Source organism: Perca fluviatilis, unplaced genomic scaffold, assembly GCF_010015445.1.
Source record: "Perca fluviatilis unplaced genomic scaffold, GENO_Pfluv_1.0 PFLUV_unplaced_scaf_4, whole genome shotgun sequence".
Lineage (NCBI taxonomy): Eukaryota > Metazoa > Chordata > Actinopteri > Perciformes > Percidae > Perca > Perca fluviatilis.
The window spans coordinates 284245-354917 of NW_024375715.1; the positions used below are offsets into that span (position 1 = coordinate 284245).

At 42.1% G+C, this 70673-nt stretch overlaps 1 protein-coding gene across 3 annotated transcripts; it reads left to right on the forward strand.

Annotated features, from left to right (window-relative positions):
- Nucleotides 1-32234: 32234 nt before the first annotated feature.
- Nucleotides 32235-49460, forward strand: LOC120555230. 3 transcript variants are annotated; one of them, XM_039793909.1, is made up of 18 exons: nucleotides 32235-32775; nucleotides 33224-33257; nucleotides 41107-41299; nucleotides 41878-41997; nucleotides 42111-42176; nucleotides 42369-42413; nucleotides 43862-44008; nucleotides 44138-44185; nucleotides 44417-44513; nucleotides 44810-44899; nucleotides 45167-45256; nucleotides 45523-45612; nucleotides 45707-45817; nucleotides 45918-46072; nucleotides 46572-46735; nucleotides 47435-47499; nucleotides 48735-48829; nucleotides 49205-49460. In XM_039793909.1, the coding sequence occupies exons 3-18, from the start codon at nucleotides 41116-41118 to the stop codon at nucleotides 49312-49314; spliced, it is 1677 nt and encodes a 558-aa protein (XP_039649843.1). In that variant the 5' UTR covers nucleotides 32235-32775; nucleotides 33224-33257; nucleotides 41107-41115; the 3' UTR covers nucleotides 49315-49460. The 3 variants fall into 3 exon arrangements, with proteins under 3 accessions (XP_039649843.1, XP_039649844.1, XP_039649842.1); XM_039793908.1 differs by having other exon boundaries at nucleotides 32236-32775; nucleotides 44393-44513; XM_039793910.1 differs by lacking the exon at nucleotides 42369-42413 and having other exon boundaries at nucleotides 44393-44513.
- Nucleotides 49461-70673: the final 21213 nt, after the last annotated feature.

Here is a 70673-nt window from a genome sequence, read left to right on the forward strand (position 1 = left end):
ACCTCAAAATTCTCTCAAACATTCTTGTACTCAATCTTCAACAGGTGATATCCTCCATTATCTTGCTGGATCAGACAGGGTTTATGCCTGGCCAACAGTCTTCCCACAACACTAGACGCGCCTATGTAACATTATTCACTCGTCGAGTAATGATACCCCGGAAATTATGGTGTCCCTCAATGCTGAAAAGGCCTTGACAGGGTCTAGTGGGGGTACCTATGTGAAGCAATGGACAGGTTTGGCCAGGGCGATAATTTGATCCTTTGTGTCAGATTATTATATTCATCCCCGATGGCCTCAGTTCAAACTAACGACACATTGTCTCCCCCTTTTCTCCCCTCCGGGCGGCACCAGGCAGGGCTGCTCCCCCTTCACCACTCCTGTTTGCTATTGCGATAGAACCTCTGGCTTTTTGGCTTTGCTCCGAGGAAGGTTTCAAAGGCATCACACCATCTGACACAACTCACATGTGGATGACTTGCTCCTGTACATCTCTAACCCAGCCGGCTTGCTCCCTGTGATTTTATACATTCTGAAATGGTTCGGTGCATATTCCGGCTACAAGCTCAACTATCTGAAAAGTGAGCTCCTACCGATAAATTCTCTGGCTATGCGGCTCCACGCTCTTTATCGTCATTTAAGTGGGTGGAGGATGGATTTCCCAAACTGAAAAATCTCGCCCGTACATATAAACACAAAACTGCTTTGCTAGTTTCATCGTTTTGTAACTAAGACATCTGCTGAAAAATTATTTTATTCATTAGCATGATTGCCGTTACTGTTTAGTTCAAAAACATCCAAAACACCAACGTCACGAAAACATAGCAGACCACGACGCAAGGCTTTTATTTTGAAAAGTCGAAGCTCGCGGGACGGGCACCAGCAGGGAGGGAATGAGATGGGAGGTCTGCAGGCTGCAGCCATACCCGATCAAATATCTTTCGGTCCCGGTGATTATTTGTGAAATTGTGCAAGCGACAGCCTTTTCAAGGCATTTGAGAAGGAAGGAGTGGTAGCATGCAAGCTCCCAAATTGACGCTCATCTGATAAATGGAGTTTTGGATAATGTTCAGCTTTGGCAGCTTTACCTATATGCTAAAATATACAATGACTGAGGAAGCCTAGTGAGCGAGTCCATTGCAACCAGTTCATGTGTTGAATTTGTTATTACCCAGTGTGCTTTGTTGAATGGTCTCAATGTTGTATTGTATTATTTCATGTGTATTCTAGTTTACTAGAGGAGTAACTTACTATTTGAAGTAATGCATAAATGCAGGAAGTGTGCATTTAGTTTCCATGCTTATTGTGTTTCCACCAACAATGTTAGTGACTAAATCTACAGAAATGGCCATCATCTTGGTGGAGTGTGATGTGTAAGATGAGAAGAGGTTAAGTCATGTATGTCATGGTTGTAAAAACAGTGGCTGTCTGTACATCTTTGCCAAGCGCTAACCAGTACAAAGCAGGCTCATAAATTGTTGGGGAGGGTCATGTCTATTTTCCCAATCATTTTGGAGGGTGATAGAAAAATGTATTGCTGGCAAAGGGAGGGTCAAGTCTGTTTTGACTAAAGATCCCAAAACTCCTCCAATAGCCCGGAACAGTCACTTGAAAAAAAGCTCTATCAGACATGTTCCACAAGAACTTCCTACCTCTAGTCGAAAAAACTGAAAGCGATTTTGAACCGCTGGTCAGTCTTACCACTCTCCCTTGTGGGTAGGATACATTTAAATAAGATGGTTGTCCTCCCCAAATTTCTTTATCTTTTCCAGCACATCCTGGTACTTGTTGTTAAATTTTTTTGACAAGCTGGACAGGGCGATATCTAAATTTCTATGGGGCAGCAAACCTGTTAGGATCCAAAAGCGATACTACAGTCTCTGAAGGCTGAGGGGGCCTCGCTACCTAACTTCAGACAATACTACAGGGCAGTTCATTTGCAGAAACTCCTATACTGGATAAGTAATGACTGCACCTCACTACCTGTCTGGGTATATTTGGAAAGGGCGAGTTCACACCTTTCACTGCAGTCGGTCCTCTGCTGTCAACTCCCTCTGCCTTCAACATTGGTGGGCACATGCCCGATTGTATCCCTCTCGCTCAAGATCTTGAGTCAGGTTAGGAAAAATGTTGGCTTACAGGGCCCTTCCCGTCCTGACCCCACTGCTTAAAAACCATGTCTTTACACCTTCAAGTTCAGACCTGGCATTCAGAGCCTGGCACAGTAATGGTATCATCTGCATCAAAGACCTATGCAAGGATGGCGTATTTGCATCCTTCACAGAGCTTTCCTTCCTTTATGATTTGCCTAAGTCACACCTCTTTTGCTTTTTCCAGATTAGGGACTTTGTCAAGAAAACATTCCCCCACTTCCCAAACTGCCCCACTTTGTTCACTGTGTTGTGTCACTTGTTGTTAAAATTTAAAATTAAAATTAAAATAGTTTAAAAAAAACAGACCAGTTTCATAGATTGAGATGTGATGACAATGTTTTATTAGTTTTAAGTAGAAGCAGAAAAATATTCATGTAGAAATCTGTGCACATACAACTTAATAACTCAAGAACAAACGATTCATGAACCAAGAATATGGATCAATAAAAAACCTTTGCATTCCTCTGACCCTAACCCTTGTATGGTGTTCAGGTCTGTCGGACCAATTTTCAATGTTTGCTAAAAGAAAAATTATGCTATTTATTATTTCTTCTAACTCAAACTCATTGGCCTTGGCTAATTTTCTGTGAAGATGATAAAAATAACGACTTTCAATTACTGCACAAGGTACACCCCCTACTACATAACTATTACATATGACTACACATGGTACACCCCGCCGCACACATAACTATTACATATGAGGTGTTCGGTTCTACTGGACTAGTGTATTTAAATGTAGGTGCTATGAAACTATGTCTTTCTGCACCTGCTATTCCCCCCACAAAGTTACAACATTCTTACATTTCAAGCACTTTCCCCTGTTGTGATTAAGTTCTAAGAAATAAGCACCAATAATGATCAAAAATCTTTTTTCTATTTTTTTTAACCTTTTTTATAATTGATTTCCTTGTTTTACCACAAAAAATATGAAAAAATATGAACCATAAGTGATGTATCATTGGTAATTGAGCTAAAGTAAACATCTGTTAAGTATTTTTACATAAATTGTTATGGCTGTATTGATTTAAAAGCCTAATAATGTGGAGGATCCACCAGACCTGGGAACATTGGCTGTGTAACAAAAATAAGATGGGGTTAAAAAAGCAGTAGTCAAAAGTACAATTCGCACATGCTGCGAACCAATTATTTTTGATCAATGCTACATAGTAGATACAGTATACAATATAATTCCCCAATCACCCGACCCTGGAAGTCGCCCCGCAGTATCTTAGCTATTCCTAGGACTGCACTCTTCTGGACAGAGATCTCAGATATTGTTCCTGGAATTTGCTGGAGCCACTGTCCCAGTTTGGGGATTACAGATTACCACTGGAATCACTGTTGCCTTTTTTCTATATCGTTTCTAAGCCCTTGCTGTTTTCCAGGCTTCTGTGTTCCTTCTTCTTGATGTTGCAGTCGCTGGGGTGACTGTTCTTTTGCGGGGTGAAAATGTTCCACCAAAACAAGTTCCTTCCAGAGACTTTTTAATTAAGCTGCGTCCAGGAAGCTTACCGCCAGAGACGATTGTAATTGGTTTAAAGTAATGCAAACATCCCTTTACCGTTTTTTTCTCCTATCCAGGAGTGTATAGTTCCTGTTGCCAGACCTTCCTCTGCAGCGCTGTGGAGATAGGTCTGGCAATGTATGGTTTTGCTTTCACATTTGGTGTGGCCGGAGTTGGCAAGCTAACCTTAGCCAACTAACAAGTCATCTACTAGCTGTCTGGTTCCGCTGTGTTTTCATGATTTCTATGGTCTTGACCCTCACTGGATGAGCCCGGAACGGATACAACCCCCACTCTCCTGTTACGAAATTTATGTTTTTACCACACACTTTGTGTTTAAAACTCTGCACTCTGCACAAATGATGTGATTGGTCGCACTGATAGAACAAAATTCTTATCAAGTAGTCTGAATGTGTTTTTAACAGCATTTTAATGACTGTGTTTAAATTGACTACTCAGTTTGTTAAACCTGTTTTCTGAAACAGGGCCCTGAAACAAACAGGAACACATTTAGAATATTAACATATAAAACTGAAATTACAGATTATTCCGTGATTAATACATTTGAATAAACTTTAATGGGCCTCCTGCTAACCCTAGAAAGGTCAAAAGTTCGTATCATGGTTGTTGTTTCAGCTTCTGTTTTATTTTAATTTGGTTCCGATAGTCTCTGAAGTTGTGACAGGAGTTTTTTGGCGGTACTGTAAGACTGATATTACTATACTTTTACTTAAATAATGAAATGAATATTTCATTGTTGAGTTCTGGTACTTTCCCAAGTAACGAGTAGTGAAAGGGATTACAATTTTCAAACAGTAATTATATTACAGTTTATAATCAAAGGAGCTAAACGGCAAAAGTAATAAAATATTATAATTAATAACCTAACTAATTAAAGCTGCGAGCAGCGATGGACGGACCCCTCGCGCCTCTGCGTGTCGGGGTTACCGGGGACGCTGCTCCTGCGACCGTAATTCGTGCGGCACTCCGACGCCGTAAATCGTCACCAATGAAAAGGGAACTCCCCGCGAAGTTCAATGATACCTCGCACAAGACTCTACGTCGTACAGTTCATTAGCGGTGAAAGGGGGCGTGGCTAAAGCATAGGGGGGCAGGTCAAACCACCACCAATTAAAAGGAACTCTGTGCTGAGTTCAATGATACCTCACACAAGACTCTACCTTAGATGGGTCAGGTTTTTGAAAGGGGCGTGGCTTGAGCATAGGAGGCGGGGCCAAACCATCACCAATGAATAAGGAAGTCTCTGCTGAGTTCAATGATATCTCACACAAGGGTCTACATCAACAGCCGGGTCATTAGTTATAAAGGGGCGTGGCTAAAGCATAGGGGCGGGCCAAACCATCACCAATGAAGAAGAAACTCTCTGCTGAGTTCATTGATACCTAACACATGGGTCAACCTTAAACGGTTCAAATGTTATGAAAGGGGCGTGGCTTAAGCTTAGGTGGCGGGTCAAACCATCACCAATGATGAATGAAGTCTCTGCTGAGTTCACTGACACCTCCACGCCTTATGACGAAAATTTTTTTTAACAACTTTTCATCTTTAACATCTTAAGATGGTACAGACCGAAGTTTGAAGTTGATCGGATGAAATCTCTAGGAGGAGTTTGTTAAAGTACGACATGTGGAAATGGCCAAAATCACACTAATTTCGAACTTTGAAATCAAAATGGTGGACTTCCTGTTGGGTTTAGGGTATGGCTCTAATGAGTTTTTGTCAATCAATGCAAGCAATGGACAGGCCCTCGCCACCGATGGCGTCGGGGGTTACCCGGCAGACGCGCGCGCTCCTTTCAACCGTGCATTCCCACGGCACTCAGACGCCGCAAATTTTCACCAATGAAAAGGGAACTCCCGCCCGAAGTTCAATGATACCTCACACAAGACTCTACGTCATACGGTTCATTAGCTGTGAGAAGGGTGTGGCTAAAGCAAGGGGCCGGTCAAACAATTACCAATGAAGGAAGTCTCTGCTGAGTTCAATGATGCCTCACACAAGACTCTACCTTAAATGGGTCAGCATTGATTAAAGGGGCGTGGCTTCAACATAGGGCCGGGCCAAATCATCACCAATGAAGAAGGAAGTCTCTGCTGAGTTCATTGATACCTCACACAAGGGTCTATCTTAAACGGTTCAAATTTTAAGGAAGGGGCGAAGCACTTAAGGGGCGGGTCAAACAATGACCAATTAAAAACTAAGTGTCTGCTGAGTTCAATGATACCTCACACAAGGGTCTACCTTAAACGGTTCAAATGTTATGAAAAGGGGCGTGGCCTGAGTACGTGGGCGTGGCCATATTATAGGGGCCGGCTCAGTATCACATGTAGACCACACATTCTGAGTTTCATGCAAATCGGATGATGTTTGTCATATAAGGCGCATTTCCTGTTGCCGGGCGGAGCTATGACCACAAAGTCAATTTTGGCCTGTAGGTGTCCTCAGGCCTGGACCCTGTGCAATCCTGAGAAAGTTCGGGCAAATACGTCCAACGTACACTCAAGTTACAACAACTTCTTTGTTCATCGCTAAACACTCAAAATGGCCATCACGCCGCCCACACCGTCGGACAAAAAGTTTTTCTTTTAATAACTTTTCATCGTTAAGGTGTTGGGATGGTACAGACCAAGTTTGAAGTCCATCGGATGAAATCTCTAGGAGGAGTTCGTTAAAAGTATAGCACCTTGACTTTTAGGCCTACTTCCTGTTGCCACTAGGGGCGCTACGACTTTAAGTAAATATCGGCCTTTATTTGTCCTCAGGGTTGGACTCTTATGAATCCTGAAAAGTTTCGAGCCAGTTGGACAACGCATTACGCCTGAGTTACACCTACTTCCTGTTTGGCGAGCACGCAAAATGTTAGGAGGAGTTCATTAAAAAATAACGAGGAAATGGCCAAGAAATCGCACTAATTTCGAAGTTTGAAATCAAAATGGCGGACTTCCTGTTGGGTTTAGGGTGTGGCTCTAATGAAGTTTTTTGTACATCTTCACATGTTACATACAGTACAGGCCAAAGTTTGGACACACCTTCTCATTCAATGCTTTTCTTTATTTTCATGACTATTTACATTATAGATTCTCACTGAAGGCATCAAAACTATGAATGAACACATATGGAATTATGTACTTAACAAAAGTGTGAAATAACTGAAAACATGTCTTATATTTTAGATTCCTCAAAGTAGCCACCCTTTGCTTTTTGATAACTCTGCAAACCCTTGGTGTTCTCTCAATGAGCTTCATGAGGTAGTCACCTGAAATGGTTTTACCTTCACAGGTGTGCTTTGTCAGGGTTCATTAGTGGAAGTTTTTTCCTTATTAATAAAAAGCAAAGGTTGGCTACTTTGAAGAATCTAAAATATAAGACATGTTTTCATTTGTTAAGTACATAATTCCGATATCTGATACCTTCAAGTGAATGAATGAAAAATAAATAAAACGCACTGAATGAGAAGGTGTGCCAAACTTTGGCCTATACTCCATGTACTGATTCGTGGAGTCTACGTTAAACGCACTGCAGGGGCTCAATTTTTTTAACTTTCTAGGGGGCTAGAGAGCCATTTTTTGTGCGGCTATTCCGAAACCCTTAAAATACAAAAATTTTCACCAGACTTGATGCGACCGCCAAATTTGGTGAGTTTTTGAATATGTTAAGCCCCTCAAAAAGCAATTACTTTGCAGAAAATAATAATAATTCCTTCAGTTTCAATAGGGCCCGGCTGCTGCCGCGACTTTCGGGCCCTAATTTCTTTGTTTAAGGAGCAATAACTCACACCCTTCTTCTACACATTACATACTTATCATTCCAATATGCATCTTGCACACTACTTTGCACTATCCCTTTTAGCACTTTACATCCCACTCCATGTATACTTGTCTTGATATTATGTCTTATTTGTATATTTGTATTTTTGTATATTATGTTGATATGTGCCTATATGTATATTGTTGTCTGTATTGTACAGTATGTGTCTGTATTACTATTTGTATGCTGAATGTTTACTACTACATGTCTATTTGTTGAATTTATAGAGAATTAACACCTACCAAAGTCACATTCCTTGTGTATGTAACCGGCAATTTCCACTGGATGCGAACGTCTGAGAACGTCTCCGGAACATCGACGGCAGGTGTAAGGTTTCCATTAAAGTCAGTGTGTGTGTTTCCACTGACTGCGGAACGTCGCGTCCCATCTCCGTCCCAGTTTCGTCAGTCCGCAGCCCTCCGGAGCAGATACGCCAGAGGTTCTATTTTTGACGGACCCGAGGAGAGCTCCGCAGCAATTCAGCACCACGGCAGATAGTGCGGGACAGGAAGTCGAGCACAGAAACAAAATAAATATCCGGTTAATTTTCAAAATATACAACGTACTCACCGGCGGATCATATTTTCCTGCACTACACCTTGAAAACACAACACGGGTAGTTTCCCTCTACTCCTCTGAATGGAAACAAACTGTTGTTGGTTTTGTGGTTCTATTCTATGTGAATTAGCGATAATTGTGGGTCCTCGTGACTACAGCTGTCAGTCATGGCGCGTTCGCAGCCGCCAAATCGGTTGGTATTGACGGGTCGGCCGGAGCACGCAGCAGAAACGCAGCGGGGCCGGTCCGCGGCCGTTACGCATCTAGTGGAAATCCCAGGTAAGTATACTTGGCCAATAAACTGATTCTGATTCTGATAAATAAAAGTAACATTTTCCACTTCCTGAGTAAATTGACCAACACTGTTGAAGACACACTTATTTCCTGAAGTTGAGTAACACAGATGATGGTGACATAAAATGGTTGAAACTGGCTTTAGTTTGCTGCCATGTGGAAGACTGTTTACTATTTTCCATCGACCGTTAATGTGCACTTTAAATATGAGGAATATGCTCTAGGCATGCAGTACATATCTTATATCTAATTTGTATATCATTGTCGCAAAAAACTGCGCACTAAAGGAAGCAGCATACTAAAACAAAATGCAGAGTAGAGCAATGTTCTAAAGATTTTTACCATCATCAGTACACCTATTTTAACACACACAAGTTAAAGTGATGGTTACACTGAATCTTAATTGTGTATTTATCAACATGTGTATAAGCAATCTTAACTAGTCGTTTTAACTAATCTTAAAAGTGTTTCCTGCTGAGTCCTAATCGCGGCCTGTCTGTGACCTTCCCTTACACATCTCTAAGAGCCCTGACAGACACTGACAGCCTCATCTTTCTCATTACTCAACTTTATTATTGACTTTTTTTTTTGTTGCTGTTTTGCACACAGGCGGCTATCTCGATTCAAAGCTTTAAACAGTCACACTTTCACCGTCAATTCAACCGTTTCTCCAAAAACAACATTCAATGACATCATCTCAACCACTCATAGCTCCACTTACTGAACTTTCAGCCATCAGCGTGGGTCTCTTCTGTCCTCAGCAGGTCTGTGTAGAAAAGGAGCTTCAACTTCCATCAGACGAAGTGAAGCGGCCGCTTCTTATCCCTCGTCAGAGTGTGTGTGTGTGTGTGTGTGTGTGTGCGTGTAGCCACTCCTCACTATGAAATGTGCAGTCTCACTGGATGGACCTTGGTCACATGATAAAATGTTACAGTAAATAGAAACTTCCTCACAGCTGAAACGGATCTCTTTCAGCATCAAATCTGGGCTTGTTTCATTGGTGTTTCAACATGTCCTCTTTAAAGGGATACTTCACCGATTTAGCATTCAGCTTTGTATCAGTAGAAACCCGATAGTATTTCTAAATGACCGTGCCTCCCTCCCTCATGTCCCCTGAGACGAGAGATTTCTGCATTTGGGGCCTGGAAAAAATCTTCCGATGACGTAAAATGACGATTTTTGCGTCATTGGAAGATTTTTGGGGCCAGAGGCAAGGACTACAGCCAGTAGTAGGATCTACTTCCGTATGTTTTCAACACGCCCACAGGGGGTTGGACTGCCGAAGATCTGGCCGAGGTATTCGAATGAAAACGACTGTCAGCCATCTTGAATCTTCGCTAAACAGGCTTTCGGTTTTCCAGCAGAAAACATTTACAACAATTATCTGCATTCAAACTACGGACGTGTGTACCACCGGGATACATTGGTACAGATCGGAGAGAATATGGAGGAAACGTTATTACAGACGCAATATTCGGCACACCTACGTGAGCTTCGCCTGCCCGGAGACCAGCGGTGTAGCTCCAATGCCGCTAGCCGGCTAACCGGACATCCTCATCGGCTAGGTGGAAAGCTAACGCTAGCTGTCCACCTGTCCCAGCCATCCTGCTTGCAAGTGTCTGCTCATTAAACAACAAGCTGGACTACATCCTCCTTCACGAAACTCCCAACGTGAGTTCAGTGACTGCTGTGTTTTTGTTGTTGTGGAAACATGCCTGAACAACAGTGTACCGGAACCGGGACTATCCAGCTACCAGGCTGCTCGCGGCCCGTGGAGGTGGGCTGTGTTAAACGGACTGGTGTAGAAATAAAAATCCAACTAGCTACTGCTAACTGCTGGTGGAGCTTGTGACTGTTAAATGCCGACCATTCGACATTCCACGCTAATTCACGGCTGTGTTTATACTCTGTGTTTAGCTACACCAATGCTAGTATGCGTTAGCTGAACTTCTGGGATCCTGCTTGCAAGTGTCCGCTCATTTAGACCACAAACTGGACTACATCCAACTTCAACGACACTCCCAACGTGAGTTGAGATGCCGCCATGTTTTTGTTGTTGTGGAAACCTGCCTGAATAGTGTACCGGACTGTCCAGCTACCAGGCCTGCTAGCCCTCCGAGCTAGAGATGCTCTGTCGCCAGGTAAAAAGAGGTGGGCTGTGTTAACACCAAGTGGCGCCAGAAATGTGGTGATTTGTATCCATTTAACTGCTAACTGCTGGTGGAGTTTGTGACTGTTAAATGCCGACCATTCTACATTACACACTAATTCACGGCTGTGTTTATGCTCGGTGTTTACAGCCCACCAAGCGCTAATGCTAGTATGCGTTAGCTGAACTTTACGGAGCCTATAAAGTGTGTGTACTAAATGTAGCCTGTTTCGTATGTCGTTTTTATATAATGTCGTTTTTATATATGTTAAATGTGTAACACCACTTGAGTCACGATGAAACGTTGTTTCGTGTATATGGTTGAAATGACAATAAAACACGCTTGAGTTGAGTTGAATGCCTCTGTCGGTCTGTCAAGCGGTAGGCGTGGCTTGGGAGTGGACTCAAAGCAACGAAGCAGGTGCATTCTGGGATTTGGTGTTTTTCATCCATATAAGACCAAAACACATTTTCTGGCTTTTCTTGGCCTAGAAGGCACCAATTTCAATTTTTTTTCACATTTCTACTACATAAGTGACCCAATTTAAAGATATATTCAGCTTTCCAGCGGTGAAATATTCCTTTATCTTCCCCTCAGTGGTGTAATCTGCGACATTAGACTACACCACTGCTTCCCCTCAGCCCTTGGTATGACAAAAAGCGCACATCGCTTCGGAGGCCACATGGAGAGCAGAGGGAAAGTAGGTGGGCCAGGAGCCCGGGATTGAAACGCACCTGCCCTCATTCACTTTCGGCCCAAACTATCATAGATGTTGAAGTTATAGGCTTAGCGTATTGTTCTTCTTGTAAATAATGAGAAATACATTTAGGGCTTTCCACGACTATATTTCGGTGGACTCGCTACGTGGGGTGAGAGTGTTGCAGCATTGTGGCATTTTTCATTTGGTTCAGTTGCGTTCACACTGCACATTGTTTTGATTTAAAAAAAATCATGCCAAAAATGATTTTAATAGCTTAGAATTGTATGCATTAAAATGTATGAATAAATGCTTTAATTTAATTTATTATACAGGAAAGTTAAAAGTAACATTAAGTGACAATATAAACAGGCCTGGGGTCTCATTTATAAACAAGTGCGCGCACAAACGAGGCTGAAAATGTGCGCGCCACTTCCCTACGCAAAGGTTGTGATTTATAAAACGGGAGAATGTGCGGTCCTCCACGCAAACTCTGACCCATGCGTACAAACATTTTGGAGACAAAATAGGAATTGGCGGCGCAGATGGTGAGGTGGTGAACTGAAGTCAGACTGCAGAGAGTAAAATGGGAATAAGATTACTAATTAATTAATTAATTACTAATTTTCTAGTATTGATGCCTCACACACATTCTTTCGGCTCCATATCATCACGTTACCATGAAGATGAAATCCAGCAGTGTGATTTGCGCTTGTACTGAGTGATAACTGTTCCATAAACACCTCCAACTCAAATCTTAAATACAAATTTGTTCTTAATATTTAATCGCCGCGCTGTCGCCGTCACGTTGTCCGCCACGGAGCGGCAGGAGGAGGAGATGGCCCGACTGCATGGAATACAGGATAGTATCAAATACCCTACCATTAGATAACTGCAGAACATAGTGTAAATAACTAAATATCTGTCTTTAAAACTGTGCATATATCATCAAATGTCAAAGTCTGAAAATACAGCTGTTAAGCTCTTGTGCAATCGTTACCCTTAAAGTGATGGTTTGGAGTAATTTCACCCTAGGGTCCTTTGCACCATGACCTCGAGCCAAACACTCCCCCTGAAGCCTTTTTCACCTGGGTCGAACATTGGGAGGTTAGCGTTATCAGCTGAATAGCTTAGCGCGGGGGCTAATGGATCCGAAGTGTCTCTTAACATTACCCACTAATAATGCCCGAAATGATACCAAACGTCTACAGTAGTACAAATAGGTTATGCACTCATAAAAGCGATGGATTGTAAAGTTTGTAAGTACACCAGAAGTTTATGTAAATAACACTTGCCTGCTGGCTTCTGCTCTCTGCTGTTGTTGTTGCTGCTGTAAGATGAGTGCTTAGGGCCGTCTACAAATTACAACACCGAAAAGAGATGCAACAAAAATATTTATTAATTTAACTTATTTTTTAAAGTAAGTGCTGTAGAATAACTATCAGGAGACACGTTATAATTGAGGGTAAGTTTGGAGACATTACCTTATTTAATCATTAAATTAATAAATATTTTTGTTGCATCTCTTTTCGGTTGTTGTAATTTGTAAGCGGCCCTAAGCACTCTTACTGCCCGGTAGTAACAGCAGCAGCAGCAGCAACAGCAGAGAGCAGAAGCCAGCAGGCAAGTGTTATTTACATACACTTCTGGTGTACTTACAAACTTTACAATCCATTGTTTTATGAGTGCATAACCTATGTGTACTAGTGTAGAAGTTTGTTATCATTTCAGGCATTATTAGTGGGGTAATGTTAAAGACACGCCGGATCCATTAGCCCCTGCGCTAAGCTATTCAGCTGATAACGCTACTCTAGCTAACTCTCCCAATGTTCGGCCCAGGTGAAAAAGCTTAAGGAGAGTGTTTGGCTCGAGGTCATGGTGCCAAGGACCCTAGGGTGAAATTACTCCGAACCATCACTTTAATGTCCTCGATTATCAGTCCGAACTTTAATACTGTTTGTGACAAAACCTGCATGAAGAAAAGTGTGTTTTTGCCTATTACACTGTATTTTGTCTTCAAATTGTATTTTGGGATGTGGGGTACCACTAGTTGATGCTGTGATTTTGGCAAGGTGTTAACAACCAGTTATTTCATGGATCCAGGATACTATGCATCCTGATAAAGTTCCCTTGACCTTTGGAATTAAAATAGCCCCACATCATCAAATACCCTTCACCATACCTAGAGATATGGCGGGTGCTTTCCATAAGATCATCTCTTAATGCAAATCAAAGCAGCTATTAGGCTGACTGAAATAAAACCATGCCATGATGTTGATCAGTTGCCCAATAATGTTACATCACAGCTTGTTTTCACCGCGGCAACAAAGTGTTTCCTGCTGAGCCCTAATCCTTGCCTGTCTGTGACCTTCCCTACACATCTCTGAGAGCCCTGACAGACCCTAAATCACACTGAACTCATCTTTCTCATTCAAAGCAACACTTTATCTGGACTTCTCTCTGCTTGCTGCTCACACGAAGCGGCTATCTCGACTCACAGCTTTAAACAGTCTCACTTTCACCGTCAATTCAACCGTTTCTCCAAAAACAACATTTAATGACACAACCCAGTCTCACCGTCAGTTCGTTATGGCATTACGAAAATTAAATCTATTAGAACGTGATACCCTCAGCTTATTTTGAAGATTTATGTGTGGGGGTCACGTTTTTATACTAATGTATTTCAATGAGAAGCATCTTACGTAATCACAGCACGAAACTTTCTGCCAGTCGGGCTGCAGCAGAGAAGCTGGATACAGCTTTGATATTATTGTTATTTTAGCCCAATAACCGCTGTTTTAATCAACATTTATTCACCAGATCTTATCACGGTTTATATGTATTTCTTTTAATGTTATTATTTCGGTCTATTTGCGCGCCAGGAAGCTGGATTGCTTTGTTGTTTATTGATATTTTTAAAACTATAACGCTACATCTTTCAACATGTATTTAGCTGTTATCATGGTATGCATTTCTTTATTTTAATAATATATTTCGGTCTTATTACCGGTGAAATATTACAGTAAATAAGACAGAACAGTAGGTTATGATATAGGCGAGCTGGGGTATTCAAAGCCCGATGTCCCACGATGCAATCGCGGGCATTCATTCACAGAATCAGACAGCGATCAGCGGGTCTTTAACGCCTGTATCACTTCAGTATGCGTAAGGGATCATGTAGAGCGTTGTTATAGCGACTACAACAACGACGGGTGATCAGGACCCCGATGCCAATCTTCTTCCAGCGAATTGATTGATAGCTCTCCTCCAGAGGGAACAGAACTGCGTCCTTGGCAACGCGTCTGCTATGCATGGCAACGGTCTGCTATCAAGAAAATAACAGACCTTATACCATGGTCTGGGTGAATACTCAATTCTGATTGGCTGCAGGGTGTCCATTAAAAGTGATATAGGACACCTACTAAAGGAGTTTGGTGAAACTAACTGTTTACTGTTCTATATGAATGCGCTACATTAAATCAATAAGGAAATGTGGATTTATTATTTCCAACTTCGTCCTCTGAACACCACAGAATGGCGCTAAAACACACAGGCTGCAAGAAAAAGTTATACTGACCCTCTGGACTGACTTTGTTTCACAGAGAATAACGTTATCTCACATCCCGTTCACTGTTCAGCTCGCTGCTTCAGGCTCTGCGCTGCGCCGACAGTAACGTTACACATGCGGATCAAAGTCTTCGTAAAAGTTGTTATATTGTTTTGGGGACAATGACATGGCTGATAGCTAGCTTGTCTTGTTGTTCAACATACTGTCAAATTATTTTTACTGATTGCCAACTGTACACAATGTTATTGACTTTGGATCTTGCTAGCATAGCGTTAGCTTTCTGGCTCGTAGCTAAACTGAAGGGTTCAATCAGCTGAGCGGACTATATAAATATCTCCGGTTGCTAAGGGGAGGCAAGTTGTATCTAAAGTTCTTCCTAATTCCTGGTGGAAGAACAACGTTTGCATTGCATAAGAACCTGATGGATGGGAATGATTGTTCCAGGTATTAGTCAAACCGTCAGGCATAACCAGGGAATTATTAGTTATTGTTTGGATAAACTTTAGATTTCAATTGTAAAACTAATTAAAATATGAACTAATGTTTTAAAAATGTGTTATTTGGCAAATGACCATGGTATAAGCGGGTTAATGCCCTTCGAGGTGTCCATTGTCCGGTATTAATACCTGACAATGGACACCTATCGGTCGCATTCCCACGTATCTACATTAGAATTCAAGCAAGCCATGTAATAAATATAATATATATAATCAGTGGTTTTGTCACCAGCAACAACATGTTGCTCAGTTATGTTCCAGTAAGTTATGCACCGTTTAAAAAATCAGCTGAAGACTCCGGGAGTGGCGTTCGTAATTACCGCTCGGTGGGTTAGAAAAGATACAAATACATAATATTCGTAATATGGATGTTTTGTCTAACGTTGTATTTGAGGAGTTAAACAATAAACATAGCAATAAAAATAAAATACAGTTTCATGTATTTGTCTCATGTACTGTTTGCTCAGCCGGCCGGCGGGCATCAATCTGAAATGGAATGAAGCCCACTCACGGCAGACAGCAGACGAAACACGAGCCCACGTACTCCCAACCACCCTGGAAGAACTACAAGTGCTCAAGCTTTGTAACAGATTCTGGGCCGCATCTATGTGGGAGTTGTAGTTTTTAAATATATTGGTATATTTCTCATATGTAGAAGTTGGTAGTGTAGAATTTTGGATACACCCTGGGTTTTTGGGATGGGGAACACACCGGTGTCATCAGATTTTAAAAATCGAATTGTTAAATAGGTGAAAATAGCTTATTACCATATTTGACAGTGCTTACAGTGGGTAAACTTTGGTGACCATATCTACATGATAGCTGAGGTCCAGAGCTTTTTATGTGTAGCGCCTTCTCGTTGCTAAATGACATCAGCTGAAGACTCGGAAGTGACGTAGTAATTACCGCTCGGCGGATAGAAAAGATTGCTGCCGTAAAAAAATAAAACAAATTGCGCACGTTGTACGTGAGAATTTATACAATAAAAGTACCAATAATGAAAAAATTGTGTTTTATGCTAAGCACTTTGATTTGCCTTGTCGCAAAAAATACTAGGCCTATATAAAGAAACTACAGTTGAGTGTTTAGAACTACAGCCTAATGGCTTGTTTGACTAATGGACATTTGTTTTGACTTGTAGGCTACTGTTGTGAAAAACAAAAATAAAACTACTTACAAAGAGAAGCATTTTTCATTTTATTTTCCATGCATAGTTATTTAAAAACGTAATTTTCTAAATTTGCAGTTGATGAATGTTAATAGCAAAGACTAAAGGGGAAAAAAAAAACATGAGTATATTTATGTGTGGGACTTAATTTGATTTAAATCACACTGCATTATTAGTTGTTTTAAATAACTGACTTTTTTAAAATAACTAATTTATGGTAGGTGTTACGGAGAGCGTTGGGAATCCGGACAAAAAAGTCGCTAACACGATGGCTTAAGTTGCAAGACATGAAGGTGCTTTTATTTAGAAAAAAATGGTGAAACAATGCAGGACGTCTACCGCAAAACCCATAAGAAACAAAAGAAACATATCTTTTTACACTAGCAAAGCTCACATCACCTGTCTGGATTGTAGCCACCCTCAGACTGCCCCACACTTCTTCTTCTTCTTCTTCTTCTTTAGAGTTTAACGGTAGTTGGCATCCAAATCGTTGCATTACTGCCTTCCCTTTTTATATTTTTTTTATATACACTACTTTCAAAAAAAGTTCTTTAAAAAATAATATTTCTTCCAGTCATTAACGCCACTTTCAAGGACATCTGTTATCTTGTTTAAACCTTCTTCCGTAGAGTCCAGCAAAACACCCCCCCCTTTTCGGCTATATTTCCTGCATGACAACAATACATGCTCCACTGTCTCCATTACCTCACATACATTACACTGGCCAGTCGGATGTTTCCCCAATATAAAAGTGTACCATTTAATCTACTATGACCTATTCTCAGTCTGCTGACAATTACTTGATCTTGTCGGTTAAACCCACTATAACTCATCCCTCCTTGGCCTACCTTAGCCTGAATCCTATGCAATTTCCTCCCCTTATTTCCACCATCCCAATACTGTTGCCACTGTCTGGAAATTTCTTCCCACACAATGCTCTTCCCCTCTGCCCTTGATAGTTTAACATTCAGTTCCACAGCACCCTTCTTAACCGCTTCCTTTGCCAATTTATCCACTCGCTCATTACCTGGTATACCTGCATGAGCAGGGACCCACATGAACACCACATTCACCCCCTGATCAGCAAACCTTGAATTTGTAAACAAAATTTCATACACAATTTCTTGGTGATACCTGGCAGATCCTGATTTGAGACTTCGACAGCGCCTGACACTGAGTCACTACAAATGAGCACATTGCGCATCTTCACCTCTTCCACCCATTGTACAGCTAACAAAAGACCTACCAATTCAACAGCATACACACTTAAATAGTCTGAGGTTCTCCTACTGACTCCAGTCTGACAACTGGGAATCACCACAGCTGCCCCCGTTGCCCCTGTCAGGTAAATCTTTGATCCATCAGTAAAAACCTGTACATAACCACCATAATTTCTCTCTCTATAATCATAATATTCCTGAACTATGTCAACTGTCTTATTCTTGCGCTGATATTCAGCACCTCCAGGTCTACACAAGCCATTCTCAGCATCCAGGCTGGCATCACAGGCCACAGAACAGTGGAGCAAAATTCAATTTCCCAGACTTTCAGCTGCTCTGCTACTTCCTCACCTATCCATCCAAAACTTGCCTTTCACTCTTTACCCCTCCCCCAGCAATTCTCCAATACCCTCTTTGTAGGATGCCATTCATCATGGCTTTTAAATTTATCCAATAATTAGCCATAAGCTGTTTCCTACCAGGCCACAACGGCATTTCACCTGCCTCAACTTGCAAAGCACAAACTGGAGCAGTTTTCACCGACCCCAAACAAATCCTCAGAGCAGCGTGCCTGAATAACATCCAGGTCTGAGAGTACAGATTTAGCTGCAGATCCATAGACAATACTGCCATAATCCAACCTAGATCGAATTAAAACTTGATAAATATACTTCAATGATGTAAAATCCGCCCCCACTCCAAACCTGCAAGACATCTCATAACATTAATCACCTTTTTACATTTACCAACCACCTGTCTAACATGCTCTTTCCACGTCAGTCTCATATCAAAATACACACCTAAAAAACGAAAAGTATCAACTCTCTCCAACTTATTTCCATATAGCGTCAGACTACAATCATGGATTTTCTTCCTTGTAAAGAACATAGTTTTAGTTTTTTCCACTGAAAATTTAAAACCCCATTGTGTCCCCCAGTCTGCCACTCGCGTAACTGCATCCTGCATTTTCTTAATCAAATAGTCAATATTTCTCCCTCTTTTCCACATAGCTCCATCATCAGCGAACAGTGATCTACCTATGTCCATCGGAATATTCACATACACATCATTCATCATAATAGAGAAAAGTGTCGGACTCACTACACTCCCCTGAGGTGTCCCATTTTTAACAACAAACCTGCTGGATACCTCAGAACCTATCTTCACTCGTATGGACCTATTATCCAAAAAAGCCATTACCCAATTAAACATATTCCCCCCAACCCCAATCTGATGTAATTTTATTTGCAGCCCCTCAGTCCATAACATATCATAAGCTTTCTCCACATCAAAAAACACTGCAACCACAGTCTCTTTATTTACTTGGGCTTTCCTTATTTCATCCTCTAAACACACCACTGGATCCATAGTATTCCTACCTTTCCGAAAGCCACTTTGATAAGCTGCCATCATGCCTCTACTTTCAATAAAATGAACTAATCTCTCATTTATCATACGCTCCATTAATTTACAAATATGTGAAGTCAATGCGATTGGCCTATAATTCCCAGGCCTGCTTGAATCTTTACCTGGTTTCCGTATTGGGACAATCAACGCCTCTCTTTCCAACTCTCTGGTATGTTACCCTCCTCCCAAACTTTGTTATATAACAACAATAATTTCGCCAGGCCATCAGAATTTAAATGCTTTATCATACTATAACAAACCTCATCTTTACCAGCGCAGTCATACCCGACTTATCCAATGCTTTCCTCAACTCTCCCATACTAAAGGGACACTCAGACCATCACCATCACACTTAACTTTCCTGCATAGAGCCTCCATGTTCCGCGCTTTCATTTTTCCTCTACCTCTTTCCTCCGCTATAGACAAATTATCCGAACGATGCACTTTAACAAACGTAACTGCCATCAACTCTGCCTTTTCCTATTAGTTACTGCTGTCACATCCCCTTCAGTCAGAACTGGGTAACTCCACTCCCTTCTATCACCCCCATCTTTTTATCATACTCCACACCTCACCCACTTGCGTTGTGCTACCAATCGTATCACAATAATTCCTCCAATGTGACCTTTTTGCTTGTTTCCTCACTGTCCTGGCCCACAGCCTGCGCTTGCTTGTATTGTATCATATGCTGAAAATTATGACTTTGTTTCACTATTCTCGAAAGCCCTGTTTCTATTCCTCACAGCTTCCTTACACTCATCATCCCACCAGGGCACTATTTTCCTCTTCTTACTACCTTTACTTTTAGGAATGGATTCCAATGCTGCCAAGATTATGCCTTGCTTTATGTAACTGTCAAGTGACGCTATAGACATTTCTGCATTGGCCTGATTTAGACATTTATCACTAACCTGCAAAAATTTTCCCCAATTTGCCTTTTCAAGGATCCATTTCCCCCCCGATCCTTCGCTAACCAACGAGGTATTAACATTTATCTTACACCAGATTGGATAATGATCACTTCCTATAGTCCCTTCCTGACACACAGACCAATCACATATTGGTGCTATATTATTAGATACAAATGTGAGATCAAGCACAGATTCTTTACCCACCGTAATATCAATTCTCGTTTTACTACCATCATTTAAACAAACCAGGTTCCTCTCATCTAACAGCTCCTCAAGCACCAGCCCATTTCTATCTGTACTATCACACCCCCACAACATGTTGTGCCCATTAAAATCACCACACCACACAATATTCCTACTATCCTGCCCTTCCACCTCCTCAAGTAAGCACAACTCTAATCTCTTGCATGGGTTATAATAATTTACAATTACCAACTCCGTTTCCACAGCCCACACCTTCACTACCACATATTCTTGTTCATTCCCTACACCCAGTACTCTATAAGGAAGACCTTGTTTTATAAAAGTGACACATCCTCCACCTCTCCCGTCTCTTCTATCTCTTCTCACCGCCAAATACCCATATAAAATAAAATCTAAACTAGGAAGTAACCAGGACTCTTGAACACATACAATGTCTGGTTTATCTCTCCTACTTACAATAAACTGCTTAAAATCTTGCCCATTTGATAATAAACTCCTTGCATTCCATTGTAAAATTAACAACACTATGCATATCAACTCAAACACGGTACCTCTTGGCCAGATTGCACTCTAAGCTCATCATTCACCTCTTCCCATTTCAACCCTCTCATACCCAAATGATGTTCTGCTGCTTTCACAATAATCTGAATCCGTTCAGTTTTAGATTTAATCTCACAGGTCGCATTAATAACTCCCGCTATAAACGTCACCAAGTTCTTCTCTCTCCAAACTTTCTGCTTCTCCTGCTGTTGTTTTACTACTTCTATTTCTCTGCCACCTTCCCCTTCCACCTGTCTCTTCTGGCCTGCCATCTTGACTGCCTCAGCATATGAAACTTTTCCCCTTACCCTTATCTGTTGCACCTCCACCTCCCTTTTCAACACCTCACAACCCCAATAAGCAACGCTGTGACTGCCTCCACAATTACAACACCTTGGTTTCACACCCTCTCCACACTTTCCATACTCATGATCCCCACCACACCTGGCACATCTCCTCTTTCTCTTACACATTCTGGCCACATGCCCAAACTCCTGACAATTGAAACACCTCATAGGCTTTGGCACAAACTCTCTTATATTATATTTCATAAAGCAAAGATATACCTCCTTAGGTAGCAACTCTCCCTCAAACTCTATCCGATACCTTGCGTCTCCCTTTTTTTCCACTCCAGCTCAGTCTCCTCCACATTCTTTACAGAATTAGTCCTCACCTTCAAGTTCTCCATCAATACCTTCATACTGACATTTAGGGAAATCCCAAAAACCACCCCCTTACAACCACTGAATCTCTTTTCCCCAACCTGTACAACCCCGGGGATATCTTAACTTTCCCAACGCTTAGCCAATTTTTTTCACCTTTTCCACCTCCTCTTCTGTATTACAGCAAATTTATTAGCAAATTCCCATCCCCCAAAACCCTCGCATACCTCACCTCACCAACTTGCCTTTGAATAATTTGAGTCAACTTTAGCGGATCAAACTTCTTCTCACCCTTCTTCCTCAAATCTCACCACCATATTAATCACTCCATTGTTCTGACCTCTCTCACCATTTCTCCCATCATTATTCGACCCACTAGCGGCAGTCTGCGCTTTTTTCCTTTTCCTACCACTCTCCCTCCTTGTTCTATTTATTACCTCATTCCAATCACCCTCCCTTCTCTCTTCCTCCTCACTCAACATACTACTACTTTCGCCTCCAACTTCCTCGCCTGCCATCTTGACAGAGTTTGCAAGAACACAGCAGAAAGACCGATACCGGACCTATACAGGCCGTCGGCCGATCTTCCTACTAACTGTTCCCAACAATACTCAGTCCTAAACCAATATCCAACTCCCCCAAACACCGTAAATGTATATTACAAGCAACTAACTGGCCCACTACTCCAACCACCAACTTCCCAGCTCCTTCGCCACGTCAGCCTCAAACAAACTTTCTCAGTGAATCTCGTCCCAGGCACCTGCCCCCAACACTTAAGTGACCAGAGGCTTATATGTGTCAAGCCCCTCCCACTAGAGCTACCGACTCTTAATTGCCTCAATTACCTCACCAATACGTTACCATTTACATGAATTGAGAATGTCACTGCTAGTTTCTACAATAAACAAATACCCAAATAACAGATTATTGAACAAATCATTTTCCACTTATCTTACTTTGGGAAACACCAAAAACTTACACACATTTCCAACTAGAAAATTTATCTCACCTATGACCCAGACACATGGTATCTCCCACCCTCAGCACACCTGTGTGTGATTGCTGTAGGCCCTATATGAGGCAGCACTTTGGTTCAGCTCTGGTTCAGACCCAGGGACTGGAGAGGAGAATGAGGTTGAGGTAATGGTTAAGTAACATGGTTTGTTGGAAACAGAAATGACTGAAATAAATAAACTGAACTGACTAAACTAAACTGAAGTAATGTGGTATATTTGGTAACAGTGTTACTAAACGATATGTATGAAAGTGTGACTGCAAAGTAATTGTCTGGGTGCTTAGTGACCTGAGTTGGTTTACCATGTGCTGTCCAACCGTGACAGGGCCTTTGTCACAGTAGGCCTATCATTAATTATTATATCCAGAAGATGATCCTGATATCAATCAGCATGGTTACAGTACAGCTTGTAGCTATAACCTCTGTAGCCTTTACTGAGACTACCTTTTCAAAATTAAGAAGGGGCTAGTTTTAGGAAGCATTTTAATCTGGTTTTTGTTCACAGAGATGTATATAGCTTTGTATGGGTATGTGTACAGAAATGTGTTTTGGCATTTTTGGCACACTTCTACCTCAGCCTACTGCACACAGACACAAGTACTTTTGCATATTCTGCTAAAATAGAGACCAGAATGTGGTGCCAAACCAACAATCTCATTCAACCATTTCACAAAATGAGGAGTTGGTCGTGACATGGGTCAGAGGGTATCAGAGGTCATAAATGATGAACCAATCAATCGGCTCTGCTCCTACACGCACCTTGGTGTTGTATATGGACAACACCTTTGGCTGGAAGGCCGTGTTGAAAGTGTGTCTTATCATTTAGAGCAGACACTCACAGTGAATCAGATGGTTTATGTTATACAAGGCTGCATTACAGAGCATTTTAATATGTCAGCAATATCTAAAACATCTCATTTAAAGCTTACTTGTCAGGGGAGCACAGAGAATATGTTCTGATCAATCTTTATTCTCCATGCCAAGTAGCTCTATCCTCTGACAGAAGAAATGGGTACCCTAATGTAAACTAAATAATTCTAAACTATAGCCCTAATTTGGACCTTCCTCAATTAAAACTTAAAATAATGTTGCTTTGAGGCTGCAGGGGAATAGCTTCATGATATGATGCATATGGTTGTGTTGCTCACTGTTTGTGAAAGATGAGCAATAGATTGTGGCTGTGTGATGTGCTTCAATCTGACTCCATATCACTTTGTTTATGTTTTTTATCGTAAGTATGTCATCTGTATGCTGATAAAACAATATGTCAAGTGTTATTTGTAGACGCATTTTAACTCAAGGCAAATATCCCTCTGGGGATAATAAAGTATTCCTTGCAAAATGGTCCCTATGATATGTGAAAATTAAAACCTTGTCGTAGTACTATAGCAAACACATCGTTGGAAAGGTCTCAACCTGGACAGTAACATATGTCAGTCTGAAGAGGATACATTACCCCTGCTTTGAAATATTGACCTCTGAACCTTGAACCCAGTACATCTTTGGAGGCTTGTCATTTAGCAACAGAAGGTGCTACACACATACGACTCAGCTTTTTGAAAGCTCTGGACCTTAGCTATCATGTAGATATGGTCACCCCAGTTTACCTACTGTAAGCACTGTCAAATATGGTAATAAGCTATTTTCACCTATTTAACGATTCGATTTTTAAAATCTGATGACACCAGTGTGTTCCCCATCCCAAAAAACCCAATATAATAAATAATAACCAATATATTTAAAAACTACAACTCCCACTATAGACGCGGCCCGAATCTGTTACAAAGCTTGAGCACTTGTAGTTCTTCCGGGGGTGGTTGGGAGGGCTGTTTGGTTCCTGTTTCTGCTGTCTGCGGTAAGCAGGCTTCATTCCATTTCAGATTGATGCACGCGCCCGACGGCTGAGCAAACAGTACATGAGACAAATACATGAAACTGTATTTTATTATTATTGCTATTTTTATTGTTTAACTCCTCAAATACAACGTTAGACAAAACATCAATATTACAAATATTATGTATTTGTATCTTTCCTACCCGCCGGTGAAATTACGACGTCACTTCCGGAGTCTTCAGCTGATTTTTTAAACAGTGCATAACTTACTGGAACAAAACTGAGCAACATGTTGTTGCTGGTGACAAAACCACTGATTATATATATTATATTTATTACATGGCTTGCTTGAATTCTAATGTAGAATACGGTCTGTTATTTTCTTGATAACAGACCGTTGCTAAAATATAACACCGTTGCCATGCATAGCGGAGCGTGCCATGGACGCAGTTCTGTTCCCTCTGGAGGAGAGCTATCAATCAATCCGCTAAAGAAATTAGGCGTCGGGGTCCTGATCACCCCGTCGTTGTTGTATTCGCTATAACAACGCTCTACATGATCCTTACGTACATTGAAGTGATAAAGGCGTTAAAGACCCGCTGATCGCGGTCTGATTCTGTGAATGAATTCCTGCATTGCATCGTGGGACATCGGCTTTGAATGCGCTAACTCGCTCATATCGTAACCTACTTTACTTATTTACTGTAATATTTCACCGATGTAAAAAACGAAATAATATTATTAAAATAAAGAAATGCATACCATGATAACAGCTAAATACATGTTGAAAGATGTAGCGTTATAGTTTTAAAATATCAATAAACAACAAAGCAATCCAGCTTCCCTGGCCGAAATAGACCGAAATAATAACATTAAAAGAAATACATATAAACCGTGATAAGATCTGGTGAATAAATGTTGATTAAAACACGGTTATTGGGCTAAAAATACCAATAATATCAAAGCTATATCCAGCTTCTCTGCAGCCCGACTGGCAGAAAGTTTCGTGCTGTGATTACGTAAGATGCTTCTCATTGAAATACATTAGTATAAAAAACGTCCCCAACCGTAAAATCTTCAAAATAACGTGAGGGTATCACGTTCTAATAGATTTAATTTCGTAATGCCATCAACGGGCAACTGAGACTGGGTTGCGCAATGACATCATCTCAACCAATCATAGCTCCACTTACTGAACTTTCAGCCATCAGCGTCGTCTCTTCTGTCCTCAGCAGGTCTGCATAGAAAAGGAGCTTCAACCCGTCCAGACGATGTGAAGCGGCGGTTCTAATCGTTCATCAGAGAGTGTTTAAGTGTGTTTCTGTGTTTGGGTGTGCTATTGCGTGTGTGCCACCCCTCACTATGAAATATGCAGTATGACTGGTTGGACTATATGACTATAGTCATGTGTCACCACTCAGATGCAAACAGGTAACAGGTGAGGATATCACAGCAAATGGTTGGAAGGGGAGGCAGGGTGGGCTGTGTCCACCCTGATCTCACCCCCAACTCCTAAATTACAGACACTTGGGCAGTGTCGGCAGCGGCGTCAGATACATTTCATTTCCGGTTTTGTCATTTGTTATGACCTATTCTTTCCTTTCTTCCTTACTTTTATCTACTGTCTTTTTTCCTTCAAAGTTTTTGTCACTTTAAGGACACCATAGTTCTTTGTGAATGAATAATGTATCGTAAATAAATAAATGTTCTTCCTTAAAATACAGGGGAATAAGTCAGTACACCCCTATCTTAAATTCCAATAGAGGCAGGCAGATGTTTATTTTTAAAGGCCAGTTATTTCATGGATCCAGGATACTATGCATCCTGATAAAGTTCCCTTGGCCTTTGGAATTAAAATAGCACCCCACATCATCACATACCCTTCACCATACCTAGAGATTGGCGTCGGGGTACTTTCCATGAGCTCATCTCTCAATGCCAAATCAAACCAGCTATTAGGCTAACTCAAATAAAACCATACCATGATGCTGATCAGTTACCCAATAACGATAATAACCAATAATAATCACCACTGCAACAAATTGTTTCCTGCTGGGCCCTAATCCTCCCCCGTCTGCTGACCTTCCCCTACACATCTCTAAGAACGCCTGACAGACTCTAAATCACACTGAACTCATCTTTCTCATTCAAAGCAACACTTTATCTGGACTTCTCTCTGCTTGCTGCTCACACAGGCGGCCATATTGTTTCCCAACTTTAGATAGTCACATGTTCACCGTCAATTCAATTGTTTCTCCAAAAAAAAATGTGTCTCTTCTGTCCTCAGCAGGTCTGCATAGAAAAGGAGCTTCAACTTCATCAGACGAAGTGAAGCAACGCTTCTTATCCCTCAGTCAGAGAGTGTTTCTGTGTTTAAGTTTGTTGTGTTTGGCCACACCTGAAATATGCAGTCCGACTGGTTGGACAAATGACTATAGTCATTTGTCACCTACGACCAAATGCAAACAGGTTGGAAGAGGGGCTGCATCCTCCAGTGTCTGGCAGCATAAGATATCGTTTCAGTTTAAAAAAAACAAAGCCATTCCACTGCAGGCATAGTTACTCTCCACGGCTGATAAAATGCAATGATATTACATCTAGCAAGCCTCAACATTAATTCCCGACATATTTCTATCTGTCAGCAGCCGGACACACTGCTCTCGCTGACGTACCGTCACCTATGGAACATGTTGTCCGTTACCGTCTCTGGTTGGCTCTGACCACAGGAACAGAAACAGGACAGATCACTTCAACGCCGCGCTAATAACTCCTGAAAATAATGTCCATCGCAAAATGTATCTGTCTCTGCATTCATCTCAACCATCGAATACAGCAACAGGAAATAACTTTTTTTCCTGTTAAGAAATGTGTTGGTGAATTAAAAAAACAAAACAATACACCACTAAATGTTGCGTTAAAATGCGTTGTAACTTGCGTTACTGAGATTGTAACAAGTATAATAGTACCGAAATTGAATTAGTAATGCATTATATTACTGCGTTACAGCAAAAGGAATGCATTACTGTAATTGCGTTACTTTTGTAACGCGTTACTCCCAACATACTGTTACGCAGCTCATGGTTTTGACCCAGAACACTAAGACAACCACATGGACTCAGATAACAGTTTTTAAGGACTTTTAATGAACATTTTATACTTAGAGGAACAATGAAGGTTGAGTCAGGGTTAAATGGCTCCAGGAGTGGACCAAAGCTTCGAGGCGGGCAGTGGAGCTGGCAGCTCAGCAGGGAACAGCAGAGAAAGCAGCACAGCAGGTCACAGTAGAGAAGGCAACCGGTCCAGAGTGGAATCTGGACACAGGAACAAAAGTTACCAGGAACACTAGGAACAGAGACTTACTATTAACAAGCAAAGACACTGAGCCAAGTTACCACTTGACTATCCTCAGCTGCTGTGTAGAGATGGTCTGACTGGTCGCGTTACTGGGAGGTTGAGAGGATGAGATGTTGATATATCAGTGAGTTACAGAGGAATCAGGAGGAGAGGAGACAGAGATGACTGTTTGTTTGGGTATAATGATCAGTCCTGGGGTCCTTTTCAGGAAGGAGGTTTAACAAACTCTGAGTCTAACCCGGAACTCTGAGTTCGATTTACCCTGAGATGGAAACTCAGAGTTTTTGGTTTCAGAACAGCTGATTTGAGTTGGTTCAATCAAATCAGAGTAGTTTCAATCAGAGTTAAGTGCGTTAACCACCACAATAAAAAGCAGCATGAATGGAGCCATGATACTGTGATTTACCATGGTAACAACCACAAACAAACTAGTCGACGGAAATACTCATGCACACAAACAGTGAGTTTGAACATGCATTTCGTTAAAAAAAAAAACCGCGTGGCAGACCTAGCGAGAATTGGTGTGGGAGACAATTGCTGCTCAAATCAATGCGTAAGCTCTAATATAGTGTATTAATTTCATATTTAATCACAGGTAACCTATAATATTACTGGTGGAAACTTGAATGGTAGTAGGCTACACATATAATTTCATTTAGGTGCAATCCTGCGGTGAAAAAGTAAACTATTCTGAGCAATCATTTATTTCTTTTAATGTCTCTTACTGTTTGTGTCCAGGGAACTCTACACAAACGTTTAAAACACGTTCAGAGCGAGTCACTCTTCTGACGGGCGTACAGTGGCTTTACTAAAATGTTCCACATCACCAATGTTGTAAAGAAAACTGCAGTTTGCAAAAAACGTTAATGTGACACAAAGAATGTGCTAATGTGCGATGTAGAGCATGTCCACAATGGGTGATGTTAGTGATATGAGGATGATAAGGTTATGTAGGCTTCATAACTGATAGACTGGGAAGAAAAACCATACCACTCAAATAAGTTATCTGGAAATGAAAATACATCTATTCGGGGACTCAATATCATCTCCAGATGTATATTTAACTCCCTGAGAAGTCATACAGCTTCTTTACCAACAGGATCATCAACACAAGGAAATGAACCAATCCTGTTTTTTATTCATGCAGATAACAAACTGCGCGCTTAATGCGTCTGATACAGACTGAATAAATGAATGAGGAAATGAAAGAGTGCTGCACCAGAGGGAGTAGACTGAGAGAAACTCGAGGGTTTCTTGAAGAAAACCTGCTCCCACCTGAGACCTCTAAAACAGGATTTGGCGTTAACGAGCTAACTTCAGGTTCAACCCAGGATTTTCTGTATCACGACGGTGGATTAGTTGTTATCAGGTTCAATCGCCGTGGTAACTTGCTTGCGGAACACCTAACCTGGTAGGGAGCAGGTTAAGTTGGAGATCAGAGTTCAACTGGGGTAAAAGCACCACCTACTGACCAATCAATAGGTCGATTGATGCGGCGTCACCGTTCTTTACAAGATCAGGAGGAGCTCGGTGCGCGAGAGATAGAGGGAGAAAGAGAGAGAGAGAAGAGAGAGGGAGTGTGCGCACATGAAAGTTAAAACATTTAGAGACCGACAACCCCGTTAACATTCCCTGATGGGTATTATAATGAAATATATATATTTTAATGGGAGGGAATTACGGTATTTGGCTATTTGTGGCTATTTGTCGGCTTCTTGGTTAGAATTATGTTTTTATGTTTTATTTGCTCTCACGGTCCCGCTGCCAAGGTTGCAACTGAAATAATAGACTAAAGCAACGACAGTTTATGGAAAGCACAAATGTAATTATGGTCAGATCTTGGTTCTGACTGATGGGGAAGTGATATTGATAAGAGTTGTGATTTAAACATCTACAGCGTCCGCTATTTATTTTCTTTGCCAGCTTTCCTCCTGTTTTAGGAAGCAGTGACTGTATTGCGTGTTCCCTGTAAAACCGTGTCTGTGTTCTTCATATTTATGTAGAATTATAATTTGCTCTTCTTTTATAAAACATGCAGCTCTGGTACATGTTTGCGATTGGTCGGTGGTGTGCAAACACCGCCTCTTTTATGTGACGCAGCGCTGCTGTATTGGGAAACCCTGGGTTGACTGAACTATGCGGGACCGCGGTTGTTAGGTTTAGGTGAAGCTGGATAACTGAAAGAGATCCAGGCCATGTTGATCTTGCTTCGTAGTACAGGCCTCAGGTCAGGTTCACAGACTCAGTAAGCATAGTAACTGACTCTGAACACCCAGTTTCCCCTCATCTCAGGGTTAACAAACTCAGAGTTTTCACTAAACCTGCTTTCTGAAACGGACCCCTGGAGTCTGTTCTGCTCTGATGATGGTTACTCTGTCTGTCACAATAACAGTAACATCCAATCTTCTCCTCCTCTGTCTCTGGTAGAGTAGCAGTGTTTGTGGACTGTCCTGCTGGCTCTCTGTCCTTCTACACAGTCTCTTCTGACTCACTGATCCACCTCCACACCTTCAACACCAGATTCACTCAGCCTCTTTATCCTGGGTTCTGGTTCCTCAGGGTCTCTGTTTTGTGTACAGGACGGAGAGTCTCCTCCTGTTTCTCACTGCTGATCAGTTGAGTCTGTACAGGATCACACTTACAGAAATATTTCAGGTTATTGTGATGAATGGAGGGGCGGGAACTTTGTATAAAATTATTCAGAATGATTGAACAGATTCCTGGTGAACATTGTAAACTTTTTCCACTTCCAGTCCTTTAAAGATGGAAGCTGTGATCTTGAAATTGTAGAAATGCCGTTGACTTGTGTCACGTTTTTTTTTTGAGTTCAGTCTCTTTTCACAATAAAAGCATAAAGTTACTGTGATGTGTTTGTGGTCTTTCTTTTTAATGTTTAAACACGATAAGATGTCTCCAGTGTCCCAGAGGGCTTCTACGGTCCAGCTGCAGCGTGAGAAACCCTCCAATCAGAGCACTGAAGTACGTAAGTCTTTCACTTTTTCATTTTGTGTTGAGTTTAGGGAGCAGAGAGTCTGTCTGTTTCAACAAAGGCAAAGAAAAATTAATGTTTTGTGTTTGAGTCTCAGCTCTACTTCTCAGTTCAGAGTGTGCGTGATGGTGATTTCATTACATATTTCACACACAGCACAAATTGCACTCTCTCTCTCACACACAGACACACACATGCAGACGTAAGCATGTGAATAAAGCAAGACAGCACACATACACACACACATGCAGACGTAAGTATGTGAATAAATCCAGGCACACAAAACACACTCTGCACTCTAACACACAAGCACATACACACATTCACTTACCAATAATAACTTTTCACTCACTCTCTCTCTCAAACACGCACACATTCACTCACAAATACACTGACAAATATTAACATACTATCCATTCCATGTGATAAAGACACTCAGTCAATCTCTCCAAATTACTCAAAGGTGGTGGGATTCAGCTCCTCTTAAAGAATATATTTGTTTTTCTTTAAGAGAAGGAAAGGTTTAAGGATGTGTTCCGTCCCATAACAGTGAGGGATGTGTGAAGAATACATTACATTACATGTCTGACGCTTTTATCCAAAGCGACTTACAATTGCTATATATGTCAGAGGTTGCATGCCTCTGGAGCAACTAGGGATTAAGTGTCTTGCTCAGGGAACACTGGTTGATGTATTGCACTGGGAATCGAACCCAGACTCTCTCACCAAAGGCACGTGTCAAAGCCACTGCGCCATCACCACCATAAGAATATTATTTGACTTAGAAACCATTATACTTGAATTGTTTGAATGAATTTTATGATTTGATGTCATGATTGAGGCACATTCAACAAATATGTATGTTGATTTATTGTTGGCCTAATACAGCTGTGCTTTTTATCTGTGTACATTTAAACTGTTCTGATGTCTGTGGCTTGGATGCAATGTATTTTGAATATTGAGTAGGAAAAATGCAAATAAAACTCAGCAGTTCATAACCTCTGTCTTTAGTTTGTTTAAAAATGGAAACTTTTGTATGACTTGACTTGTGACTTGCTTGACCTAAGCTATGACTTGACTTGCTTGATTGTCACAAAAATGACTTGGACTCCCTTGAGGCTTGAAGGTTAAGACTTGAGACTTCCTTGTGACTTGCCCATGTGTGACTTACCCCATCTCTGCTGCTCAGCCAGCTGCTGTAACTTCACACAGTGCTATTAGTACTTTTACTGCAGTAACATGTCATCAATGGGACAGAAAAGCTGTTTCATTGTGTCTGTTGGCGGTTTGATTCACTCACACTTTTTTTTTTTTAAATCTTTATTATACAATAGTAATACAAACAATCAAGGCACAATGTGTTAGTACATTTGTGGAAAATGTGTTTACAGCTTTGAGGTAGAGACAATATATACATATATGGGCGTCGGAGGTCTCCCTGACAGGCCAGTGGAAGTCATATTAGGTGAAGGCCCAACCCATTGTCGCTTAAAGGTGCAGTTAGCAATGCTAATTCATTACACTTTGTCAAATTCAGTGAATATCTCCTCATTAGCTCTCTATTTTCTGTGTGAGCTGAAAAAATTCTGTTTAATTATTTATATGCCCAGCTTGCATTCGATTGACATTAAACGTTTAAATGTTGTTGAAATAATGTCAGTTTATGAAAAAACATTAATTCAACGTGAAAACAACGTTGAACACCAAATAGTTGAAGTGGTGTTGTTAACTCACTACTGATTCAACATAGAAATATCAACAATTTTTGAGTTGTACGTCAAATCAACATTATTTTTACAACCATGACTTTTAAACATTTTGGTGAAATTTATCAGTAGAAAAATAACGTTGTTCCAACATCCAAACAATGCTGATCAATTAACTGTTGAAAAAGTGTTGATACATGAATAATGATAAAACGTTGAAAGATAAACTCTGAATTAAACGTTTGTTGAGTCATTATAAAAACGCTTTCTACATCTCCCAGCGTAATTTGAGAGCAACTCTAGTTTGATTGATCATTTTGGAACGTCGTTCAATACAAGGGCTTGATTGGAGGACGGCGGTTGTCCATCACACAAAGGCGGTGACTAGAACTGAATTCTATTGGCTCTGACGGTTCCAGACAACACCCGGTTGCGCATGCGCGAATCCATGGCAGATTCTCACCTGGACCAGTTCCATAGACCAGTTCGGACTTGGGGGTAACAGCTCAAACGGTAAGCAAGTTTTTGAAGTCACATTTATTTATAACTAGAAAATTCCTAAATAAATTTTAAGTGTGCCTGAATCTGGCCCATATATTAATACGTATTGTGTTAATTGTGTGTATGGGCAGCCAGCTAGCTAGTTTAACCGCGAACCGCTAGTGTGTACGGCAACCGCCAACCGCGTTCTCTGTGTTGTGTGCGTGTGGCTGCGGTGTGTATACGGGCAGACTAGTTTAACCGCGGAACCGCCTTTGTGTGCTAGCTTAAGCACCAACCGTGTGTGTGTGTGTGTGTGTGTGTGTGTGTGTGTGTGTGTGTGCTAGGAGTGTGTGTGTGTGTGCGCTAGGTGTGTTAGGGATGTCTCTGTCGATCGAACGTGGCACATTGACACACTTTCCATCCACAAACTTTAAAAAAATGATTCAGATTTCACATTATTCTTCCTTCTCTTTTCCAGAGATTTGGAATAACACTGAAAGTCTCCTTCAACGGTGAGTTGTCCCCATACTTAACCCATGGTATTTGAATCGGAAAGTACTGTAACCCTTAAAACTAAAAAAATAATTTACATTTTTGTAAAATTTAAATACAGGTTGATGTGGAAGCTATTATTAAAAAAATTATGAGCACAGCCAACCTCATTTGATTGAATGTTTGTATGACTTATTTTCAAATTGAATGATTTTCTTTATAAAACATTTAGGCTTAAAAATATTTAGTTTTTATTTTCACTCCCAGATGTATCACAAAAAATGGAGACGACAAAATGCACAATTACGCGCATTGGTGGAGTCTAGTGAATCAGATGAGAATCCAGGTCCCTCAAATGAGAATCCAGGCCCCTCTTTTGCTGATAGCCCAACAGACATACAGACACAGGAGCAGTCTGATACAGGAGAAGACGAGTATCGAGATGATCACCACCTGCCAGACAGTGATGGTGAAAGTGATTCAGAAATTGGAACTTTGTCCGAGGAGGAATCAAGTGATCTAAGAAGTGATTTGGCAAAATGGGCTGTAAAAAATAAGGCAACGCGCACATCGCTTGATGAGCTGCTCTTGGTGTTACGTAAACATGGCCACCGGCTGCCAAAAGATGCCAGAGCCCTGTTAGGAACTCCACCTCAAATAGAAGTCAAGGATCTATGTGGTGGCCAGTTCCTCTACTTCGGTGTGGAGACGGGACTTTTGAAAATGTGCTCACAGTATCCCGATTTTTTTTCAACAGAAAATCAGATACTGCTAAATTTCAGTGTAGATGGTGTGCCATTGTTTAAATCATCCAATGTACAAATTTGGCCCATTCTTTGTAGTGTGAAAAAGTTTGAGCCGTTTATCGTTGCACTATTTTGTGGAACTGCAAAGCCAAACAGCGTTACTGATTACACGTCCAGTTTTTTAACAGAACTGAAGGCACTCCAACAACATGGGGTTGAGTTCCAAAATGGAACATTAAATGTAAAAGTGAATGCTTTCATTTGTGATGCCCCAGCGAGAGCATTCCTAAAATGCATCAAGTCCCACAATGCCTACAGCAGCTGTGAACGGTGCACCATTGAAGGACATTATGTAAGTCACAGGGTTGTATTCAACTACCAGTCGCAGGAGAATATTGATGCAAGAACAGAAGATGACTTCATTAAACAGGCATATCCCATCCACCAAACTGGTTGCTCACCCCTGATCGCTGCAGGCTTGCAGTGCATAAAACCGTTTGTGCTGGACTATATGCATGTTGTCTGCCTAGGGGTTGTCAGACGATTGCTGAACTTTCTAAAACAGGGACCTAGAGAGTGTAGGCTGTCCCCAAGGCAAATTGGAGAAATTTCAGCAAAACTCTTGTCCTTCAGTGGAAAGCTGCCAAGAGAATTTGCCCGACAGCCACGAAGTCTAACTGATCTGGACAGATGGAAAGCGACAGAATTCAGGCAGTTTTTACTCTATACTGGACCTGTTGTTCTCCGAGGCATTCTGCAAGACAGTTTTTACCATCACTTTTTGACACTGTCAGTTGCCATGTCTGTACTGTTGGACTCCAATGGCATTACACGGATGTCATCCATTGGCTACGCTGAAGAGCTTCTAGTATATTTTTATAGAACATCTACCAAGCTCTACAGCCCAATCTTTCCATCCTATAATGTCCATGCCCTGATCCACTTGGCTGAAGATGCAAGGCACTTTGAAACATCTTTGAATGACATCTCTGCCTTTCAGTTTGAAAACCACCTGCAAAAACTAAAAAAAAGTGTCAGAAATGCAAAAAACCCAATTGCACAACTATCGAAGAGGATAGCAGAAATGGACAATGCAAAAACTCATGTCTCACATGCAGTACTTGGGCCATTTGTGTCAACTAAGAAGAAGGACTCCTGTTTTTTTTTGGGACATGCCTTTGCCTTGGTAAAGGAAAGAAGGCCAGAAAAGACATGTGTGTGTGATGTGTACAGTCTCAAAGCTTTGGACAGTTACTTCACCAGTCCATGCGACTCAAAACTGATTAACATTGCTGTACTGCGCAATGAAAGAGGGAACCAAAAACGAGAGCTGATTGAAGAGAAAAAACTGAAGCACAAGGCAGTTTGTCTACCATATAAAAGTGGCTACGTATTTATGCCATTGCTTCATGGCAGTGAAAGGAACTAACCAGCCTAGGATAAGTGACAGAAGAAGATGAGAGTAAGTCCACTAATAGCTGTTAATCTTTTAATGTTAGAAGTTTTTAGTTATTAGGCACGTCAATGATGTCGACGTCATTTTTTGTGTCGATGCTTCGCCTCAGCTCGCCACATGTGGGAGACCAAAACATTCAGGAATGGAGGACGAAATGGCAACCTCTTCACAGAATTCCCCACAAAGCCCCAATAAAAGAAAAAGTCTTAAACAAACTAGGGATGCACCGATCCAACTTTTTCAGTCCCGATACGATGCCAGGGCTTTGTGTATCTGTCGATACCCGATACCGATCCGATACCGTTAATGAATTAATAATAAACTGTATACCTTCCACATCATACCTTCCTTCCACCATGTGGAAGACACTAAAGGCACCAGACCTTCCTAACTAAACATTACTTTCCTAACGAAGACAAAATAACATAGATGTAATGTACGGAATTCTTATTTATTTGTTATTTAAAAAACAATTGTGCATTCAAATCGAAAATATAATGTAATCAAACTTCTTAAAATAAATTTAAATACATAATAATGGGCCATCAATAATGGGCCACCTTTATATAGGTTTATAATGGCTTATTCTACTGTCAGGAGTACATAGAATATCACAAAAACATGTTAATGTCATCATGTTTACTAAAAGCTTTGATTAAGAGTTTGCTTGGCTCCATGACATTATACAATAACTTTGTATGAAGGGGAATCCATGAAACAGTTACAGAAGCTAAACTATTTGTATTGTGCAAACTGCAAAGTAGTAAAATAAACTCAAATCGAATGAATAGCCTACACATACAAACAACTTTAACATTGTTTCCCTTTCAAAACTAAATAGTTGTAAGCCAGTACTGTATAACCACTACCTTGGCCACAGGTAAGTTAGGTTGTAGTGGGGGACTGAACGGAGCTCCGCTGTCAGCCTCCCCTTCGGTTTGAATAACGTCAGTAGGTTGGCGGACGTATTTCAGTGGGGCGAGACATCTTAAATCCAGAGTTTTAGTCCTTGCTCTGAACCCGTCTTTCTCAACGGTCTGTAGCGGGACCGGAGGTGGATTGCGGTCATAATGTTGCCCGCTGCATGCTTGAAGTGACAGGTCTTTAACGTTAGCACAGTAACGTTAGCACGGCAGAGTAACGTTAGAGCGACGGGCAACAACAGTGGCTAAATTATGTCCGATTTGTTAGAAAGAAAAAACTTGGGAACAACAGACGGCTCCTCTCTTGAGCACACGTTCTGGTGTATCTCCGGTCTTTCCTCATCCTCTAGCTAACTTTCTTCTCGGTTCTTGTGCAGTAGCGACCGGCACCCTCCCATCTTAACAGACTGTTATGCTACCTGGCGCTAGGCTAGCAGCTGTAATGTTACCCAGCATGCCATTTTACGGTGTAGCTACATTTGTAAATTGTTAATTATTAGTGTTAGAAACTGTTTAAGTCTCAAATTGTTATATGCTTTGGGGTTTTATCCTTTTAAGAGAGTTAGTTGTGGGATATTAATTGTTTTCTTATAAAGTTACTACCATGAGTGAGAAGGGTACGCAGTTAACGGGCGTTAAAAAAAAGTGTTAAAAAAAAAATAAAAACTGGATCGGCCCATGGATCTGTTAATTTTTCCGATCCAGCTATTTTTGCAATATCGGGCGATATCCGATCCTAATATCGGATTGGTGCACCCCTAAAACAAACAGCTCCGCCCTAAATCATCAAAGGTATGGGAATACTTCAAATTTAGTCCCAAACGTAAAGGTTTCTATTTTGCGCTCTTTGCCAAATGGAGTTGGCATACCACACAAACACAACAGCAATGTGGGAGCATCTGAAACAGAGGCACCCCATTGTCACTCCTGAAGGAGACAATAACAAGTATTACTAACGTTGGCTGTGCACTGCAGTGGTTTTTGCACTACAATTTTTGAATTTTTTAACAAGAGAGTTATGTTGATACTGTAAAAGAGTAAACAGGCTGGCCTTTCATTTTGTATAACAGTAAAATTATTTAATTTATTTTGTGTAAAGCAGAAGATTTTTTGCTGTGCAAAACTGTTGTTTAATAAAGTATATTAAGATTTTTTTGGTATTTATTTGAGATACATTAAGGGTTTTATTAATCGAGCAACAGAAAATAATCGTTATATTAATCATCCAATTACCTCTCCGTGAACCAACACCTTATCGTGGTGGAGAAGTTTGTGTGTCTCTGTGAACCTGAGGGCTGTGTTGTCTGGAGCTTTGTGCTCCTGGTAGGGTCTCCCAAGGCAAAGTGGTCTCAGGTGAGGGGCCAGACAAAGAATGGTTCAAAACCCTATGGAAAAACAAGGTAGATATGGGTGACCCTGCCCGAGGGAAGCCCGGGGCCCCCGTCTGGAGCCAGGCCCAGACGGCGGGCTCGTCGGCGACGCGCCTGGTGGCGGGTTTGCCACGGAGCCCGGCCGGGTACAGCCCGAACAAGCTACGTGGCTCCCATCTCTCCAGCCCATGGGCCCACCACCTGTGGGAGGAACCGCTGGGGTCGGTGCGCTGCCACATGGGTGGCAGTGAAGGTCAGGGGCCCACGACCGGACCTGGGCAGCAGACGCTGGCTCTAGGGACGTGAACGTCACCTCTCTGTGGGGAAGGAGCCGGAACTGGTGCGGGAGGTGGAGCGCTACCGGTTAGATCTGGTGGGCGCTTACCTCTAAGCGACAGTCTCGGTTCTGGAACCGTACTCCTGGATAGGGGTTGGACTCTTTTCTTCTCCGGAGTTGCCCAGGGTGTGAGGCGCCGGGCGGGTGTGGGGATACTAACAAGCCCCCGGCTGCGCGTACATTGGAGTTTACCCCGGTGGACGAGGGTCGGCCTCCCCACGTCGCGGGTTGTGGGGGAAAACTGACTGTTGTTTGTGCATATGCACCAAACAGGAGTTCGGAGTATTCGGCCTTTTTGGAGAGCTTGAGTGGAGTCCTGCATGGGGCGCGTGGGGACTCCATTGTTCTGCTGGGGACTTCAATGCACACGTGGGCAATGATGGAGACACCTAGAGGCGGGATTGGGAGGAACGGCCTCCCTGATCTAAACCAGAGTGGTTGTTTGTTGTTGGACTTCTGTGCTAGTCATGGATTGTCTATAACGAACCCCCATGTTCGAACATAGGGATGCGCTGTGTACCTGGTACCAGAGCACCCTAGGCCGAAGGTCAATGATCGATTTTATAATCGTTTCATCTGATCTGAGGCCGAATGTTTTGGACACTCGGGTGAAGAGAGGGGCAGAGCTGTCAACCGATCACCATCTGCGGTGGTGAGTTGGGTCAGGGGTGGGGGAAGACTCTGGACAGACCTGGTAAGCCCAAACGGTAATGCGGGTAAATTGGGAACGTCTGGAGGAGGAGGCGCCCTGTCCAACAGACTTTCAACTCGCACCTCCGGGCGGAGCTTTCGTGCATCCCTGTGGAGGCTGGGGGCATTGAACCCGAAGTGGACAATGTTCAAAGTTTCCATTGCTGAAGCTGCGTGCAGGAGCTGTGGTCTTAGGGTCTTTGGGTGCCTCAAGGGGCGGTAACCCACGAACACCGTGGTGGACACCGGTGGTCAGGGAAGCCGTCCGACTGAAGAAGGAGTCTTTCCGGGATATGTTATCCCAGAGGACTCGGAGGCAATTGCAGGTAACCGAAGGGCCGAGGGGCTGCAGCCTCTGCCGTGAAAGAGGCAAAGCAGCGGGTGTGGGAGTAGTTTGGAGAAGACATGGAGAAGGACTTTCGGTCGGCACCAAAGTGCTTCTGGAAAATTGTTCGCCACCTCAGGAGGGGGAAGCGGGAACCATCCAAGCTGTGTACAGTAAGGATGGGACACTGTTGACCTCAACTGACGAGGTAATTGGGCGGTGGAAGGAGCACTTTGAGGAACTCCTGAACCCGACTAATATGCCCTCTATGTTAGAGGCAGAGCTGGAGGATGACGGGGGATTGTCGTCGATTTCCCAGGCGGAAGTCACTGATGTAGTCAAACAACTCCACAGTGGCAAAGCCCCGGGAATTGATGAGATCCGTCCCAGAAATGCTCAAGGCTCTGGGTGTGGAGGGGCTGTCCTGGTTGCCACGTATCTTCAACATTGCGTGGAAGTCTGGAACAGTGCCAAAGGAGTGGCAGACTGGGGTGGTGGTTCCCCTTTTAAAAGGGGGACCAGAGGGTGTGTGCCAATTACAGGGGTATCACATTTCTCAGCCTCCCTGGTAAAGTCTACTCCAAGGTGCTGGAAAGGAGGGTTCGGCCGATAGTCGAACCTCGGGTTGAGGAGGAACAATGCGGATCCGGTCCTGGTCGTGGGAACAATGGACCAGATCTTCACTCGCAAGGATCCTGGAGGGAGCCTGGGAGTATGCCCAACCGGTCTACATGTGTTTTGTGGATTTGGAGAAGTCGTATGACCGGGTCCCCCGGGAGATACCGTGGGAGGTGCTGCGGGAGTATGGGGTGAGGGGTCTCTTCTCAGGGCCATCCAATCTCTGCACGACCAAAGTGAGAGCTGTGTCCGGGTTCTCGGCAGTAAGTCGGACTCGTTTCAGGTGAGGGTTGGCCCTCCGCCAGGGCTGCGCTTTGTCACCAATCCTGTTTGTAATATTTATGGACAGGATATCAAGGCGTAGTCGGGATGGGGAGGGGTTGCAGTTCGGTGGGCTGGGGATCTCATCGCTGCTCTTTGCATATGACGTGGTCCTGATGGCATCATCGGCCTGTGACCTTCAGCATTCACTGGATCGGGTTCGCAGCCGAAGTGTGAAGCGGTTGGGATGAGGATCAGCACCTCTAAATCGGAGGCCATGGTTCTCAGCAGGAAACCGATGGAATGCCTTCTCCAGGTAGGGAATGAGTCCTTACCCCAAGTGAAGGAGTTCAAGTACCTTGGGGTTTTGTTCGCGGTGAGGGGACAATGGAGCGGGAGATTGGTTGGCGAATTGGCGCAGCGGGTGCGGTATTACATTCCATCTATCGCACCGTTGGACGGAAAAGAGAGCTGAGCCAGAAGGCAAAGCTCTCGATCTACGGTCAGTTTTCGTTCCTACCCTCACCTATGGTCATGAAGGCTGGTTCATGACCGGAAAGAATGAGATCCAGGGTACAAGCGGCCGAAATGGGTTTCCTCAGGAGGGTGGCTAGCGTCTCCCTTAGAGATAGGGTGAGAAGCTCAGTCATCCGTGAGGAGCCTCGGAGAAGCTGCTGCTCGCTTTGCGTCGAAAGGAGCCAGTTGAGGTGGTTCGGGCATCTGGTAAGGATGCCCCTGGCGCTCCCCTAGGGAGGTGTTCCAGGCACGTCCAGCTGGGAGGAGGCCTCGGGAAGACCCAGGACTAGGTGGAGGGATTATATCTCCAACCTGGCCTGGGAACGCCTCGGGATCCCCCAGTCGGAGGTGGTTAATGTTGCTTGGGAAAGGGAAGTTTGGGGTCCCCTGCTGGAGCTGCTCCCCCCGACCCAACCTCGACGGATAAGCGGACGAAGATGGATGGATGGATGGATGGATAATCATCCAATTAGTAGTTAGATTAGTCGACTAAACGAGAACATAATCGCCTTATTAATTGTTTAATAAATAATCGTTTACCCCCAGCCATATTAGTTATAATGTAATGATGGTTATTCACTTTAACTGTTTAACAGTTCTGAGTTTTCTCATTTGTTTTTTCTATAGACCAGAACAATGTGGGCCAGAGCGGTGTGGAGAGAGGAGACCATGGAGATGGAGGAAGTGATACCATCATGTTGGGTTAAGAATGGTGGTGTATTGTGGCCTACACAAGGAGCTGCGAGAGCGTTGAAGGCCTGCAAAGAACCAGAAGAGTCATGGACGAAATTCCCGTTAATAAAAATTAAGATTCAGTCAGGTATGTGTTTTGTAAGGCAAAGACTTATGTCATATGTGAACGTAAGGCAAATTTCAAATCGTCAACACATACATACATATGGACATTTCTTAATTTTTCTATTTTACATGAACTTTTAAGTATCTCTATCTGTCTCTTATGTATGTTTGGTAATTTATTGCCTGCTATAATGTCAGTTTTGCTTGTGTGTGTATTTTGGAGAGACTGTCTTATTGTTCGGTTTTATCTCAAACAACAACAACAAAGAACCATAAAATTAAAAGTAACTAAATGTCAGAAGCACAACATAAATAGACAGTCTCATCCAGAAAAAAACAACAAAATATATTCGAGAGGGAACAGGAGGAAGCAAAAAGCTTATTTAGTCCTTCCTCACAAAATCATATCATATGCAGTAAAAATGACAACAATATTGTCATTCAATAGCCTGTTTATTGTTGACTGTTGGCATGCAAGATGATATCCGCTTGTATAAAAAATGAAACAAGTATTTTATAATAGCCAAACCTATTAGTTGCTGTTGTATATTAAGACTTACTCATTTGTATGCATTTTACCATTGCTGTATGTACTTCCAGATGACAAGAATGAATGTGAGAAGTATGATTTTACTACAACTGCTGAATTGAGCGGCTCAGAAGAGGAGTTGCTGACGAAGAGGAGGCCAAAAAAAAAAAAGTATCCCGACTACCAAATGGGTATGTAGTGCACTTTTACTAATTTGATCATTTGTAAGACTTTTTTTCAATGTTGTAGAAGATTACATTTGTAATTGTCTATCAAAGATTTATTGACTTTTTCCTTTTTTTAGATGAACCATCTGTCAATGAAGACAGTCAAAAGGAATCTTCTCCAGGTCTTATGATAAAGAGTACAGGTATATAATAAAAAAAAAAATTGGTTTTCACATTTATTTTCATACCTCTGTCACAACAATGAGGTTGGACTAGGGTTTTCTAACCTTTTTCAATTCAATCAATGTCAATTCAAACTAAGACAGTCAACACAGGTATGCCTAATTGTTTGAAAGATGACTACTGTCTTACAGAATGCTTATTACTAATTTTAGGTGAAAAGGCTACCAAGAAGATTCGAAAATGTATTCCTTGTGAAGGTATGTGTTAATTTACAGGAACCAATGCACTGAAGGCAATGTCTACATGGCCCCAAGGGCTACGTCATTGTAACATTGTATTTTTAGAGTAAACCAACAAAAGGATTTCCTTGTGCCAGTGCAGGTTGGTAGCAGGTGCAGGTTGGTAGCAGGAACATTTAAAGTAAAACAGTGAAATAGACCACCCCGCATGCTAAAAAACTTTACAGAATCTTTGTGAGCAAGCAACACGTTTCGCCTGTAGCTCCCTCTGATTGTTGCTCACTCAGAACAAAGATTCAGTAAAGTTTTTCAGTGTGCGGTGGTCAAATTTACCTGTTTTGCTTTAGTTGTATTTTTAGAGTTTGTAATAACATAATAGTCTTTGTTGGAGCCACAATGGGTGCTTTTTGTTTTTGAACACTGGTTCATTTTGGGGTATGCCACACCAAAAGGGGGCAGTGACAACTTGGTGGTGGGTCATGTCCAGTGTTGCCACAGTTACTTTGAAAAAGTAACTTAGTTACTTTACAGATTACTTGATTTTTAAAAAGTAGCATTTCCGCTACAACATACTGCCCGACCCAACTTCTTCAACTTTCCCCCACTTACTGGTTTTGCACCGAAGTCCAGCTTTTGTTGTTTGGGTGGTGGGGGACCTCCTGCTCTCTGCTTCGCTCCACCTGCTGGGACTTGCTCTGTAAGTCTGACTGCAGCGCTGCGACTCCAAATGGTTCTTCAAATTTGACGTCGTCGCCACCAGCACAGAGTGTACAACCAACCTTAATATTGCCGTCTTTAGCTGACACAAACTCTAAATAGTGACTGTATTTCCAGCTAGAAAGCGCGCATCTCTCTCCTCCCTCCATTGTTGTTTACATTTGTGTCGCTGCGTGGTACACGTGAACTGTCCTCATGCAGAAACGTGACTTGTTGCGTGCGCGTGACTTCACTCCCCGAGACGCAAGAAGAAAGCAAAAATATATATTTGTACTAAGGAAAATGACAAATATTAACGCACAGTGACTTGGATAAATAACTTTAATCTGATTACTGGTTTGGAAATATTAAAGCGTTAGATTACACGTTACTGAAAAAAGTGGTCAGATTAGAGTAACGCGTTACTAGTAACTAGTTACGTGGCATCACTGGTCATGTCACATAATCATGTCATATGAAAACGGGGATGGGCTCAGTATGTTTGAATCATGGGAGAGATGTATTGGTTCTTACTGCAAACTCACAACTAAGTCACACTTTTCAGTATATATTGCACAACTACTAACTAAAAGTAGTTCTGCAAATAAAAGTAATGAGAATCAAGCCAAGAAAAGAATAACAAAAGTTATGCGTGTTAAGAACACATCATTGTAGCATTTCAATCACCACCGTGGCTATGTCAGTATTGGGCCAATTAGTCACTACAGTTTTGAAAGTACTTTTTTATGACTGTTGACTATTTATTACAGATGACTTTGTTCTTCCACCTCCTCCCAAAATGACGAATGCACAGTCTGGTAATTATGGCACAACTACCAACACAATGAAAAGACGCCGCATCCTGCATCCTGCAAATACAAGTAATGAGAATCAAGCCAAGAAAAGACTAACAAAAGGTATGCACATCCAGAACACATCATTGTGGCATTTTAATCACCACTGTGGCTATGTCAGTATCGGGCCAATTAGTCTCTACAGTTACTAGTTAAGTACTTTTTTTTATGACTGTTGCCTATTTATTACAGATGACTTTGTTCTTCCACCTCCTCCCAAAATGGCAGATACACAGTTTGGTAGGTGGTTGTGTGAAACCAGTTTTGTCTTTGATTGGGTATCAAATATTTAGAAGTTTAGTATGCCATACCAGAACTGAAAGGTTACAACTTGAATTGAATGCCACAAAATAAATTTCAATTGTCTTTTATGTTAATGTTGCTTATGTTGACTAACCAAATATGTGTAAAGTAATTTTGAATTATTGACATATTAACCCTTTCCAGTGTCTAAACCCTCTAAAAACGCAGAAAGAACCCAAATGGACATCCCCTCAAGCCCTCAATCTCGATCCTTGGCGCACAGTGGTCGCAGGAGTCCCTCTGAGTCTCTTTCTAATGGTCGAAGGTATTTAATTTAAATATGATCAAAACTGCATTATTGCCAGTATAAATGAAGCACTGTCATCATTATTATTATTATTAGATTTTATTTATTATGGACATCACAATTACACTGGACAAAACAGATGCACTGATTGAGTGCTATAGCACTTCCAGATGTAAGAAAATGTTTGATGTACTGACCTAGTAAAAATAGAAATTGCGACACAAAATGATAATTCCCACTACTTTGAATTATACTTCATTTGCAATACCTGCTGTAGAAAATTCTTTATTTTTTATTTTATTTTTCTAAACCAGATCATTCAGCCCTGACCAAGAGAGTCTGTCCAGATCCCTTTCTCAGAGACAGCGTGGGGGTTCCTCAGGGTCTTCCACTCATGGACGGAGGTATTTAATTTAAATATGATCAAAAATACAATATTGTCAGTATAAATGAAGCACTGTAAAGCTGCAGTCTGATCTACACATCTTCCAGATGTAAGAAAATGTTTGGCACAGACCTCAACAAATGTCACATGTTCATAATATTGCTTTTTTTCCAAGTAAAAATAGAAATTGCGACCGCAAATGATCATTACCACAACTTAGAATTATACTTAATTTGCAATACCTGCTGTAGCAATTTCCCTTCTTTAATTTATTTTTCTAAACCAGATCATTCAGCCCTGACCAAGAGAGTCTGTCTAGATCCCTTTCTCAGAGACAGCGTGGGGGTTCCTCAGGGTCTTCCACTCATGGACGGAGGTATTTAATTTAAATATGATCAAAAATACAATATTGTCAGTATAAATGAAGCACTGTAAAGCTGCAGTCTGAACTACACATCTTCCAGATGTAAGAAAATGTTTGGCACAGACCTCAACAAATGTCACATGTTCATAATATTGCTTTTTTTTCTAGTAAAAATAGAAATTGCGACACGAAATGATCATTACCACTACTTAGAATTATACTTAATTTGCAATACCTGCTGTAGCAATTTCCCTTCTTTATTTTATTTTCTAAACCAGATCATTCAGCCCTGACCAAGAGAGTCTGTCTAGATCCCTTTCTCAGAGACAGCGTGGGGGTTCCTCAGGGTCTTCCACTCATGGACGGAGGTATTTAATTTAAATATGATCAAAAGTACAATATTGTCAGTATAAATGAATGTCCTTTTTAATTTATGTATTTTTTTTTAACCATATAATTTAGCCGTAGCCGAAGGAGTCTGTTCAAGTCACTTTTGCAGAAACGGGGGTGGAGTTCCTCAGAGTCCTTCTCACGGCGTCAGAATGCTTCTGAACCCACAAGGAGCAGTAAGAGGTGAGGGTGTGGTATTTCTAAAAAATACTGGAGCTCTTTAAGATACTTGTATCTTTCTTGGGTGTGCTTGTACTTGACCATTATTAATTTTCTCCATCAGTGACACCCCAAGAACGACTATCGACCGAAGCCTTAGGCAGCCTCCTGAGAAGTCTATGAGAGCTGAAAGGGATCCCCCAAATGCAGCCAAGGCGATGTCGACGCATGCACGCTCAAACAAATTGAGGAAGGAAGACTTCCCGATGTCTGAAAAAAGTAATGTTATTCTCTTATTTTTGCTGACAAATAATTAGGAGTCTTCCAGTGTCCCTAGCTGTCCCCAAAGTTTCAATTGAATCAGACTCAGCAGTTCAATATGACACTTTGCTGATTCTTTAAACTATCCTGATTTTTCACATGAGCACATGGTAACACATGTAAGTTTTTTTGTATTGTTATTATTATTATTATTATTATTATTATTATTATTATTAATAAAAGCAAAAATAAATAAATTGCTCCACTGGCAGATTCTTCTATTTATTTTAAGTGAAAATTTGCGTGAAACAAGTGAAAATTGTCTAAATACAAGTTACTTTTTAGGTGTCTTATTTTAAGTGTATGAGATTTATTTTGAATAGAAATTAGACATTTGACTAGAACTATCACAAATATTCTTGGTAAAATTGGGCATATGAAAAAACTATGATTTTGTGATGTAGAGCGTACTGACTACATTATAAAAATAATTATCGGTCGCTTCTTTTTTGGCTAGAATTCCAGAAGAGAGTTCTTCAGCTCCTTGTCGAAATCAAGGATACAATTCACGTTGCCACCTCATCTGCTGGAACAAGTTATGAAGTGAAGCCGGCAAACACTGAAGAAGAGCTCGAAGCTTTAGAGAATCGCCTGGAGAACAAGAATGAGGGAGCAGAACTGGTAAGTTTTAACCCTCAGGTGGTATTGGGGTCTGAGTATCAGGCTAGTAAAACATGGTTTCAGAACTCTAATGTACAGGGCTTAAAGTTCTCAGGCACCATTCCTGATTTCAGGCAAAGAGCACTTTTAAATTAATTCAATACATTGTGCACATTTCCTCCCGGACAACTTTTCAGATCTCACATCTTTTCTTGCTTTAAGCCCTGAATTTCAATGCTAAAGATTTATAGAGATATTCTTATGCCTCTCCCTGATTAGGTACAAGACAAAAACACTCAAACTGATCTAATAAGTACAGCTTCATGGGGCATTTAACATTTTGATCAGAGACAACAGCAGAGACAGACAAGACGAAGAGATGTGTACGTTTTATAGGCGCATGGGGCCTATAGATCGTGCTCTTTACAGCAGGAAGTGCCTTTTCCAGCTTCATACACTTCTGAGGTGTGTGTGTTACGCTAGTAGTAGCTAATGTACCCCGGAGGACAACAAGTGCTATAAAAAAAAACAAAGACAACAAAAGGGTTAAATAATTAATCTTGTAAAGTGCTGGCAAAGTTTCATTATGACAATTGGCTTGTTCACCTTGGTGACCACTACGAACTCCTCGTCCTCATCATGTGCCTGCTTTGTGGAGGTCTGGACTCTACTGACCACTTTTTCTGGTTATATTTTTAATTTCTTGTTGCTCCTTTTCAGAGTAAATGTCTGAAGAGGTTGGGAGGCGTTGATGCTGCAGACCATGTGAAGAAGTCAATGGCTGCGTAAGTAACTTTACGTTCCTTTTTTGCATTAGTTTATAGTAGAGATGCACCGATTGACCGGCCGGTGACCAGAATTTGCCGATTTTCACGTCATCGGCCATGACCTGCGACCTGCCGGTCAGTCTGACATATGCCGATTTTATGCCGGTCAAATTCACTCGGGCGCCACATGATTAACATCGCGCAACATCAGCATCACGCGTGCACATGCAGGGTTTCCGCTATATGCATGTAGCAGTGGCGCGCTGCCGCTCAATCAGCTGTTTATGAAATGTCATAAAGTTGTAATTATACAGAGCCGTCTGCTCTACTGAACTCTGGCGAACGGTCAGCCGCTCTCTCTCTCCCCTCTGAGGCTGAACAACTGGAACATGAAAACCGCACTCACACGGTCCCGTGAAATATGACAGCTACAGTTTATTGGAAAATAGCGTTGGGCACCCTGACTTTGATGAATTTACTGTTTATCAGACCCCAGATGAGACAAGAAGCTAATGTTAGCAAACGCTGTGGTCCCTCTGTCTCTGACGCCCCGCTTGCCGCTGTAGGACACGCTGTGTAAAAAAAATAAATAAAAAAGACGCTGTCTTCCTCCGACATGCTGTATTAACGTTTAAAACGCTTTCCAGGTTAGTGGGGATGCATGTGTGTGTTTTGAGAAATATCTTTATACTGCATTAAGGCTATGTTTATTTTATTTATATTTGTTATTTATATATTATTGTATTGCCATTACCTGTTTTCCCTGTTTTCATACATACAGAAGTTTAGTTTGTTAAATATATAACTTTTTTAGTTGGATATTGGATGTGAAAAGAAGGAAATGGTTCTTCCATAACAATGCACTTTAAATAGGTGTTCATTTCCCACACCAGGAGTAATTTATAGTTCTATTTTATAGCGATCGATTATCTGTTCAAACATTTTTCTATGTTCTATGCAAAATGTAAAATTTTCTATTAAAGAAAAGATAGAAAATAAATATTTGTGTGTGCTGTAAAGTGGTTAGAAAAAATGAAATCGGCTAAAATCGGTATTGGCTGGTCAAACTCAATGAAAAATCGGAATTGGCCTTTAAAGTTCTAATCGGTGTATCTCTAGTTTATAGTGATTATGTTCCCTGTCATATACTGTCATGCACTCCCCCCACACACCCACTTACTCGCTCTCTTCTACATTTTCATAATGAACTTGATTGCAATATAATCTAATATAAATCTGTTTTACCATGGCAGAACTATGACAAATAAAATGATGGCCATAATGAGCCTCAGAGGAAGAAGTGGGAAGGTTGCCTTCATGAAGACCCGTCTCTACAAGATAATCTGTGGTGAGTTTGCTTTAACATAGTAGTTTTGTAACAATGTTTTAAATAATTGAATATAGTAAGCAGAATAATAATTCATAAGAAAAATCATTTTAGTTGGAGGACTCTACAGAGCATGCTCTAATATTATATATAATACTCCATTCTGGGCTCTAGACTAACTTCTCTACCGGCAGCACTGGTTACTACCAACTGCCTTTTGTTGCTCACCCAAGCACATGATTATCAATGACCTTGCACGTTGATAAATACTAATTTATATACTTGAAACATTGGCAATGCCACAAAAGTTATAGATTATTGATATTTGCTAACTATTTTAATTTGAGAGGTTAGCGTTTGCTAATACTGATCTGTTGTTTTTTCTTCCCTCATCAGACGCTGTCTTGAGTTCATTTGATACAACTACAACAAAAGTAGACGAATACATGGCCAAATACTTGAAATATGCACCAGAGAGGATGGGTGGCGGTGGCAGAAAGAAGTAACAAGAAGATTTTACCAGCCGTGTTCAGTGTTGCCCAATGTTTGGGCCGTTTTTCTAAAGGTTAAAGTTCGACACGTAAAATGATGTTGTGTGAAATGTTGGCACACTTGCAGTCATTGTAATAAAGCAGCAAAGTTTCTTACGTCAGTGAAATGTCTTTATTAATCTTCTTCCTGGTCTTGCTTTGACCAATTGGCTTCTTCCTAGCTGACTGTGCGTGTCCGCAAACTTAATAATAATAATAAATTGAATTTATATAGCTTTTCATGGACTCAAAGTCGCTTTACAGGGCAGGGTAGATTATAAAAACATAAAACAAAACGAGCAAACAAAACAAGTAGAACAAAACAAGATACAGATGAAAAGGGAGGGGGCAGGTGAACTATGGGTAGGCTGAGGTGAAGAGATGGGTCTTGAGGCGGGACTGGAAGATGGTGAGGGACTCAGGAGGTGCGGATCTCTTGGGGAGGGAGTTCCAGAGCCTGGGAGCTGCTCTGGAGAAGGCTCTGTCCCCAAACAGCCAGCATGTTGGACTTTTGGATGGAGAGGAGACCGGCTGAGGTGGATCTGAGGGACCGTGAGGGTTGGTAGGGGAGAGGAGGTCAGTGAGGTATGGAGGGGCCAGATGGTGGAGGGCTTTATAGGTGAGGACCAGGATTTTGTAGGTGATCCGGTGGGAAATGGGAAGCCAGTGGAGTTGTTTTAGGACTGGAGTGATGTGGTGCCAGGATTTGGAGCAGGTAATGAGGCGGGCGCTGAGTTCTGGACCAGTTGGAGTCGGTTGATGTTGGTAGAGCTGATGCCGAGGAGAAGTGAGTTGCAGTAGTCCAGTCGGGAGGAGATGAAGGCGTGAATGAGTCTTTCAGCAGCGGGGTGTGAGAGAGGGTCTGATTTTGGCGATGTTGGCGGAGGTGAAAGAAGGAGGTTTTAATGACTTGACGGATGTGAGGCCTCAAGGGAGAGGGTGGAATCAAAGATAACGCCAAGGTGCGGGGCCTGGGGAGATGGGGGAGACAATGGTGCCATCGATGGTGAGAGTGGGGTTGGTTTTGCTGAGTGTGGATTTGGAGCCGATCAGAAGGAATTCTGTTTTGTCGCTGTTGAGTTTGAGGAAGTTGTGTTGCATCCAGGTTTTAATAGCTGACAGACAGGAGTTGATGTGGGAGAGGGAGGATTGTGGGGGATTTGGTGCTGAGGTAGATCTGGGTGTCGGCCAGCATAGCAGTGGAAGTCCAGGTTGAAGTGGCGGAGTATCTGACCAAGAGGGGAGGATGTAGATGATGAAGAGGAGGGGGCCGGGCACGGAGCCTTGGGGAACACCTTGAGTGACTGTGGCTGTGGCAGAGGTGTGGTTGTGGGAGGTGATGAAATGGGATCTGTTGGAAAGTAGTAGGAGTGGAGCCAGCTGAGTGCAGTACCTTCGATACGAGGTCTTTGAGTCTGGTGAGCAGGATGTTGTTGGCTCACAGTATCGAAGGCTGCACTCCAGGTCGAGGAGGATGAGGATGTTGAGGGAACCGTGTCTGCAAAGGTGAGGAGGTCGTGAGGACTTTTAGAGGAAATTTGTTTCTGTGCTGTGTAGGGGCGGAAAACCAGATTGGAGAGGTTCGAATAGGTTATTGGCATGAAGATGGGTTTGTAGTTGTGGAGGCGACTATGCGTCCGGTTTTTAGACAGAAAGGGAGGTTGGATATTGCGGGTAGTTGTTGAGAGAGGAGGGGATCCAGACCAGGTTTTAAGGATTGGGGTGACAGCGGCGGTTTTGAAAAGCAGCAGAGGGACAGTTCCAAGGGACAGTGAGGAGTTGGAAGAGGTTAGTGAGGTAGGGGCATAGGACCGGAGGCAGGACTTCAGAAGTGGAGTAGGGAGGGGGTCAAGGGAGCAGGTAGTGGGTTTGGAAGAGCTGATGAGTTTGGAGATTTCAGGAGGAGTGACTGGGTTAAACTGGGAGAGGAGGAAGTGTGGAGGAGGGGTCGGGAGGTCTGGAGGGATGGGGGAGAGGAGGGTCCACGTAGGTGCTGGAGTAGATCCTGGAAGGTCAGATACAGGGGATAGAGATTTGTAAATGAGATTGATTTTGTCAGTGAAAAAGTGGAGGAATGAGTTGCAGAGATCCGGAGTAGAGGTAAGGAGGCGTTGGTCCGAGGCTTTGATGAGGTTGTTCAATGTGGAGAAGAGGGTTCTGGGGTTTTGGCAGGGGTCGGTGAGGGATGTGGAGGAGGGAGCAGATTTGGCAGCAATGAGGGCATCTTTGTAGGCGGTGAGATGGGATTTATAGGCTTCATGATGGACTGTGAGGGATGATTTCTTTGGTCCGACGTTCTTTTGGCGGCCAGTTTGTTTCATTTTCCGGAAGTGCAGGTGTGTACTAGGTGAAGAGGTGTTAAAAGTGACGAAGTTTTGTTTTGAGGGGGCCAGGGTGTTGAGGGAGGTAGACAAGGTGGAGTTGAGGTGGTCTGTGAGGTCATCGGGTGAGGTGGAGGGTTGAGTCCAGGTGGAGAGTGGTGGAGAGCAGGTCGAGAGATGGTGGGGATTGATAGATTTGAGGTTGCGGAAGGTGATTTCTCTGAGGAGGCGGGGCGCGGGGTTGGAGAAGGGATGGTGAACCGTATCAGTTTGTGATCAGAGAGGGGAAAGAGGCATGGATGGAGGTCGAGCACTGGTTGGTTGGTGGAGCAGACCAGGTCGAGGATGTGACCTTTTTCATGGGTGGGGAAACGTACATGTTGGGTAGAGAGAAGTTATCCAGTAAAATGTTGAATTCTGATGAGAGCTTGCAGGTGGGGCAGTCCATGTGGATGTTTAAGTCACCGAGTAGCAGCAGACGTGGAGAGAGAGAATGAGGCTAGTGTGAGGAGTTCAGTAAAATCAGAGGAGGAAGGGAGGGATTTTGGTTTAGGGTGGCCGGTAAATGGAGGATGACTGTCATGGAGGAAAGAGTTTTGAAGGCGAGATATTCAAACGATGATACTGGGGGGGAGGGTGAGTTCTGTGATCCGGAAGTTCTGATTGAAAATGACGGCAAGGCCACCTCCACGGGAGGGGCGGGTTGGCAGATGTAGTTGTAGCCAGGGGATTCTTGGTTGAGGGAGAAGAAGTCGTTAGGTTGTTGCCAGGTTCTCGTTGAGCAGAAGGAAGTCAAGAGTGTTGTCGGGGGATTAGTTCATGGAGGGCAGAGGCTTTATTGTTGAGCGGATCGGGTGTTGAGGGGCGCAAAGCTGGCATGGTGGAGAGGGTGGTGGGATGGGGGCAGGCTGGAAAGATCTGAGGTTGTCCCGGTTAGCAGTGCGCGTGGTGCGTTGGGGTGTGGGGGTATTGCAGTTGAGGGGGACAGTGAGCCGATTAGCAAATGATTGGAGAGTATGATTAGGTGTAAGTGAAGTGGGAAAGCACTGTAGTCCGGTCCGGGTTTCTGTGAGCCTGATGATGCGTTCAGGGCGCTGTGAACCAGTGGGTGAAGCATTCAGATGACGTGGGACAGGTGCAACAGAGCGTGCAGATGACCAGATGGATGGAATGGATTGTCCGTGGTGGAAGAAAACAAACTTGGCGCAGAGCTTCTGTGGATGTAACGGGCGTCGACGTAGAAGTCCGAAGCTGTTTGATGACTGGGATGCAGGATGGAATGGAGTAGTACGAAGTGGACCAGTTGCAGAGTTGAATATTTGATCATGATGCCGAGCGGAGGGACGGAGAGCCCCGTGATAGTGGTTAGCCGTGGGCTAGGAGCACAGAGGTAGAGGTGGAGATGGATGAATGAGGTGATTACCAAAATGATCCACGGCATGACCGGAGGAGAGGAATGTCTAGTCTTGGTCGCGGCTCGAATCTGGTGGAGGTTGCCTCATGAGAGGAGGAGTGTCAGCAATCAGGTGGCGACCGGCGAAGCAGCTAGGATCAGCCGCCACGTGCTTGGTGAACAGGGCAGCTAGCTAGCGGCTAACCGACGAGGCAAGAGTCCGGTCAAGGAGCCCCAGGCGGCTTCGGAACCAGCAGAGAGACTGTCCAGAGGTACAGAGGCTGTCCAGAGGTAGGGGTACAGCGAACACAAACACAAGAGAATAGCAGACGAATAGCAGACGAATAGCAGACGGAGAAGCGGCGAATAACCAGCGCCAGCGGCCTCTCACGTCGGTGAAGAATTAGAAATTAAAAACTTAGTGTTTATGTATCTATTTCAAGGTGTTTGGTGTTACTGTTGAGCACATCAATACTTTAGTGAAAACAGTTTAACAAAATTAACTATGTTGAAAAGCAGGACTTTATAGTGACGTTGAAATTTCAACGTTGATTGGATTTGCAAAAACGAAACTAAAATCAATATTGATTCAATGTTGGCGAATTCACCTATGTTGAGAAACGTGACGTTGGAATGATGTTGGTATTTCAACGTTGATTAGATTTGCAAAATCGAAACAAAATCCAATGGTTATCCAACACTGGCACCTGACCTTGATTCAACAGTGACTAGACGTTAAAATGCCAGCTGGGTGATCATATAAACGGTGTAATCAAGAAAAACAATGATTTGCTCATTAAGTTCAATAAACTCTTATTTAGTCTTGTGTTATGAATAACATGACCAATTTGTGATTCATTTACAGTATGTAGAAAAATTTCAGTTTTAGAAGTTAATTCAGATTCCCCACAGTAACAGTCTTTTATTCACAATAACAAAACATAAAATCATAACTTATAATGTTGTTTCTCACTGTCTCATCCATGAAGAAGAAGTATAAATACACAGAAGTTTCCACATAAGTATAAATGAAGTTTTAACTGGAGGTGTACTGCCCTCTGGAGGCTCAGAGCGGTAACTACAGAAACAGAAAAGACTTCAGGCTTTCAGGATCAATCCAACACATGGAGAGATTATTAACCAATCAACATCACAGAAGATATTTTCGAATACACTTCCTGTTTTTAACAGACCATCCAACCAGGAGAGTTTCAGGTCCATCCAGCAACTGAAGACACCGACTGAAAGTCTGTTTCTTATTTATACACAGGAAATACACAGCCAAATTATTTAACCCCAAAACGAATGTAAAAACACAACAAAAAGTTCGAAAAAAGGCGACAAAATTAATTTTTGTGTCTAAGTCTTCAGATCTGCTTCTCAGTGCAGAGTGTGTGTGATGGTGAACAGACTGAACTCTGATTTCAGCAGCTGATGTTCAGTCAGTGTTTCTGTCCACCAGAGAGACTCAGTCCTGCAGAGGACTCCAGAGACACTGAGGAACCAGGAGAGACTCTCAGTCCTGCAGAGGACTCAGAGACACTGAGGAACCAGGAGAGACTCTCAGTCCTGCAGAGTACTCAGAGACACTGAGGCACCAGGTAACCAGACACCAAACCCAGGATAAAGAGGCTGAGTGAATGTGGTGTTGAAGGTGTGGAGGTGGATCAATGAGTCAGAGGAGACTCTGTAGAAGGACAGAGAGCCAGCAGGACAGTCCACATAGACTGCTACTCTACCAGAGACAAAGGAGGAGGAGGAGATGAATGTTCTTCTGTTATTGTGCCAGACAGAGTAACCAAGATCATAGCAGCTCAGTCTCCAGGACTGATCAATACGCCCAAACACACAGTCAGAACTGTCTCCTCTCCTGCTGATTCCTCTGTAACTCACTGATATTTCAACCTCTCCTCTCCTCTCAACCTCCCAGTAACAGCGACCAGTCAGACCATCTCTACACAGCAGCTGGCGACAGGACTCAAACCTCTCTGGATGATCAGGATATGGCTGCTCCTCTAACACCCATGTCACCTTCCTATTGTTATCAGACAGTTTGGGGTGTCTGTATACTGTGTTTGTGTCCAGTTCAGTTCACAGACATCTGATGGAGAGAAGACACAACACAGCAGCAGATTATCATCTGTTGATTTATTAACTCTTGTGTTGTTTTACCGTCAAACTGACCCGGGGGCTGTTACCGGAAACCAGGATAAGGGATTAAGGTTACTTTCCTCAAAGTACCTAACTAAAGTTCCTATCCTTACCAGAGTCAATATAGTGTTTAGTAACTCCTAAATAATTTTGATTACTCACATGACGTCCAGTGATCACCGGTTAATGAGACAGTGTTTACAGCACCTTGCCGCCAGTTCCGTTCGGGCTGCTTTCTCCGTGGAGTACAGGCTGTGTGTGCATGGGACTACTGTCCCCCTCTACGACAATGAAAACCGGTCAGAACATGCCATCCGTAGTACTTCTTTAAAGGGGTGATAGCATGCAAAACCGATTTTACCTTGTCATAGTCGAATAATGACAGTTTAGTGGGTAACTAGGACATACATAGAACCTCAAAATCCCAAGACACCTCTTTCCTCTGCAAATCTCACAATTTGAAACTGCTTCTGAAAACGGGCAAATCTCAACAAACCGCCTAGTTGACGTCAACTCGGCGGCTCCTCCTCAGTTGGCTCTAGTCTCTATGTTTGTCAAGCCCCAACATTTGCATAGGCTACACAACTGATCTGAGGTCATTTTTTGGGATTTGGTTTCATCCACAGGTCGGCAAGTAGCATTCTCCAAACTACTGCTTTTCCTGAGTGGGTAGCATGCTAGTGGGTAGCATCAACCTGATATTTTAATTTGGCTTTACACAATGTGCATATAGCTTCGACTTGTCTACGGGGCCGTCCGAGGTTTTTGGAAAATTAAGAAACGTGTTGCTGCTGTCTTTCTCCATCATGCCTTTAGCCTGCGCAGGAGGAAGTATGGCAGCTTGATGAGAGAAACGGTGCGGCAAAGGGGTCAAAATAGTAGTTGAGCGACGAGGGGGGCCAAGTGAAGTGTAAAATAAATTAATAAATGTCAACATGCGATTAATGCAATTAAAAAATAATAACGCTTTATCGGTCCTTAATAATAATACATTTTATTTATATAGTGCTTTACATGGTAGGCTACTCAAAGACACTCTTACAGTAAAATCAGCACATAAAACAGATACAGCAATAAAACCAACACCTAAAACAAGCATATTAAAAGTAATTAAAACAATGTAAAACTTTGTAAAATGTGGGTGACTAATAAGTAGATCTTTTACGCATTCAGTCGGTCCGCTATTGTCTGTTGGGCTTTTTCTCTCCGTTTGATAACAACAGCCGTGTTTCCCTTTTCTGCATATTATATGCTTCACCTCCTCGTAACTTTCCATAATTATTTGCGGCTCAGCGGTTGAAACATACGCCGCGTATTCTCCATCTCTGCATCAGTAAATCTGGAATCGATACCGTGGTCTGTTTAAAGAAAGCCGTGAGCGTTAAAATTATCCCAGCTATCTACACCTGGTTTGACATAACTTCACCTTCTCATCCTGGCTCGGCAAACATGCAACCGATTAACGCCGATGAGCGAGGATCACACTAAGTCCAGCTCGCTTTTTCATTCATCCTGGATATCTTTCTTTCATTCTACTTTTTGTGCAACAGGCCCCTGGTCTGTATGCCTGTTATATAAAGCATGAAGTATAAAAAAAATCACCCAATTCTATTTTACACCTTCTAGTCAACTCATTACAACTCATTACCATAGTTTCATAGTTTTACACTTATTCTTTGGGATACATGGTCAATAAACCTCATTTACATGACATTATAAACAAGTTTACAGTAAAATAAACAGAAATTATGAATTATTCCCCTATATTAAAGATCAGATGAATATATGTTTATGGATAATCACAGACTGGTATATCTTAATGTTTAGTCAGGATACTGTTTGGCATCCCATAATCACACGGTCTGCTTTGCTTGTTTGTTTGTTTCTGTCTGTTGTTTAGTCAGGATACTGTTTGTGTCTCTGTGTGTGTGTTTCTGTGTGTTTCTCTGTGTTTCTCTGGGTGTATATCTGTGTGTGTCTGTGTGTGTGTTTCAGTGTGTGTCTCTTTTTCTCTGTGTGTATGTGTTTCTGTGTGTGTGTGTGTGTGTGTGTCTCTGTTTGTCTGTGTGTGTGTGTGTGTCTCTGACTGTGTGTGTCTCTGTGTGTCTGTGTGTGTTGGTGTCTATGTGTGTCTCTGAGTGTGTGTGTGTCTGTGTGTGTTTCTGTGTGTGTGTCTCTGTTTGTCTGTGTGTGCTGTGTGTGTGTGTTTGTGTCTCTGTGTGTGTCTGTGTGTTTCTGTGTTGTGTGTGTTTGTGTTTCTGTGTGTGTTTCTGTGTGTGTCTCTATGTTTGTGTGTCTCTCTGTGTGTGTCTGTGTCTCTGTCTGAGTGTGTGTGTGTGTGTGTGTCTCTGTGTGTGTCTGTGTGTTTGTGTGTCTCTGTGTGTGTATCTGTGTGTGTGTGTCTGTGTGTGTGTTTCTATATGTGTCTGTGTGTGTGTAGTGTGTCTGTGAGTGAGTGTGTGTGTGTCTGTCTGTGGGGTGTGTGTGTGTGTGCGTGCGTGTTCTCTGTGTGTGTGCGTGTGTGTCTCTGTGTGTCTCTTTGTGTGTCTGTGTCTTTGTGTGTGTGTGTGTGTGTGTAGCTTTTTAATTTGTTTGATGTTTTGGACTGAGAATTAGGATTATGAGAAGCAGCTGTGATTGGTTTTACTCATTTTCTGTAGTCTTGTTTTAACTGCTTGTGCTGATTATCTGCTTAACATTATTCAGTATTCATTGACTGCATTATTCATTCCTACATGATGCTGCCTGACTCCTCTAAGCTCTTCAGTTCAGATGTTTACTTTATCCGGTTCTCATTTGACATGTATGGTTTATTATTACATGTGTTTTATTTATTTTTTAATATTTAACATCAGGCAGAGGGACAACAGTTGAAAATCAGTCTTTTGGCCCATTTACAAGGATGTTGATCAATGTGCATTTTCTCTGATAGTTAGTGAAAAAAATAAATCAAACTTAAAACACACTCACACTTCCTCAGACCTGGTTTCAACCACTGCGGTCCACCATGGTCCATCCTGCAGGAAGAAATAGTCACAATCAACTTCATACACCTTCGCTCAAATCCTCCATTAAACATGAACCAGAGTTCCTCGGTTAGTGGCAGAGGAACTGTTTTGTCCATCCGGTCCATACCTGAGAGTTTCCAGTCTCCAGTTAGGATCCTTAAGTCCTGCTGACAGCAGCTTCACTCCTGAGTCTCCAGGATGATTATAGCTCAGGTCCAGCTCTCTCAGATGGGAGGGTTGAAGCTCAGAGCTGAGGCCAGAGAGACGAACAGCCTTCCTCTTTGATCAGACAGCCTGACAGACTGCAAAAACACACACAGATACACCCATGCGCGCAACAGACACATTAGATGCTTACAACAGCAACGAGAACTGTCACTGATGGAGAATACAGTTAGTATATCAAAGCACTGAAGTCCTGTAATAAACCTTTGCTTTGTATATCCAAGTAACATTTCTGTTTCATGAACAGAAACACTATCCTGGTGACAAGCTCCAGAATTAGCGAAACACGTTCAGTATGATATTGCTGCCAAATCTAATACGCAATCATAAAAGGACTAAAGAGACTGAATATTTTACTTCTTAAAAAGTCCAGCTCTCTCAGACTAGAGGATTAGAAACTGAGAACTGATTCATCTGTGTCCATTCAATTATTTTTATATGAAGAAAATAAGAGCTCGGAAACCGCTTCGGAACACCAACCTGAGAGTTTCCAGTCTGCAGTCTGGACTCTTCAGTCCGCCGACAACAGCTTAATTCCTGAATCTTTCAGGTCATTGTTACTCAGGTCCAGCTCTCTGCAGACTAGAGGACTGGGAACTGAGAACTGCGGACAGGTCTTCACAGCTTCTCTCTGACAGTTTACAGATACTCAGTCTGAAATGAAAAGTCCATCTAATAATTAATATATGAAGAAAAGAAGAGGTGAGAGTCATACTGTCTCATACAGCTGAACACCAACCTGAGAGTTTGTCCAGTCTGCAGTCTGGACTCTTCAGTCCAGAAGACACCAGCTTCACTCCTGAATCCTGCAGGTCGTTGTGACTCAGGTCCAGCTCTCTCAGACTAGAGGACTGGAAGCTGACAACTGAGGAAAGATCTTCACAGCTTCTCTCTGACAGTTTACAGCCACTCAGTCTGAAATGAAAAGTCCATCTAAAAAAATATATTTGAGGAAAATAAGAGCTGAGAGCCATCATTTCCCATACTGCTGAACACCAACCTGAGAATTTCCAGTTTGCAGTCTGGATTCTTCAGTCCAGGAGACACCAGCTTCACTCCTGAATCCCGCAGGTAGTTGTTACTCAGGTCCAGCTCTCTCAGACTAGAGGACTGGGAGCTGAGAACTGAGGACATAGATTCACAGCTTCTCTCTGAGAGTTCACAGCCACTTAACCTGAAGAGGAATTAGCAACACATAAGAAAACAATAACTAACTTGTTAGGAAGAAGAAAAAACTATATTTAATCTGGATAATTATGTGTGCACGCATAGAGCTTTGTTGGAGGCTTTGACCACTGGCAGCAGCCTTAGAAGAGCCTCCTCTGAAGCACCATATTTTGTCAGGTCAAACACATCCAGATCTTTCTCTGATGACAGTAAGATGAAGACCAGAGCTGACCACTGAGCAGGAGACAGTTTATCTGCGGAGAGACTTCCTGAACTCAGGGACCGTTGGATCTCCTCAGAAGAGAATCATCATTCAGTTCATTCAGACAGTGAAACAAATTGATGCTTTTCTGTAGACATATACTTATTAATCTTCTTCTTGATGTACTCAACTGTTTTCTTGTTTGTCTCTGACATACTTCCTGTCTGTGTCAACAGACCCTCGAGAAGAGTCTGATTGTTCTCCAGTGAAATACCCAGGAGGAAGCGGAGGAACAAGTCCAGGTGTCCGCTTGGGACTCTGTAAGGCTTGGAAACAGCCCTTTGGTAGAACTGTGCTGATTTGTCTCTAAAAACTTCAGACAACCAGGTTGTTTTCGTTTCTTCAATAGAAGATTGACTCCAGACTTGGTGAATGTCAGATGGACATGAAGAGCAGCCAGAAACTCCTGAACACTCGCATGGATGAAGCAGAACACCTTGTCCTGGTACAGTCCTCTCTCCTCTTTAAAGATCTGTGTGAACACTCCTGAGTACATTGAGGCTGCTGTGATATCGATGCCACACGCTGTCAGGTCTGATTCATAGAAGATCAGGTTGCCTTTCTGCAGCTGCTCAAAAGCCAGTTTTCCCAGTGATCGATCATCTTCCTGGCTGTTCTGACTCCAGTGTGGATCCTTCTCAGCTCCTCCATCATACTTGACATTCTTCCGTTGGACTGAACCACCAGGAAGTGGATGTACATCTCAGTCATGGTCTTGGGCAGCTCTCCTCCCTCTCTGGTCTTTAACACCATCTCCAGAACTGTAGCAGTGATCCAGCAGAAGATTGGGATGTGGCACATGATGTGGAGGCTTTCGATGTCTTGATGTGGGAGATGATTCTGTCGGCCTTCTCCTCATCTGTGAATCTCTTCCTGAAGTACTCCTCCTTCTGTGGGGCTGTGGAACCCTCTGACCTCTGTCACCATGTCAACACACTCAGGAGGAATCTGATTGGCTGCAGTAGGTCGTGTGGTTATCCAGAGGCGAGCAGAGGGAAGCAGTTTCCCCCCCTGATGAGGTTTGTCAGCAGAACACCCACTGAGGTGGACTCTGTAACATCAGTCAGGATCTCAGTGTTGAGGAAGTCCAGAGGAAGTCGACACTCATCCAGACCATAAAGATAAACACAACTGGGAACTCTTCAAACCTGCAGATTCCTGCTTCCTTGGTTTCACTAAAGAACAAATGAACAAGCTCCACCAAACTGTACTTTTTCTCTTTTCAGCACATTCAGCTCTCGGAAGGTGAATGTAAATGTGAATTGTATGTCCTGATTGGCCTTGTCTTCAGCCCAGTCCAGAGTAAACTTCTGTGTTAAGACTGTTTTTTCCGATGCCAGCCCCTCCTTAGTCATCACTGTTCTGACTGGTTCATGTCTTCCAGGTGGGGTTTTAAAGATGTCTTCACATATGATTGTTGTTTCTGGTCTGTCTGGTTTCCAGGATGCTGTTTCAATCTGTCTGACCTCATGTTCATTATTGACCTCTTCAGTCCCTCCGTCTGTGAGGTAGATCTCTGTGAACATCTTATTCAGAAGGGTTTTGTTTCCAGCTTTAGCAATCCCTTCAAACTCACACTGGAACTTATTTTGTGAGTTGGATTTGACTTTTGCTGACATAAATCAAGAATATCTGAAAACATAAAACAATGAAATCATGTGTCTGTGCACATTTCTGTTTTCCGGAAATCTATTTGAGATTCACTTATTTAAAATGACATATTATTCACAATTACAACAACTGATAGTCATGCATCCATGAACTCTGTGGTCTCCAAAGAAACCAGAAGGTGTTTGACTTAATTACAGAGGGATGGGAATTAATATAGTCAAAGGTGTTTGTCACAGTAGCATCAGTGTGTGCAATTGTTAACCAGAATAGCCTACAAAAACTGGATTGTCTGACTTTGTCTCATCAACTTTGTTCTTGGAGACAGTTTACATTTTGTGTCTCATTGAGTTGTGCTTTGGTAGCTTGTTCTGGTATTGTAAGCACAATATATATGTCTATCTTTGTAGATAAGAGGGAGCCATTTGTTAAATACATTGTGATATGTTTGATATTTATGTTACATCCATTTTCTATTTCATATTATGACTTACCTGTAGGTTCTGAGATGGTGTTTGATAAATTCTTCACTAGCTCATTCTGATTCATCTTTAGTAAAACTATTCTAGTCACTTTAATAGTGTTAATACTGTAGGTCAAGAACTTCTGCTCCACTGTCTTCACCCTGTTTACATTCTCCAGTTTGCTTTTCGGATTGCTGGGAAGTCTTCAATGGCCCCTTTCTGCTGCAGGTGCCACTTAAATTTTTCAAAGTCCTCAGCTCCCAAATCTTCTAAAGTTCCCAAGACGACCTCTTGAGGTGTCTCCATCTTTGCTTCCCTGCAAGGATCCAAAAATATATCAAAAGAACTTGGTCACCTTATAGAAACATTTTGGGTTAAAAATACTCAGATTATCAACATAGACCAGTTTTGGATCTCCGTGTAGCGACTTTGATAGAGTAGTCGTAATTGTCCCTCACTTCCATCCTCTACATCTTTAACCTTCTTTACAGTCCAGCCAAAATGCTGGACTGCAACACGTTTTCACTCAAGATTTAATAATAGGGCCAGGGCACTGCCATCATTATTAGCAAAAATTTTATGTTTGAACCAGGAAATACCGTGTCCTGTGTTGCTGTGGTGGCTGGCAAATTGCAAAACATACCCATAATTTTGGCCAGCGTCCTTCCCCAACTGGGATGACTACGCATTTATATCCACATTTTTTCAAACATTGGAAATGAACGAATCATTGTGGGTGTAGATTTTAATCTGGTCCAAGTCCCTGTACTTGGACAGATCGTCGAACAAAACCGGACTCCTTAACTAAATCAGCCCCAAACTCTGCATGCTTTTGCCAAACAAACCGGGCTCACTGATCCATGGAGGCATATGTCTGTGTTCTTGCTGAGGTTCTAGGAGCCATCAACTTGCTACAGAGCGGCAAATCCCTAGGTAGGATGGCTTCACTGTAGAGTTTAATTGCTTTAAAGAAATGAAAACATCCCTCGAAGCGTTTTTTTTCTAATATCCAGAAGCTCCTGTTGCCAGACCTTCCTGTGCAGTGCTGTGAAGATAGGTCTGGCAATGTGGAGACTACTGCGGCTACATGTGGTGGGCGGAGGCAAGCTAAACTTTAGCCAACTAACAAGTTGTCTACTAGCTGGCTGGTTCCGTTTTTCATGTTTTTTATAGTCTTGACCCTCACTGGATGAGCCCTGACTGGAATTCAACCCTACTCTCCTGTTACTTAAATGGATGATTTTACCACATACTTTATGTTTAGAACACTGCACTCTGCACACATGATATGATTGGACGTATGATGGAACATGATTCCTATTCAATATACTGCAAATAGTCTGAATGTGTTTTTAAAACAATTTCCATGACTGTGTTTAAATTGACTACTCGGTTTGTTAAACCTGTTTTTAAACAGGGCCCTGGAAACAAACTGGGACACATATAATATATTAATGTATAAAACTGAAATTACAGATTATTATGCGATTAATATATTTGAATAAACTTTAATGGGCCTCCTGCTAACCATAGCAAGGTAAAATGCTGTTGGATGTGTCATGGTTGTGTATGTTTCAGTTCTGCCTTATTTTGTAGTCTTTTCCCTTGTCTTGTCTTGTTTTACTTCCTGTCTTGTGTTTCCCGACTTTGTGATTGTCTGCCCCACTTTGGATGTGTTTTCACCTGTTCCTGAGTCCCTGTGTCACCTATCTCTTGTTTCACACCCTCATTACCTCTTGTATTTAGTCTGTGTTGTCTTTGTCTAGTGTCAGATTATTGTAGTGTTTTGGGTGTTTGTGTGTGCTTGCATTTCCCTGTTGTTGGGTTCCTTGTGGTTTCATGTCTTTAGTTTTCTCCCGAGAGTTTTTGGAAATTGTTTTGCCTGCCTTTGCCTCAGGACTTCCTTTGTTGTTTTTGCAACTCTTATTTTATTAAATCCTCAAACTATCCACTGCCTACCCGTCTGCATTTGGGTCCGATATTGTCTGAGTCGGACAGGATGTTTTGCTGTTGTACTGTAAGATTGATATTACTATACTTATACTTTAATAAAACACTTTGAATATTTCATTGTTGAGTTAAATGATAATTGAGTGTTGACTAATTACTTTGTTTAAGGAGTAATAACTCACCCCTTCACACATTACAGTACTTTATCATTCCAAGATGCATCTACACACTACTTTGCACTGTTAATTTTTGCACTTCATATCCCACCCATGTGTACTTCTTGGACGTCTTGATATTATGTCTTATTTGTATATTTGTATTTTTGTACATTATGTTGATATGTGCCTATATGTAGCATTAGTTGTCTCTATTGTACAAAGTATGTATCTATATTACTATTATTCACTGAATGTTTACTACTACATGTCTATTTGTTGAATGTATAGAGAGTACACACTACCAAGTCAAATTCCTTGTTTATGTAAGTATACTTGGCCAATAAAACTGATTATAATTCTGATAAGTAAAAGTAACGTTTTACACTCCTGAGTAAATTTCCCAACACTGTTGATGACACACATATTCCCTGAAGTTGGTGCAACACAGATGATGGTGACAGAAAATTAGTTGAAATGCTGTTTAGTTTGCTGCCAAGTTGAAGACGGGTTTAGTATTTTCCATCAACCGTTAGTTAATGTACACTCTTAAATATGAGGAATATACTTTAAGCATGCAGTACATATCTCTAATTTGTATATAATTTGTGCAAAACTGCACTAAAAGAAGCAGCATACTCAAACAACGACGTAGAGTATAGCAATGTTCTGAAGATGTTGACATCATAACTACACCTATTTTAACACACACACACACACAGTTAAAGTGATGGTTACACTAAATCTTTTTGTGTATTTATCAAAACGTGCATAAGCAATCTTAACTAGTCGTTTTGGTGTCTAAGCTTAACTATGGTTGGAGAGGTTGATCAGTTGCCCCTTTAACGTTACATCGCAGCTTGATTTCACCTCAGCAACAGAGTGTTTCCTGCTGAGTCCTAATCCTCCCATAAATCACACTGACTCATCTTTCTCATTCAAAGCAACACTTTATCTGGACTTCTCTCTGCTTGCTGATCACACAGGTGGCCATACTTGATTCACAGCTTTAAACAGTCACACTTTCACCATCAATTCAACCGTTTTTCAAAACTACGATTGGGGTCATCATCTCAACCAATCATAGATCCACACTTACTGAACTTTCAGCCATCAGCGACCGTCTCTTCTGTCCCTCAGCAGGTCTGTGTAGAAAAGGAGCTTCAACTTCCATCAGACTAAGTAAGCGGGGGTCCTTATTCCTCAGTCAGAGAGTGTTTTAAGGTGTTTCTGTGTTTTGAGTGTGTTTTTTTGTGTGTGGTCAAACCTCACTCATGAAATATGCAGTCTGACTGGTTGGACTATATGACTATAGTAATTTTGTCACCACTCAACCAAATGCAAACAGCTGAGGAGGTGAGGATATCAGCAGCAGATTGGGGGCGAGCGGGTTGGTCCACCCTGTTCTACTCAAAACTCGAAAAGTACGACGCGACGGGCAGTGTCTAGCAGCATCAGATACATTTCAGTTAAAAAAACTTGTTGTTACGTTTTGGGGCTGAATCGTCCATGTTGTGGTTATGAAAGAGGAGAGATTGATGATACGCATGAGGTTGATACATTTGCAGCCTTATTTTCTTTTTCTTGCACATATTGCACACTATTTCCTTGATCATTTAGCTGTTGTATATATATCTCTTCTCTGTACAACCTTTGTTCTTTCTATTTGCTGCGTTATTGGTGTGTACCAGCTTGGGTATGAATGAAAAATTAATCTATATTTGAACTATTTTACCATCTAATTAACCTGCGATGTATTAATACCCTCCTTGTGAGTGATGTAGCCCATTTCATCATTTTATTCCTGCTTGTTACTGCTTTGCATGGTTAAACAGTTCAAGAAGATGGCTCGGTCTGTGTTGCCTGGCTGTGTTCTTATGCCTGCATGGCTTTTATACAATGAAATGGGGATACTGTGGATAATGTAACTGTGCTAAAGTCTTACTGCTTCCTGTAGCTCTGCATGGCTTACCTAGAAAGCGCATTGTTGCTCTAAGCTGTCTGTGTGGAGTGTCTTGTTGACTTCTGTCTGTATAGTTTAACCTGTACCTGTACGGGTTGTAGAGAGAACTCAGGCGCCAGAGCTTGAACTGGTGCAAAAATATTTTTACTGAATAACGAAAGTCAATGATTAGTGTGAGGATCTGGGCCGAGCTTACGGGCTGGCGTGGTAGTTATGTTAAGTTAAATGTAAGACAAGTGAATGTTGCTACGGGTGGCGGGGGGTTTTCGGCCGGCTCACCAGCCTAATTTGATGAGACCGTATTTAAGGACCGCGAACCGAGGGTATAAATTGCTGATCTATACTCAAATGGGTGTTCCAGGTTCCGGGCAAGTTTCAGTTATCAACTAATCCCAGAAGCCTTTATTTCTCATGCATCTTAGATGATTATGTACATAGAAATTCATAGGCCACATTGTCAATGGATATCACATACAAATACAAGTCATGTTATCTTAGTAGTTATGTTAAGTTAAATGTTGGTTACATAGTAGTTAGATCCTGTAGCGAGGACCAACGCAGGCTTTCACTGAAATGTAACTGTGGCCAGTGCGTGGAGTCTGGTCCTTGCAGTATGAGTGTGTATAGTATGTCAATCAAAATTGACAAAAATATAATTTAAAAAAAAACGCCAAAAAGCGGCAAAAATAGAAATAAAGTGACAAAAGATATTTGAATAAAATCGGCAAAAGTGTCTGAAAAGTGTAGCAAAAGTCAACAAAAAAATGTAAATTTCGACCCAGAAAAACACAAAGTTGCGGGCGATGGAAGACAACAAGGGTTAGTAAGATAGATAGATAAATAAATAGATAGATAGGTAGATAGTGTATCATTTGCATCTTTAAACATTTGAAAAGAACATACTAGTCTTAAAATGCCCATACTATGAAAAAATCCCTGGTCTCTGGTGTACTTCCAACACGCATACAAACTTTGAAAAAAATCCATCCATGGTGTCACCGGAGTGAGATACGGTTTCTGAATGTGTCCTGCTCCCGGGTGAGCTGTTCCAAAGTGTGACATCACAAGCTCAAACGAGATGGCTATCCACACAACCATTAGCTACACCGCTAATGCTAACGCTAATGCTAATGCTAATGCTGATGCTAACGCTAATGCTAACGCTATGCATGCTACCTTGTTCTCAATAGCAAAGCACTGCTACAACACACACCAAGTTCACCATAATCCTAAAAAGAACTACTTCCATAGCGCCTGGTTTAGGGAAGTTGGTTCTCCCAGCTAATCCTGCCTTGTAACTGACCGGAAAACTGAGAAACCTTCTTTTACTTGTCTATGGAGCTAGCGCTGACATGATCTGCATCTGAGCTACTCGAGTACGTGAAAGTGCAATCAAAGGTAGTACAGAAGAAGAAGAAGAAAAGAGGTCTCAACTCTGTAGCGTGTAAACAGAACCAGGTGAAAAGAGGATCTGCGGCAGCTGAGAGCTGTGCAGTACATAAACAATATGGTGTTTGTTGAAAATTTAAACCATGTAAACCTATTCTGGTATACAACCTTTAAAATACAATTATGAACCTGGAAATGAGCGTAATATGGGCGCTTATATTGTTAGTGATGAACTGGGGAAGTTTTCATGGTGAGATGTAAAAGTAGCGCCTCGCAGACTCTCTGTTTCATTATCACATCTTCTAAAGACACAGTTACACGACACTACCAAACAACAACACACAACACACACACACAGAGCCACGCTTCGTTATTTCTGATAGTATACAGACTAGGCTTCTAGTTTCCACCTGTTATATTTAGAGGGTTTTGTCAGATTAATAAGATAAATACTTTGATTTGTGATTAGTTATTCAACTGTTATTTAATGAAACCATGCTACAAGACCATACATTTACCAGAAGACAAGAAACTAAAGAGAGACATATACATTAGATACAATAGATTGATGCATAGACAGACAGACAGACAGACAGACAGAAGACAGGTATATATATATATATATATATATATATATATATATATATATATATATATATATATATATATAGTGATAAGATAGATATAGAGATAGATAGATGACATAGACAGACAGACAGACAGAAGGGACAGATGCAGGTAGATAGATGGATAGATAGAGCTGGAGGAGGTGACGTACCGGGGCTAGTGGTGGGTACGTCATCCCTCCTTGTTATTGTTTCTCGGGGTTGTGTTTGTGTTGTGGAGGAAGAAGCTGGTTGGATGTTGGCGGGGTCTGAGGAGAGAGGGGAGGGGGAGAGAGAGAGAGATAGGAGAGAAACAGAGACAGAGGGAGAGAGAGAGGGGAAAAACCTCCGATCCCCTGCTGCTGCTGACAAACGGAGAACAGGAAGGACGTGAGGAGAGACAGATAACCCAGAGACAACGGGGGAAAGAGGAGAGGCGGAGAGAGAGAGACATTATACAGGAGAAACAGACGGACGGACAGCCGGGTGGATGCGCGCGGAGCGGCCGTCGGTGCGCTCTGTTTCCAGGCACGGGCTCCAGGGATGCAGCGTAGGCGCGGCAGGACCTCCGTTGAACACCGTGAGTCCACACACACACTACAAATACCACTACCACACTGCCGCCACACACACACACACACACACACACACACACACACACACACACACACACATGTTAAACGGTGAGCGTATACCCGCCACATGCACGCGCCACGCGATACCGCAGCTGCACGGTCCCTGTCTGTTTTTGGTGCATTTAACCTGTCAATCACTGACTGACTGATCTGTAGTATAACGTAAACTGTACGAAAGGTATAATGCTGCGTGTGTGTGTGGAATGTGTGTGTCATGTGTGTGTGTGTGTGTGTGTGTCTTGTGTGTGTGTGTGTGTGTGTGTGTGCTCTCGTGAAGAGAGCAGAAAACAACATTTCACCTGCTGAAGTCACCGGCATCAACAAACAGGCTGATTGATCACTATGGCTTTTCATTGTAAACAGCTGTGGCTCAGCCCTCCCAGACCTCCTTATTTTCTAGAGAGATTTCTTCCCATTTACCGCAAAGAGATGGGCTACTTCGTACTTTCAAGCCATTTATTTATTAGAATGCCTTTAAAATCTGTACAGCGATCATTAAGGGAAAACGAGCTTTGCTTCGAGGGAAACATTGCGCGGTGCTAAGGGGAGACTCAGTGGACAGACCAGTTTGGGGTGGACTTTACCGCTACATCACTGCAGTTGCGCATCGATAGTGATTTATGCGCAATGTCCAGCCAAAACAATGATGAATATACCGCTATCGCCAATACATCCACGGCTACAACTTTCCAAGTTTCAGGCTTCCAGACTGTATGCAGAGTTTAGATTCGTCGGGCCTTTGATCAAGCATTTTGTGTTTTTAATCATTACTTTATTAGCCCAATTGGGTGGAGAGAGCTATGCTTTCATTATCATGGCGATGTCGACTCGCATCGCCCCACACCGGCCTGGTTGGCTGTGCTGGTGGAGCCAGGCGCATGGAGCTTGAAGATAAATGCAAAAATAAAAACAGGAAAATCATTCACCTCGGTTCCACTTCCACAACATATGTGTCGGCTTTGTCGAAAGTGCATTAAGTGCGGCACGCTGCTCACTAAGGACGCGGCAAATAAATAGACGAAGGAATGACATGAAGGTTGCAATTCTGCAAGCATACCCCTTCTCAACAGATTCCCTGTAGTTCAAACAACTCTGAATTGTAGCTGAGGAACGGCCAGTTATGCCCACGATGTTGTCATGTCACCCTGGCCTCGGTAGGTCAGGGTTTGATTTTTTGGGCCCCATTTTAAGTTTCTACCAGGCGAAGCAATATTTCTCCAGGCCGCAGAATAAAGAGCAGGTACATCTCCACCGCTACGTTTAGGTTTAAACACCCTGGTGGTTTTTACTCTGGTGTTTTCCGACAGGAACTCCAACCTGGCTTGAAAGGCCTGTTTTTTTATGACCCACCCATCCCCCCGACCTCCTCCCTCAATCGCCAGCCGCTTCCTCATAGAGCAGTGCATCGCAGGGTGGTGCATACAGAATAAAACCGTAATGCACAGCATCATGCGCAGGTAGATTATTGAAATATAAGTGAGTGTATTCAATAGCTCATTATACCTTTTATATATATTTATAAAAATGTCATGACCTCCAAACTTCAGAGATCGCTAGATGGCTATATTTGAATGCACAAAGTTTTGAATCTTTATTAATTCATTGAAATGAATTCAATGTATCATTGAGGTGAATTTAATCTGTCATATGCACATTTAAGCAGGTTACTTCCCAACAAAAAAGATCTAAAAGAGGAGGGGAAGAGGATGCCTAGGCTACATGTGTGCTGACTCAGATAGAATTAGAAAGTCGGTAAAGAAATAGCGGAACTAATACAGAATGCCTGAGATCCCATCACTGCAATATATTCCATTATGTTTTTATATTTGGATTGTAATCTACAGTATACTTTACACAGAGATATTTCCAGCATATTGATTCAGAAAGGTAGAAAATAGGGTGCATAAACACCTAAATGCAGGAAATTAAGTGTTTAATGTATTTTGACCACTGCGATCATAAACCATCCACACAGATCTGAAAACAAGACCCGCCTTTAATATTGCCAGACCATGATTAGGCCAAATTCGTTGTTACTC

What these genes read in the sequence shown, in the direction of transcription:
- LOC120555230 (XM_039793908.1), top strand. Translation starts at nt 41,116, where the DNA reads ATGTGGGCCAGAGCGGTGTGGAGAGAGGAGACCATGGAGATGGAGGAA. An exon ending in AAAATGTATTCCTTGTGAAG is followed by an intron (nt 42,414 to 43,861) that starts GTATGTGTTAAT and finishes TATTTATTACAG; the next exon opens with ATGACTTTGTTCTTCCACCT. An exon ending in CCCACAAGGAGCAGTAAGAG is followed by an intron (nt 45,818 to 45,917) that starts GTGAGGGTGTGG and finishes TTTCTCCATCAG; the next exon opens with TGACACCCCAAGAACGACTA.